At 43.9% G+C, this 71,834-nt stretch overlaps 2 protein-coding genes across 7 annotated transcripts in view; both read right to left on the reverse strand.

The window, feature by feature from the left end:
• The window catches only part of LOC136155386 (prostaglandin E2 omega-hydroxylase CYP4F21-like), an 11,560-nt gene extending 2,331 nt beyond the window's left edge, over window positions 1-9,229 (reverse strand). The window contains exons 1-5 of the mRNA XM_065917151.1: window positions 9,035-9,229; window positions 6,802-6,946; window positions 3,958-4,011; window positions 3,745-3,872; window positions 1,569-1,690 (exon numbers count right to left, since the gene is read on the reverse strand). Coding sequence (XP_065773223.1) covers window positions 1,569-1,690; window positions 3,745-3,872; window positions 3,958-4,011; window positions 6,802-6,946; window positions 9,035-9,229 — 644 coding nt within the window. The remainder of the gene's footprint in view (window positions 1-1,568; window positions 1,691-3,744; window positions 3,873-3,957; window positions 4,012-6,801; window positions 6,947-9,034) is intronic.
• Window positions 9,230-35,539: 26,310 nt separating this feature from the next.
• LOC136155613 (prostaglandin E2 omega-hydroxylase CYP4F21-like) lies at window positions 35,540-51,830 on the reverse strand. Of its 6 annotated transcripts, none has more exons than XM_065917533.1 (13): window positions 51,685-51,830; window positions 50,994-51,223; window positions 48,900-49,044; window positions 46,103-46,156; window positions 45,883-46,010; window positions 41,879-42,000; window positions 40,828-41,098; window positions 39,884-39,950; window positions 39,367-39,496; window positions 37,001-37,134; window positions 36,841-36,905; window positions 36,577-36,659; window positions 35,540-36,164 (listed from the first exon to the last, which is right to left on the reverse strand). In XM_065917533.1, the coding sequence occupies exons 2-13, from the start codon at window positions 51,189-51,191 to the stop codon at window positions 35,990-35,992; spliced, it is 1,572 nt and encodes a 523-aa protein (XP_065773605.1). In that variant the 5' UTR covers window positions 51,192-51,223; window positions 51,685-51,830; the 3' UTR covers window positions 35,540-35,989. The 6 variants fall into 6 exon arrangements, with proteins under 6 accessions (XP_065773605.1, XP_065773602.1, XP_065773603.1 ...); XM_065917530.1 differs by lacking the exon at window positions 51,685-51,830 and adding an exon at window positions 51,556-51,663; XM_065917531.1 differs by lacking the exon at window positions 51,685-51,830 and adding an exon at window positions 51,438-51,557.
• Between the last annotated feature and the right edge of the window lie 20,004 nt (window positions 51,831-71,834).

The following is a 71,834-nucleotide window of genomic DNA, read 5'->3' on the forward strand; positions in this document are numbered from 1 at the left end:
AACTGTGGTGTTGGAGAAGACCCTTGAGAGTCCCTTGGACTGCAAGGAGATCCAACCAGTCTATCCTAAAGGAGATCAGTCCTGGGTGTTCATTGGAAGGACTGATGCTGAAGCTGAAACTCCAATACTTTGGCACTTCATGCGAAGAGTTGACTCAGTGGAAAAGACCCTGATGCTAGGAAAGATTGAAGGTAGTAGAAGGGGATGACAGAGGATGAGATGGTTGAATGGCATCACTGACTCGATGGACATGAGTTTGAGTAAACTCTGGGAGTTGGTGATGGACAGGGAAGCCTGGTGTGCTGCAGTCCAGGGGGACACAAAGAGTCAGATACGACTGAGTGACTGAACTGAACTGAACTGAAATACAGTTAACTAGCTCAAAATTGGAAAACTGCAAAACATCAGCCCTATGGACCAATAGCACTCATCTTCCTTTCTCAAGTTTGTCTAGTGATTATTTTTTATGTATCCTTCCAGAGGTATTTTTTGCATTAAAAAATTATATACTAGCATAATGAATACCATACACACTGCTATTTATCTATTTCATGAAATAATATATCAATATTTTCTTATATGTCTCTTGGGATTTGTCTCAAAAATAGTCTTCCCTACTCTGGAGCTATAACCTCCCATGGTTTCTTCTAGAGCCTTTAAGACTCCATCATTTTTTAAATCTTTGATTCATGTGGATGTTACTTTCTTATAAGACATGAGAAGCAGGATGAATTAACTTTTTTACACATAGCTTCCCAGTTGTTCCAGAGATTTTAGGAAACAATCTTAATTTTTCTTATGGATATGAGACTCAATATTTAGCATTTCCTATGTTCACCAGGCAAGAAATTTATATTAATAAATTATCAGTTTTTCTATCATAAATAACAATTTGTTAGAAAAATAATAAAAGAAAAAATAACGGTGATTATATAAAACACCTGAATTAAACTTACCAAGAAATGTGAATGCATATTTTCCAATTAAACTTCTATTTCTCAATCCAGATAGAATATATGGTTTACCATAGCAACAAGAGTATCTAAGGTTAAGTTAACAACGTGTGAATACAATCTCTTTGCTAAAATTTTAGACTCGATTAAAAGCCTAAGGATTCCCTGAATATCCAAAAACAGATATCCACTTCACACTCTGGGATACTGTGTATTAATATTATGAGGTAACCTGCTTTCCACAGGTCAATTATATATTCAGGTCAAATTCCTCCCTCCCTCCTTCCTCTCTCTCTTTCTCCCTCTTTCTCATCACTTCCCCCAAGTTCTTCATTTTCTCCCAGCTGTCTTCTTGACCTAAATGTACCTCAAATGCACCCAATTACCTACTGATTATATCTCAGAGTCTCTGCTGAGGCACTTCTTTCCACCCTCAACTTGACCCCTCTTGTTCCAAATCTCAGTCCTGCCCATGTACACTGGGAGTGTCCTGACCTGGGACTATTTCTGCACCAGGTTAGGAGCTCCTAAAAAGCAAAGACTGGGTCTGGTCCTTCCTGAGTCTCCAGGATACAGAATGGGGCTTATGTTCCCAGGCTCTTGGCCATGACTCACTCCTGGCAATTGCTGTCAAAACTGAAGACACATTTCTGCAGACCATCCAGGGTCATGAGGCTGATGTGTTCATATATGTCTAGATGGGTGTGGCCTTCTGTGACCAGGCACTCCCACTTGGTCTGGACAGAGAAGGAGACAGAGTTAGGGCCCATTCCCAACCACCTGGGTGGACTCCCCCAGGCCCTGCCTCTTGGCCCCAGGAAACCATCTCCAGATAGTATCAGGCTTGAGTGGGAGTGGAAGCTGTTACTGCTAGGACATGAAGTTCTCATGACTGGGAGTCAGGAGACCTGGTTTTAAATCTTGGCTCACCCTCCTGCTCTCTCTGTACCCTTGGTCAACTTACTGAATAAAGTTAATGTTAGCTTTCATCACCTTCACTGATGAAAATTGATGAATAAACTGTCCCTATGTTTAGAGAGGTAATTCTCCATGGGCCCTGAGTGCTGCTGCTGCTGCTACTGCTAAGTCGCTTCAGTCGTGTCTGGCTCTGTGCGACCCCATAGACGGCAGCCCACCAGGCTCCGCCATCCCTGGGATTCTCCAGGCAAGGACACTGGAGTGGGCTGCCATTTCCTTCTCCAATGCATGAAAGTGAAAAGTGAAAGTGAAGTCGCTCAGTCATGTCCGACTCTTCGAGACCCCATGGACTGCAGCCCACCAGGCTCCTCTGCCTATGGGATTTTCCAGGCAAGAATACTGGAGTGGGTTGCCATTGCCTTCTCCAGGTATGCTAATCTTTCCGGGTATGCCAAAAAAAATTGGTAGTCCATGATGTTCTTTACCAGGGGCTATTTCTGAGTTGTGTTTGCAGCAAACAAGCTTTAAGAGTGAGGTAAAATCTCCTCCTGGGCAAATCAGGCTTGCTTCTAGTTCTGAAAGTCACAGACACCCTAAATCTAGTATTCTTCTGCCCTATAATAAAACATACTACTGGAATAGGTGCCAATCAAAGTTCACCTGTGTCATCCATGTGGGATTTGTTGACTTGGAGGAAGAATGCAAGCCAGTAAGAAGAAGGTGCCATTTGCTGTACCAAGAGTAAAAACTTTGTCAGTGACCCAGGACTCTCATGTCTTCTGACAGAACCCACAGAACAGTAACAAGCTCCTTTGTCTGCTTGCAAGTATGGAAAAGACAACCACGTCACAAATTCCTGACCTTCCCCATGTATATATATATCCAAACCCCTTTGCAATGTGCTTTTTCAGTAACTTCTATTAGTAGGTGGAGCCTACTTGGATTCTGAGCTGGCCTTGGATCTACTTTGGCCAATGTGTGCTATGCTAAGTTGGTTCAGTCCTGTCCAGCTCTTTGAGAACTCATGAACCACAGCCCACTAGGCCCACTAGAATCCATGGGATTCTCCCAGCAAGAATACCAAAATGGGTTGCCATGCCCTCCTCCAGGGGATGTTCCCAACCCAGGGATCAAACCCTTGTCTCCTGCATTGTTGGCAGATTCTTTACCACTGAGTCACCAGGGGAAGCCCTGCTTTGCCCAATAGACTTTGGTGGAAGTGATGAGTAGATCGTCCCAAACCAAGCTCCCAAGCAGCATTGCAGGTTCCTGTCAGGCTGTTGGAACCCTGCTTCTGCCATGTGAACACACATGAAATGCAGTCTAAAGGAAGAGAATCCCATGAAAGGAAGTCCTTTGCCCAGAGTAAGGCCATCTGAGATCAGCCTGCAGCCAGCCAAGCCCCAAAAAAGGTGAGAAGAATGACCCTAGATCAGCAAAATTTCTTATCTGATCACAGATACACCAGTGGCCCAATCTACATCAAGAAGAACCAGTCACCTGACTCACAGACTTCTCAATACTAAGCACTTACTGTTTTTAAGTGACTTGTTACTCTAGAATAGCTACTACAAAATATTCACCATTTTTACCAAACGTCTCAAGATTCCAGGGCCTCTTTGAGGGAAATGTAGAAACTAACACCTGCTGAGCATCTCTTATGTGCCAGAGACATGATTCCATTAGGTCATCTTGGCCACCCTACAAAGCAGGGATCACATAATCCTTATTTTTCACCTGTGGAAACCACAGTTCAGAAAGGAAGAGCCCATGGCCTTAAAGCCACCCACAAGAGCCAGGTTCCAGGCAAGGTGTCTCTGAGTCTCCATTATCCCCAAGACTCCAGATGGGACCCTGGGTTCAAGAGACTCACGTGCATGATGTCTGTGCTTTTGGTGAAAATCTTCATATAGGGCTTCAGGATGTTGAAGTGGAAGGCAGATGTCAGCATGCGACAGTGCTTGTTCCACTTGTCACCAGCACTCAGCAGGAGCCCATCCCCTAGCAGAGACAGCCACAGGGAGTGGGCAAAGGAAAACCTTTCCCTGGGTCCCCAAGATCACCCCCTTCACTCACAGTTACTCACCCAGCCAGGGCTTCAGAAGGTTGTAGAATTCCATATCCTTGACTGCGATAGCAGTTGACATGAAGGAGGACCATCAGGGGCCAAGGAGATGGGGAAAGGAGGAAATTTTGTGTGGAATAGAGGATCCCAGCCAGGAATCTGCATTCCCGCTCTGAACCCTGCATAGCAGGAATGGGGCCAAGAGAATCGAAAGCCAGGTGCAGAGGTGATGGGAGTGGGGAGACCAGACCAGGTTGCAGAACAGAAGACAGCAAAGGCAGCGCCCATAGACACATTCTTAAGTGCTCAGAAACACTCCAACAAGATACAACATGCCCCAACATTCCCTAACATGGCTCCTACATGGTCCAACATGTTATGAAGACACAGGCATAGCCCAGCACTCTACAAAACATCTTCATGGGGACCTAGAACACCATGTCTGCCCAAGCACTCTGACCTCTCCTGAGATATATGACATGGCCCCATGTGTTAACATGTCCTGACATGGCCACAACATGAATGACACAGCCTAACATGATACAACATGCTCTGGCATGGACCTGAAGACAATCTAACTTGGCCTGAATTTGCCCCGCATGAGTCCCACACAGGGCTTACATACACTGATGTCACAGACCTGAACCAGCTGTGTCCCCAGCTGGGCCCCAGACATGACTCAGACATACCCTAAGACAGGCATCACACAAGATCACTAGCATGTCTGAAAGTGACCCTAAGTCCCAGACCTCAAACAAACCTGAAATATGACCCAGACATGACAAGCAGGAGAACCAGATAATCAATAACAGCCTCTCAGACAAGAAAAAGACACACCCCAAAATGCCTCAGATGTCCGTGGCCACAGCTGAAGCAACTCCAGATGTGACTGAGACCATGTCTATTTGAGCCCCGGTTTAATCATATAGCAGGTGTCACCAGGTAAAGCATGTACCAACTGTCATCAGAAACCATGTAGAAACAAAAATCTGACCAGATATAGCCTACAGCAGACAGCACACAGATGTGCCCTAGGTGTGAGTAGACATGACCAGAAGTAGGCAAGTGAGAGTCCAGGTAAGAAAGAGGCAGAGGCATCTCTACCACAGCCTCCTATATCTGCACCCAACACAGAGGACGTGGCAGCAGCAAGCCATGACCAAGAGCATGTCTACCTGGAGTGGTGGGGTAGAAGATGCAGATGACTACATGCCAGCCCCCGCCCCCCCAAGAGCAGCACACATCCCCATAGGTGCTGGCCAGGTCCTGTGTGTACCGGAGACCTTCCTCCCAGCTCTGAATCTGAAGAGGAACAGAAAGGACCCAATTCACACTCTTCTAGGCTGCCAGAGGCAAGGATTTGCAGGGCAGAGGTTCACACCTGAGCCCATGAGTCACCTCCGGCAGCTGCTCATCTGTCCTGAGCTTTCTCCTGGGCTCCCTCCCCACATTGGCCATACACAAACTTTGTGGTCATTCTGGTACAGGGATAGAGAATGTCTTTCCCTGTGTGGATTCCAAACACCATATTCACCTGACTTCTCTTTCGTCCCCATATTGCAGATAAGGAAACTGAGACTCTCAATGATGGAGTCCCTTGCACACATTCTCCCAGAGAGTAAACCAGAGACACCAGCCCAAGACTCTTTAATCCACGGCCTGAGTTCTTAATTATCCAACTGCCCTGAGCCCCAAAACAATAATTCAGTGGCCCCTACAGTGCCAAGACTGGATGCTCAGAATCTTAGGTTTGCAATAATTGGTCCTATGGCCCAAATCAGACAAATTAAAAGTAATCCTCAACTTTTCCTAGAACTGTTGTAAATGAACTCCCTTTCCGATGGAGGTTGAGCGTTTGAGATTCAGTTTTACCAAGATGAGAGTAAAGCCATCACAGATGAACTCTAAATGATGAAAACAGATTTCTGATAACATTGTTTAAGACCTGGATCCAGCTGGGCCTGAAGGCAGCCCTCCTTGGGGTTTACAGTCAGTTGATTTCCCTTCTTTGTTTAGACCATACAGAGTGGCATTTCCACCACTAACAGCTGAAAGAGACTTCAGCAGCCAGAGAGAGCCAGGACCTTTCCCACACTCAGCATTCTGGTGTCTGAACCCAGGTCTCTGTCAGAAGCTGTCCATTCCCCTGGTCTGTCTCAGATGGGAGGGGCAGAGGGCAAGGGAAGGGAGACAGGGTGGGGTGGAGTCTCCTCAGGGAGATTCCTGGGGGCTGGAGGAGAGCACTAAACTAGAGTGGCTGAGCCACAGGGTAGGATAAGTGAAATGGACCCACCAAAGAGGTGGATGTCACAGGAAAAGCAGCCCCCAATCCTGCACCAGACAGAAGCCTTCATTGCTCTGGGTCTGCAGATGAGTGAGACTGAGGGCCGGCTTAGCAGGGGGCCTGGGATACTATGGATGGCCACTGCATCACTCTACCCTCTGCTTTGAAATATTTCTTTCTCATTGTTTCAGACCTAGTTCCGGCACCTCCTCCTCCAGGAAGCCTTCCAGCACACCCCAGCAGAGAATCCTGTTTCTTCTCTGGATCGCCACAGCCCATCTCCTGCTGGCCAGTTCCTGACCAACCATACCAGGTCAAGGATGTATCTGTCCAGATATGAGACCTTGAGATTGGGGACAAACTTCAGCAAGGTACAAGGTTGGGGTCCAAATGGCCATGAGCAGAAACGAGTCAGTGAGATGGAACATGATGAATGCATGAAGCAAAGAGGAAGTGACTGAGAGAGAAGAGAGGAAGCGGGGGCCAGGGTCCTGTAGGAGCCACATAAAAAGTTGGCAAGGAGGGGCTAGAATCCCTCAAATGTGTTATGACACCCACCACCACAAGCTCTGCATGGGTACCTGAGGCATTGGTGATGCTCCGGAGCATGTCAGGGTGGCAGAAAATGATCTTGGGAGTGATGGGGCCAAACCAGATCTTATATCCACGGGGGTAGTTAGCTGCCAGCTGGATTAATTTTCTTAAGCCCTGCTCTGTCGGGGGGACCTGAAAGCATGTAAAGACATCACTCCCAAGAAGAAACCACTGCACTGGAGAGTATGTCAGAACTTGCAGAGATGGAGGGAATCTCTGCTTCCTCCTGCTCCTTCCTTCATGGGGAGGAGAGGTCCTGGAGCATCTCCAAGTCCCAAGGAGATACCCCAGAGCACAGGGAGAAGACAGGCTCTTTGCCCAGAGGTAGGGTGACTTTATCTTCAGAAGCCAAACTTTTTCTCATCCTGGGAATGGTCTCAGCCCCAGAGGTGGCCACAGAAAGAGATCCTCACTGGAAGGTTTGTAGGTAGCAAGATGGCCTCAGTACTTGTACCTGGGTTTTGGTCCCGTATCCTTTCCTATTCTGGCTGGTCTATATAGAGCCTGCAGTTCCTTGCAGTAAATCATTTGCAGACCTGGGGCCTTCCATCCCTGGCCGATCCCAAAGGACAGACATGAATTCTGCCCCTCACTCATGACAGCAGCTCTGACCCATGAAACCCCCTCTCCCAACTGGCCCCATGCAGAGTACATCCTGCCTATTTCTCTGCAACCTATGGACACGACTTTCAATTATGCCATTTATAAATGAAGAAGCTGACACCTTATGCACCCAAAGGGAGAGAAGGGTGGGCTGCCTCCTGGTTAAGTATCCTCTCCCTCAGGATGCCTTGTTCAGACCTGACAAATACCCCCCCAGGGGCTCTCGGCAGGTGAACGTGTTTGTGATCTGCTCCCTTCTCCTCAAGTACCAAATTGAGGATTCAAAGCACTTGGTGAGATTGGTCCAGGGAGGGAGAGTGACTCAACCGAGGTCACACAGCAACAGGGACTGCAGGAAGGGAAAGTGGCCAAGACCAGACTCCATGACTAAGCCCTTAGAGGGGTGGGCAGAAATGCAGTAACTTTGTAACACTCCTGCTGCCTCCAAGACTCACTGTGCCTTGCATGCTAAGTCGCTTCAGTCATGTCCAACTTGGCGGCCCCGTGGACTGCAGCCTGTCAGGCTCCTCTGTCTGTGGGATTCTCCAGGCAAGAATACTGGAGTGGGTTGCTGTTCCCTCCTCCAGGGCATCTTCCCAACCCAGGGATCAAACCCGCCTCTCTTCCTGCTAAGCTGCATTGGCAGGCAAATTCTTGACCATTAGCACCACCTGGGAAGACTCGCTGAGATGCTTTCAAGACACAGAATCTGAGGAAATATTCACATGGAGATTTTTAATGCCCCCGCCTTCTGAACTTTGCCACAATAAGCAGTAAAATTTCAGTAAATCCTCCACCAAGTGGTAGCTCTTGTCCAAGACAGGAAAGAAAATATGGGCACCTCTCTCAGCTGGGCTGTTAGATGGGAGGAGCAGGATACCCATTCCTTTGACCCTGACAGAGGGAAGTGATGGCACGCTCATAACTTAAGTCATCACACCTTTATTTTGCATCCTAATATTAGCCAGCCATGGACTGCAGTCTGCTCCCCAGAACCATTGTCAAACTGGGAGGTGCTTATTAAGGAATTAGACAGTTGAGCTGTTTAATTAATCATGAGCAGGGCCAAGCCAGAGTCAAGGTCTGAGGCACAATGTGGGCAGGCGTGGAGGACAGAGGTGATGACTGGCCAACTTTATCCAGGTTGGGCTATGAGCACCTTGAGACATCTTGGTAGAGAAAGGGGAGTTAGATAAGAGGCGGGATCCTGGAAAGAGGAGGTGTGGGGATGGGGAAGTGATAGATAATTCCTGTGGGGAAGCTGTAGCCCAGTGTGAAAAGTCACAAGGAAAAGGACCACGTGCAGACTGGACCCTGGACAGCACCCTTGAGAGGACCTCAAGGCCACCATGGAGACTGCAGAGGCCAGGGGACCAGGCTCTGTGCAGCCCGGCCTCAGAGGTGCACTAATGTGTGCAAGGTAGGTAGAAAATGGACCCCAGAGCAGGCTAGGGCTGGAAGGACAGGATGTGGGGGAGGTCTCAAAGGCAGAGCAGAGGAACAAGTGAATGAGGGAAGGGGGGGCTGCCAGGCCTCCCTGGCTTCTCTGCTGTCCTAGACCCCAGCCCAAACCCTGAGCCCCATTCCTGATCTCCCGGGATCTCCCAGGAAACTCACCAGGTACAGGTGAGCGAAGAACCATTTCAGTTTCAGGGGATGCTGGAAACATTGGAGGCGGCAACAGTTGTAGAAGGTGTAGGTCCAGGCCAGGACACGGGTCAGGATCCAGGAGGCCCCGACCAGCAACAGCAGCAGCCACAGGGAGGCTGCCACTGGCCCGAGTCCCAGCCAGGACAGGCTCAGCTCCAGCATCCTGTGGTCAGATGGGGTGGAGGGTGAGTCCTGAGGATGAAGGAAGAGGCAGCGATGGTGAGCTGTGAGGCAGAGACGGATAGAGGGAGAGGAGCAAGGGAGTGAGGGGCAGAGGGATGGGGAGTGCTGGGGACGGGCAAGAAGGGCTCAGAGACAGGCAGACAGGGGCTGGGAGAGGGAGAACCAGAGAAATTCAGAGGAAGAGGGAGAGGTAGAGACAAAGAGACAGAAAGACACACAGAGGCCACTTGTGTGTGTGTGTGTGTTACCCACTAGTATCCACTCGTCTCCCAAGCCAGCTCATTCCCTAGAGCCACCCTGCCATGGGCAGCAGCCTTCCCCACACCAGGTCAAAACCCTGAGCCCTTTGACCCGCAGCCTGGCACCTTCTTTCTGGAGTGGCCTGTCTCACACAATTTCCTCTCCCCTTCTCATGCAAAGGTTTTACCCAGTCCCTCCCCTAGAAAATACTGCCAGGCTAGCCAGCCCATTCGCCCAGCATGCTTAATTCCTCCCCACCTGGACGCTGCCCAAACATGAAGTGAGGCCTGGGAACCAGTTCAGCATAACAGATGCTGGATCCTCAGGACAGATGGAGGGTCAGCCTCGTCCCAAGTCATCTCCAGGGCTCCCTTCCACAGATGGGCCATGGGGACATCATGCACCATTTCTCGGCAAAGACCCCGGAAGCTCAGAGCCCTGAAGCCCCTGGCCTCCAGGGCACATGGCCTGGCAGGAGTTCAATTTCCACCTCCACACAGCCCAGGGCCTGTGTTGAGACATGACTTCCAGAAACAGGAGCAGAGAAACCAGTCTGATTGGAAATTACCTTTACCTGAGTCCGGGAGCTGGTGATGGACAGGGAAGCCTGGCGTGTTGCAGTCCGTGAGGCCACAAAGAGTGGGACACGACTGAGCGGCTGAACTGAACAGAGTCCAGGGACAAAGGAGCCAATCAGAAGAGGGCCCCTGGAGGCGTGAGAGGCCAGGTTGGAGTGGGCTGAGAGAGAACGGGGTCCACACAAGGCAGTGGGGGGACAGAACTGGGAGTGGAGGTCTGCCCCGCCCTCCCTCTGACTGTGGGCTGTGCGGACCATCCTCAGTGGGATGTTGAATGAGACCCTGAGATGGGGAACCAAAGAGGATCTCACAGGAAAATGGGAAGAATCTGGAGTCCTCAAAAAAGGTGGAGTGAAAGCAAAGTGATGGCTACTAGTGCCTGTGTTAGGCGTACTGGTGGTGACCTAGAGCAAGCCTACTCGGTGCAGACAAAGCTATGTTTGCAGAGTGCCTTCTATGTGCTGGTACCTGAAGAAGCAGCCTGCAGTGTGTCAGAAACTCTGCATAAAGCGTGGTTGCTGTGTTCCAGGTGGGCTACAGAAAGTGCATTTACTGCGTGCCAAGGACTTTGCATAAATCCTGCCTACTGTATGCCAGGGGTTGTACATAAAGCACACCTGCTATGTGCTGGGGACTCTCCACAAGTCACATGTCATGCCTATGACATGCCAGGGTCTCTACATAAGGCACACCTACTCTGCGCAAAGAGCACATAGCGTGTGTTGGGCACTCTGTGTAAGGCACTGCTTCTGTATGCTGAGTGCTCCATGTATATATGTCCACTGTGTATCAGGTGTCCTACATAAAGCACACCTACTGTGAGTCAGGTGCTCTACATAAAGTAATCCCACTGTGTGCAGGATGTTCTGCCAGCAAGACAATGCATCACCTTCCCCTCAGGGCTCTGGGCCAGCACCCTGTGATCAGGCAGAGGGACCCACATGATGGCAGGAAGGAAGATACGTATTTAAGAGAAGAGCAACCTGAGGTTCAAAGAGAACAAGCCTCTCGCCTAAGTTGCCCATCTGAAAGGCACTCGGGTGTATCAAACCACCAAGCCTGAGTCTTGTCCCTCTGCCATGCTGTTCTGCTCCACTCATAAGGGACAATGCCCCATTAATACATTTATACAGGTGGAATTTCAGGCAATATGTTGACCCCCGTTGGAGAGATACCTGGAGGTCCTTATATCATCAGGTGGATCATCTCACCACATCCAGAGTAAACCACCCAGTGGATCTGGTTCTTCCCTCCTGGCCGTTACTCAATCTTGTCCAGATTGCCTTGAGGGGGTGTTCTAAGGTGTAAGAGAGCTTGAGGGATGGGGTTCCTGGCAGAACTTCTGAGCAGGAGAGTGGGGGTAGTGTCCTGACACTGGTAGGATGCTGGGGAGACCCCAAACCTCCTTCTCCTCAACACTGGCTGGGAGATTCAGGTGGAGGATCCTAAAGTCCCCAGTGTGGTGTTATTTTCTGTTCTGCAACTTTTCATTGCTATATGAATGCAAAGGGTTATGACTTTAAAAGTCGAGCTTGGAGGTAGAGTCTTGAGAAAGTGCTATGATGCATATTTCAGGCTATTTGTTGTTGTTGTTGTTGTTGTTGTTTAGTCGCTAAGCTGTGTCCGATTCTTTTGCCACCCCATGGACCATAGCCTGCCAGGCTTCTCTGTCCATGGGATTTCCCAGGCAAGAATAGTGGAGTGGGTTGCCATTTCCTTCACCAGCGAATTTTCCCAACCCAGGGATTAAACCCACATCTCCTGCATTGGCAGGTGGGTTCTTTACTGCTGAACCACCTAGGAAGCCCATATATTTCAGGCTCTAGGCAACATATTTGACAAAGATGCAGAGCCAGCATGACTAAGCACACCGACCTAGCACAAATGTTAGAGTCAAAGGGATAGATCCAATGTCGGAGTCACGTCTGTTCTTCCCTGTTACAGCAGGAGTTTTTAGCCACATACTTGCAGCCTCTCTGGGTAGAGACAGGAGATGACATTTGGTCAGTGGAAGGCCCTACAGGCAATCAGGAGGTTAGAGGATTGACATCCATCCTCTCCAGTGACCACTGCTGCTTTCAGCTTCAGCTCAACTCTCTGGGTTTCAGGATCAGCTACACCCTGGGCTGGGGGTGGTGTTAGCTCCCAGCTGATGCTAGCTCCCAGAGTGCTACACCTGATGGTTCCCCTTGGTCCTGTTGTCAGCTGAAATAAAAAATGCACGACGTAAGAGCAGTGAGTGTCAGTTTGATTCAGAGACCCTACTGAGGTCTATAGCCCAGGATACAGCTTCTCGCAAAGCTCCGAGGAACTGCTCCAGGGAAGTCAGCATACATATGACTTCGGCTAAGGGAATATGCAGTCCAATATGCATCATGGGAGAAGGTCATGAGAAACAGATTTCTTAGTTAATAATTTTAGTACTGTTCTAGGTATGGCAAAATACAAAATTTCAGGCTCATGCAAATTTTACCTGAAACTATCTAAAGGCAATTTTGCCTCTTTTTCCACGTTCACGGTGCCTCACCCTCTTCTCTGTCCTGAGTTGGCAACTGCAGTGGCTAATGATTTTACCTTGTAGAACCAGATGGTGAGCAGCATTTCTTGTTTACACAGCCTGTACATTGTAAATGGCCCCTACATAAGTCCATCCTCATATAGCCCCTCTGAGGTCCCCAGAAGCAACCAACATTCCCCAAAGGGATAGGACACCTCAGACATCTCAGCAAACCAGTTATGTGAGTGTCCCTGTTTGTGTACGCACACACAAAAAATGAATTATTATACCCACATCCTGGAACGGGTGAAGTAGAAGGAACAATATTTCCGTTGCTGTTGTTCAGTCACTGAGTGGTGTCTGACTCTCTGTGACCCCATGAACTATGGCACACCAGACTTCCCTTACCTTCACTATCTCCCAGAGCTTGCTCAAATTCATGTCTACCGAGTCAGTGATGCCATCCAACCCTGTCACCCTCTGTCATTCCCTTCTCCTCCTGCCCTCAATCTTTCCCAGCATCAGAGTCTTTTCTAATGAGTTGGCTCTTTGCATCAGGTAGGCAAAGTATTGGAGCTTCAGCTTCAGCATCAGTCCTTCCAGTGAATGTTTAGGACTGATTTCCTTTAGGATTGACTGGTTTGATCTCCTTGGTTCTGTTAAATGTCTACATTTAAACAACTGTTTCCTTTCCTTAGATGAAACCTGCAAAGCACTTTTCACTACAATTACTAATCCATGTAATTACAAAAACTATATTTTTAAAAGGAAAAAGCTTAATGTCATGCATAGTACCATACTGAGTAAACGTTTAGTGCCATGCCTGGCACGCAACAGAACTTAATATATACAAACTGTAAAAAGCCAGAAAGTAACTGGTTCAGATAAAGGACTCGAAGTGCCAAAGTTCAAATCAGGACCAGCTAAGTTAATCTGAGTAGCTCTCTTTATCTTTCTGTGCCTCAATTTTCTTGCCTAAAAATTGAGGGTATTTTCAAGTTAGATGTGAAAATCAAATGCATTTAAAGTTAAGCGCTTATAACAATACTCCCAGACTCACAGTCAGCACCAAGCTTTAATAACTGCCATTGTTTCCTGATTTCACAGCAGAATGAGGATTTTGGCACCAGCCGTGAGCCATAGGTCCCCCTTGTACGGACATCAGTTATCTTGCAGATGTGAACATTCCCTGTTCATTCCCTCTGACCTTAGCAGGGTAGAAGCTCCTAGGAGAAGACCAAGCACTGGGGTTGGGGTCAGAGTGCTCTAAATCAAAGCTGGTCTTGGCCATTTTCCAGGTGTGTGAGCTTGAGCAACTGATGTGCCGTCTCTGAACTTCACATTCCTCCTCAGTAAAAAAGGAATAATAACAAGCCTTTGGGGTTTCCCTGGTGACTCAGAAGGTAAAGAATCTGCCTGCAATGCAGGATACCCAGGTTCAATCCTTGGGTTGGGAAGGTTCCCTGGAGAAGGGAATAGTTATCCATTCCAGTTTTCTTGCCTGGAGAATTCCGTGGACAGAGGAGCCTGGTGGGCTACAGTCCATGGAGTTACAAAGAGTCAGACATGACTGAGTGAATAACACTTTCACTTTTCAACAGACCCTTGGCAATTGGAGAAGTAAGTCTGTGTGTTTCTTAGTTTGCATCCTTTGAAAGCAGACCTTGATTCAAGGATTGAAAGGCAACTAATTTGCTAATGACCCTAGCAAGGGTTAATGTGAGTTGTTTCTTTGAAAAGTGATGCCAGAAAAGGCCAGTAAGGCACTGTGGAAGTGAGGCTGGGAAGGGAAGGCAGAAGGAAAAGGTGGCTTCATCAAGAAGCTCACACTCTGGGCACCTGGGGCTCAGTTCCTTTGGGGGACAGCAGAGAACATGCATCCACCAATTCTTAGACAGGGCTCCTTCCTTCAAAAGCATTATTTTTCCAGATATCCTGCCTACACCACACAGCTGAGGTCTGGGGACAGAGGAAGAGACCACCCACAACAGTCGTTGTCAGGAATACAGCCTAGTTGGTGCACACATAGTTACACATAGTTCAGTTACTTCAAGACACATACATTCACACATTTACACACAAACACACATGTACACCCACACTTGCAACACAATTGCATGCACAATCACATTTGCATACACACTGTGTGCACAAAGACACACAAAAGCAGAACTACATACACCTACGTGCCCTTACAATTGCATACACACTCTTAGGCACACCAAAAAGCTATGTACAACAACACACATGTTCATATGTACACATACACATATGCATCTACCCATGCAGATGGTTAAATGCATACACTCATATACATATACCATAACACATGGATGCACAGGGCCACACATACACTTAACAATCACACAGCCACAGCCACTCGCACACGTTCCACGAATGGAGACCAGATGTCTTAGAACTTGTTATTTCCATGTCCTCCAGCAGCCTCCAACACACTCAGAAGAGGAAAGGATACTTCCCCCAGCCCAACAGCAGCCAGTGAATGGACCAGGGCTGGGTGTGTACCAACAAGTAAACTCACAGGTGCAGCACCATCTGCAAACCTATGGCCCCCAGGCCTCTCTCCTCCTCCTCTCATTCATTCATATCACAGTCCTTAGTGAAAAGAGAAAGCTTTTAAGTGGGAAGGAAACATTTGATCCCCCAGGTATAAATAACTGTTTGAAGGGGTTAGCTCCATGGTGGCAGAAAGAAATAATGTATTAACTGGTAGGAAAACTGCATCAAGGAAAGGGTTTTTTTCTTCAAAGTTGAGGTAATAGCAACATTATTTGTATTCCAACAGGAATGATCCATTGTCAATATACCTGGAATATCCACGGAATGATTCATGGTCAGTGTACCCCCAAAAAATTAAATCTATTTCTTAGGCTTCCCCGATAGCTCAGTTGGTAAAGAATCTGCCTGCAATGCAGGTTCAATTACTGGGTCAGGAAGATTTGCTGAAGAAGGGATAGGCCTCCCACTCCAATATTCTTGGGCTTCTCTTGTGGCTCAGCTGGTAAAGAATCCACCTGTGATGCAGGAGACCTGGGTTCAATCCCTGGGTTGGAAAGATCCCCTGGAGAAGGGAAAGGCTACCCACTCCAGTATTCTGGCCTGGAGAATTCTATGGACTGTACAGCCCATGGGGTCACAAAGAATCGGACACGACTGAGTGACTTTCACTTTCACTATTTCTATAGTCTACATGTCAGTAAACCATAGTCTATGGACCAAATCTGTGCTGTGGCCTATCTTTCTAAGACAAATACACAAAATATTGTTTTATATTTTAAAAGGATTGTAAAGGAGTGGGGGAAGAGGAGAAAATTTTAAATATGGACTATATTAAAGCCTGAAATATTTACTACATGAGTCTTTACAGAAAAGGAATGCCAACTCTGCTGTACACTAGCAATAAACAATTGAAAAATGTTTTCAAATGCCATTTTCAACTATCATGCATCATAAAAAGTGAAGTTTGTTGTTGTTCAGTCACCCAGTAGTGTCCAACTCTTTGTGACCCCATGGACTGCAGCACGCCAGGCCTCCCTGTCCCTCACCATCTCCCGAAGTTTGCCCAAGTTCATGTTCATTGCATCAGTGATGCTTTCCGGTCATCTCAGCCTCTGATGTTCTCTTCTCCTTCTGCCCTCAATCTTTCCCAGCCTCAGGAAGTTTTCTAAAGGATCATCTGTTCGCATCAGATGACCAAAATACTGGAGCTTCAGTTTCAGCCTCAGTCCTTCCAGTGATTATTCAGTGTTGATTTCCTTTAGGATTTACTGGTTTGATCTCCTTGCTGTCCAGGGGACTTTCAAAGCCTTCTCCAGCAGCACAGTTTGAAGGCATCAATTCTAAGCCCGATCTTTCATGCTCCTCATTCACCCCCATCAAGAGACTCTTTAGTTCCTCTTCGATTTCTGTCGTTAGAGTGGTATCATCCGCATATCTGATGTTGTTGATGTTTCTCCTGCCTATCTTGATTCCAGCTTGTAACTCATCCAGCCCAGCATTTCTCATTATGTGCTCAGCATATAGGTTAAACAAACAGGGTGACAGCAGACAGCCCCGCTGTACTCCTTCCTCAATCTTGAACCAATCAGTTGTTCCATACAGGGTTCGAACTGTTGCTTCTTGACCTGCATACAGGTTTCTCAGGAGACAGGTAAGGTGGTCTGGTAGTCCCATCTCTCTAAGAGCTTTCCACAGTTTGCCATGATCCACACAGTCAAAGGCTTAGCATAGCCAATGAAGCAGATAGATGTTTTTCCGAATTCCCTTGCTTTCTCTATAACCTAGAAGATGTCGGCAATTTGATCTCTAGTTCCTCTTCCTTTTCTAAACCCAGCATGGACATCTGGTAGTTCTTGGTTCACATAATGCTGAAGCCTAGCATGCAAGATTTTAAACAAGACCTTACTAGCAGGGGAGATGAGTGCAATTGTCTGATGGCTAGCACATTCTTTGATACTACCTTTCTTGGAAATTGTGTTGAGAATTGACCTTTTCCAGTCCTGTGGCCACTGCTGGGTCTTCCAGATTTGCTCACATATTGAATGCAAAATATTGACGGCATCATTCTTTAGGGATTTGAATAGTTCTGCTGGAATTCCATCACATCCATTAGCTTTATTAACAGCAGTTCTTCTTAAAGCCCACTTGACTTCACACTCCAGAATGTCTGGCTCTGGGTGACTAACCACACCATCATAGTTATCCAGGTCATTAAGATCTTTTTTTTTATACAGTTCTTCCATGTATTCTTTCTATCTCTTCTTTTTTTTTTTTTTCATTTATTTTTATTAGTTGAAGGCTAATTACTTTACAATATTGTAGTGGTTTTTGCCATACATTGGCATGAATCAGCCATGGATTTACATGTGTTCCCCATCCCGATCCCCCCTCCCACCTCCCTCTCCACCTGATTCCTCTGGGTCTTCCCAGTGCACCAGGTCAGAGCACTTGTCTCATGCATCCAGCCTGGGCTGGTAATCTGTTTCACCCTTGATAATATACATGTTTTGATGCTGTTCTCTCGAAACATCCTACCCTCACCTTCTCCCAAGAGTCCAAAATTCTGTTCTGTATATCTGTGTCTCTTTTTCTGTTTTGCATATAGGGTTATTGTTACCATTTTTCTAAATTCCATATATATGCGTTAGTATACTGTATTGGTCTTTATCTTTCTGGCTTACTTCACTCTGTATAATGGGCTCCAGTTTCATCCATCTCATTAAAACTGATTCAAATGAATTCTTTTTAATGGCTGGGTAATATTCCATGGTGTATATGTACCACAGCTTCCTTATCCATTCGTCTGCTGATGAGCATCTAGGTTGCTTCCATGTCCTGGCTATTATAAACAGTGCTGCGATGAACATTGGGGTGCACGTGTCTTTTTCAGATCTGGTTTTCTCAGTGTGTATGCCCAGCAGTGGGATTGCTGGGTCATATGGCAGTTCTATTTCCATTTTTTTAAGAAATCTCCACACTGTTCTCCATAGCGTCTGTACTAGTTTGCATTCCCACCAAAAGTGTAAGAGGGTTCCCTTTTCTCCACATCCTCTCCAGCATTTATTGTTTGTAGACTTTTGCATAGCAGCCATCCTGACTGGAGTGTAATGGTATCTCATTGAGGTTTTGATTTGCATTTCTCTGATAATGAGTGATGCTGAGCATGTTTTCATGTGTTTGTTAGCCATCTGTATGTCTTCTTTGGAGAAACATCTGTTTAGTTCTTTGGCCCATTTCTTGATTGGGTCATTTATTTTTCTGGAATTGAGCTTCAGGAGTTGCTTGTATATTTTTGAGATTAATCCTTTGTCTGTTGCTTCATTTGCTATTATTTTCTCCCAATCTGAGGGCTGTCTTTTCACCTTGCTTATAGTTTCCTTTGTTGTGCAAAAGCTTTTAAGTTTAGTTAGGTCCCATTTGTTTATTTTTGCTTTTATTTCCAATATTCTTGGAGGTGGGTCATAGAGGATCCTGCTGTGATTTATGTCGAAGAGTGTTTTGCCTATGTTCTCCTCTAGGAGTTTTATAGTTTCTGGTCTTACATTTAGATCTTTAATCCATTTTGAGTTTATTTTTGTGTATGGTGTTAGAAAGTGTTCTAGTTTCATTCTTTTACAAGTGGTTGACCAGCTTTCCCAGCACCACTTGTTAAAGAGGCTGTCTTTTTTCCATTGTATATCCTTGCCTCCTTTGTCGAAGATAAGGTGTCCATAGGTTCGTGGATTTATCTCTGGGCTTTCTATTCTGTTCCATTGATCTATATTTCTGTCTTTGTGCCAGTATCATACTATCTTGATGACTGTGGCTTTATAGTATAGTCTGAAGTCAGGCAGGTTGATTCCTCCAGTTCCGTTCTTCTTTTTCAAGATTGCTTTGGCTATTCGAGTTTTCTTGTGTTTCCATACGAATTGTGAAATTATTTGTTCTAGTTCTGTGAAAAATACTGTTGGTAGCTTGATAGGGATTGCATTGAATCTATAGAATTCTTGAGTAGTATACTCAGTTTCACTACATTGATTCTTTTTATCCGTGAACATATATTTCTCCATCTATTTGTGTCGTCTTTAATTTCTTTCATCAGTGTTTTATAGTTTTCTATATCTAGGTCTTTTGTTTCTTTAGGCAGATTTATTCCTAAGTATTTTATTCTTTTTGTTGCAATGGTGAATGGAATCGTTTTCTTAATTTCTCTTTCTGTTTTCTCATTGTTAGTGTATAGGAATGCAAGGGATTTCTGTGTGCTAATTTTATATCCTGCAACTTTACTATATTCATTGATTAGCTCTAAGAATTTTCTGGTAGTGTCTTTGAGGTTTTCTATGAAGAGCTTTGTGTCATCTGCAAACAGTGAGTGTTTAACTTCTTCTTTTCCAATCTGGATTCCTTTTATTTCTTTTCCTTCTCTGATTGCTGTAGCTAAAACTTCCAAAACGGTGTTGAATAGTAGTGGTGAGAATGGGCACCCTTGTTTTGTTCCTGAAATGCTTTCAATTTTTCACCACTGAGGATAATGTTTACTGTGGGTTTATCACATATGGCTTTTATTGTGTTGAGGTATACTCCTTCTATTCTTGCTTTCTGGAGGGTTTTTATCATAAATGGATGTTGAATTTTGTCAAATGCTTTCTCTGCATCTATTGAGATAATCATGTGGTTTTTACCTCAATTTTAATGTGGTGTATTACATTGATTGATTTGTGAATATTAAAGAATCCTCGCATCCCTTGGATAAAGCCCATTTGGTCATGATGTATGATTTTTTTTCAATATGTTGGTGGATTCTGTTTGCTAGGATTTTGTTAAGGGTATTTGCATCTATCTTCATCAGTGATATTGGCCTGTAGCTTTCTTTTTTGGTGTGGCATCTTTTTCTGGTTTTGGTATTAGGGTGATTGTGGCCTCATAGAATGAGTTTGGCAGCCCACTTTCCTCTGCAACTTTCTGGAAGAGTTTGAGTAGGATAGGTGTTAACATTTCTCTAAATTTTTGGTAGAATTCATCTGTGAACCCATCTGGTCCTGGACTTCTGTTTCTTGGAAGATTTTTTATTACAGTTTTGATTTCCATGCTTGTGATGGGTCTGTTAAGATTTTCTATTTCTTCCTGGTTCAGTTTTGGAAAGTTGTACTTTTCTAAGAATTTGTCCATTTCTTCCAAGTTGTCCATTTTATTGGTATATGGTTGCTGATAGTAGTCTCTTATGATCCTTTGTATTTCTGTGTCATCTGTTGTGATTTCTCCATTTTCATTTCTAATTTTGTTGATTTGATTCTCCTCCCTTTTTTTCTTGATGAGTCTGGCTAATGGTTTGTCTATTTTATTTATCTTCTCAAAGAACCAGCTTTTAGTTTTGTTGATTTTTGTTATAGTCTCCTTTGTTTCTTTTTCATTTATTTCTGCCCTAATTTTTTGATTTATTTCCTTGTACATACCCTGAGGTTCTTCATTCTTCTTTTTCTAGTTGCTTTAGGTGTAAAGTTAGGTTATATATTTGATCTTCTCATGTTTCTTGAGGTAAGTTTGTATTGCTATGAACTTTCCCCTTAGCAGTGCTGTTACTGAATCCCATAGGTTTGGGGTTTTTGTGTTTTCATTTTCATTCGTTTCTATGCAGCTTTTGATTTCCTTTTTTATTTCTCCTGTGATTTGTTGGTTATTCAGAAGCATGTTGTTTAGCTTCCATATGTTTTTAATTTTAATAGTTTTTTTCCTGTAGTTGATATCTAATCTTACCACATTGGGATCAGAAAAGATGCTTGGAATGAGTTCAATTTTTTGAATTTACCAAGGCTAGTTTTATGGGCCAGGATGTGATCTGTCCTGTAGAAGGTTCTGTGTGCACTTGAGAAAAAGGTGAAATTATTGTTTTGGGGTTAAATGTCCTATAGATATCAATTAGGTCTAACTGGTGTATTGTATCATTTAAAGTTTGTGTTTCCTTGCTAATTTTCTGTTGAGTTGATCTGTCCATAGGTGTGAGTGGAGTATTAAAGTCTCCCACTATTATTGTCTTCCTGTTAATTTCCCCTTTCATGCTTGTTAGCATTTGCCTTACATATTGCAGTGCTCTTATGTTGGGTGCATATATACTTATAATTGTTATATCGTCTTCTTGAATTGATCCTTTGGTCATTGCATAATGTCCTTCTTTGTCTCTTTTCACAGCCTTTATTTAAATATCTATTTTATCTGAAATGAGTATTGCTACTCCTGTTTTCTTTTGTTCTCCATGTGCATGAAACATCTTTTTCCAGCCCTTCACTTTCAGTCTGTATGTTCCTTGTTTTGAGGTGGGTCTCTTGTAGACAGCATATGTAGGTGTCTTGTTTTTGTGTATATCTAATAAGTCTAATAGATTTCATATATAATCTAATAAAGTATGTTATGATTTCTGGGATGAAAAATTCAAGACACAGATGAAGAAATGAAAGAAGACCTAAATTAATGAAGAGATTAACAATGTTAATGGAGTAGAAGACCCAGTATTGTTAAAATGCTCAGTCTCTTCTAGTTGGTCTACAAATTCTAAGCAATTAGAAACCTAGGAGGACTTTTTTTTAAATAGATAAGCTAATCATAAAGTGCAGAGTATTTATCAGAGTCAAAATTTTTCTTGAAAGAAAAAAACATAGTTGAAAGGTTTATAATACCACTTTCATGACATACAATAAAACAAGGATAACCATTATAGTGTGATATTCACCAAAGACTAGACACATAAATCAAAGGAACAGAATAGAGTCCAGAATTAAAAAAAAAAAAAAGACATGTCAGGCAAGTCAATGAACAAAGGATAGTCTTTTTGAAAAGTGGTACTTGAAAACTGGACATTCATGAGTAAAAATACATTCAACCCATATCTCATACCTTATACAAGATTTAACTTAATATGAATCATAGAACCAATATAAACTGTGGAACTTTTAGAAGAAAAAATAGAAGAGTATATCTGTAACCTTAGTTTAGGTAGAGATCTTATATAAAACAACATAAGCATAATCATAAAAAGAAAAAATTGATAAACTTGACTTTAAATTTTTTTTTAAATTTTGCTATGTGAAAGAAATTTAGGATAACGTAAAGACTAGACACACACTAGGAAAAAAGACTTCCAAACCACATATCTGCAAAGGACTTGCATGCCAAATGTCAACAATCAGGAAGTAAATAATCCAAGCAAAATTAATGGGCAAAAGATTTGAACAGGTGATTTGCCAAAGATGATATATGAATGGAAAATAGGCACATGAAAAAATGTTCAACATCACTAGTCATTAGGAAATGTGAACAAAAATCACAGGTACCTATCATTACATACCCAGTGGAATGACTGCAAAAAACTGACACTGCCAGGTGGTGCCAATCAGTATGGGAGGAATTAGATATCTTATACTTCAAAGACAGAATTTTTTAATATAAATTTGTTTATTTTAATTGGAGGCTAATTATTTTACAATATTGTAGTGGTTTTGCCATACATTGACAGGAATCCTCCATGGGTGTACATGTGTTCCCATGCTGAAACCCCCTCCTACCTCCCACCGCATCCCTTCCCTCTGCGTCATCCCAGTGCACCAGCCCCGAGCACCCTGTCTCATGCATTAAACCTGGACTGGTGATCCGTTTTTCATAATATACGTTTCATTGCCATTCTCCCAAATCATCCCACTCTCGCCCTCTCCCACAGAGTCCAAAAGACTGTTCTATCCATCTGTGTCTCTTTTGCTCTCTCGCATATAGGGTTATGATTACCATCTTTCTAAATTCCATATACATGCGTTAGTATACTGTATTGGTGTTTTTCTTTCTGGCTTACTTCACTCTGTATAATAGACTCCAGTTTCATCCACCTCATTAGAACTGATTCAAATATATTCTTTTTAATGGTTGAGTAATATTCCATTGTGTATATCCACAGCTTTCTTATCCATTCATCTGTCGATGGACATCTAGGTTGCTCCCATGTCCTGGCTTTTGTAAACAGTGCTGCAATGAACACTGGGGTACACGTGTCTCTTTCAATTCTAGTTTCCTTGGTGTGTATGTCCAGCAGTGGGATTGCTGGGTCATATGGCAGTTCTATTTCCAATTTTTTAAGGAATCTCCACTGTTCTTCACAGTGGCTGTACTGGTTTGCATTCCCACCAACAGTGTAAGAGGGTTCCCTTTCCTCCCACCCTCTCCAGTATTTGTTGCTTGTAGACTTTAAGATAGCAGCCATTCTGAATGGCGTGAGATGGTACCTCACTGTGGTTTTGATTTACATTTCTCTAATAATAAGTGATGTTGAGCATCTTTTCATGCGTTTGTTAGCCATCTGTATGTCTTCTTTGGAGAACTCTCTGTTTAGTTCTTTGGTCCATTTTTTGCTTGGGTCGTTTATTTTTCTGGAATTGAGTTGCAGGACTTGCTTCTATTTTTTGAGATTAATTCTTTGTCAGTTGCTTCATTTGCTATTACTTTCTCCCATTCTGAAGGCTGTCTTTTCACCTTGCTTATAGTTTCCTTTGTTGTACAAAAGCTTTTAAGTTTAGTTAGGTCCCATTTGTTTCTTTTTCCTTTTATTTCCATTACTCTGGGAGGTGGGTCATAAAGGATCCTGCTGTGATTTATGTCAGAGAGTGTTTTGCCTATGTTTTCATCTAGGAGTTTTATAGTTTCTAGTCTTACATTTAGATCTTTAATTCATTTTGAGTTTATTTTTGTGTATGTTGTTAGAAAGTGTTCTAGTTTCATTCTTTTACAAGTGGTTGACCAGTTTTCCCAGCACCACTTGTTAAAGAGATTGTCTTTTCTCCGTTGTATATTCTTGTCTCCTTTGTCGAAGATAAGGTGTTCATAAGTCCGTGGATTTATCTCTGGGCTTTCTATTTTGTTCCATTTATCTCTATTTCTGTCTTTGTTCCAGTACCATACTGTCTTGATGACTGTAGCTTGGTAGTAGAGCCTGAAGTCAGGCAGGTTGATTCCTCCAGTTCCATTCTTCTTTCTCAAGGTTGCTTTGGCTATTCGAGTTTTTTTTGTATTTCCATACAAATTGTGAAATTATTTGTTCTAGTTCTGTGAAGAATACCATTGGTAGTTTGATAGGTATTGTATTGAATTATAGATTGCTTTGGGTAGCATACTCATTTTCACTATATTGATTCTTCCAATCCATGAACATGGTATATTTCTCCATCTATTTGTGTCCTCTTTGCTTTCTTTCATTAATGTTTCATAATTTTCTATATATAGGTCTTTTGTTCTCTAGGTAGATTTATTCCTAAGTATTTTATTCTTTTTGTTGCAATGGTGAATGGAATCATTTTCTTAATTTCTCTTTCTGTTTTCTCATTGTTAGTGTATAGGAATGCAAGGGATTTCTGTGTGTTAATTTTATATCCTGCAACTTTAATATATTCATTGATTAGCTCTAGGAATTTTCTGGTGTTGTCTTTAGGGTTTTCTATGTAGAGGATCGTACCATCTGAAAACGGTAAAGTCTTACTTCTTCTTTTCCAATCTGGATTCCTTTTATCTCTTTTTCTCCTCTGATTGCTATGACCAAAACTTACAAAACTATGTTGAATAGTAGTGGTGAGAGTGGGCACCCTTGTCTTGTTCCTGACTTTAGGGGAAATGCTTTCAATTTTTCACCACTGAGGATAATGTTTGCTGTGCGTTTATCATATATGGCTTTTATTATGTTGAGGTATATTTCTTCTATTCCTGCTTTCTGGAGAGTCTTTATCATAAATGGATGTTGAAAATTGTCAAAGGCTTTCTCTGCATCTATTGAGATAATCATATGGCTTTTATCTTTCAATTTGTTAATGTGGTGTATTGCGTTGATTGATTTGCAGATATGGAAGAATTCTGGCATCCCTGGGATAAAGCCCACTTGGTCATGATGTATGGTCTTTTTAATGTGTTGTTGGATTCTGTTTGCCAGAATTTTTTTCAGGATTTTTGCATCTATGTTCATCAGTGATATTGGCCTGTAGTTTTCTTTTTTGTGGCATCTTTGTCTGGCTTTGGTATTAGGGTGATGGTGGCCTCATAGAATGAGTTTGGAAGTTTATCTTCATCTGCAATTTTATGGAACAGTTTGAGTAGGATAGATGTTAGCTCTTCTCTAAATTTTTGGTAGAATTCAACTGAGAAGCCATCTGGTCCTGGGCTTTTGTTTGCTGGAAGATTTCTGATTATAGTTTCGATTTCCTTGCTTGTGATGGGTCTGTTAAGATTTTCTATTTCTTCCTGGTTCAGTTTTGGAAAGTTGTACTTTTCTAAGAATTTGTCCATTTCTTCCAAATTGTCCATTTTATTGACATATAGTTGCTGATAGTAGTCTCTTATAGTTCTTTGTATTTCTGTGTTGTCTGTTGTGATTTCTCCATTTTCATTTCTAATTTTGTTGATTTGATAATTCTTCCTTTGTTTCTTAATGAGTCTGGCTAATGGTTTGTCAAGTTTATTTATCTCCTCAAAGAGCCAGCTTTTAGCTTTGTTGATTTTTGGTATGATCTCTTTTGCTTCTTTTGCATTTATTTCTGCACTAATTTTTAAGATTTCTTTCTTTCTACTAACCCTGGGGTTGTTCATTTCTTCCTTTTCTAGTTGCTTTAGGTGTAGAGTTAGTTTATTTATTTGACTTTTTTATTGTTTCTTGAGGTAAGCCTGTATTCCTATGAACCTTCCCCTTAGCACTGCTTTTACAGTGTCCCACAGGTTTGGGGTTGTTGTGTTTTCATTTTCATTCATTTCTATGAATTTTTTAATCTTCTGTGATTTGTTGGTTATTCAGCAGCATGCTGTTCAGCCTCCATATGTTTGAATTTTTATTTATTTTTTATTTTATTTTTATTTTACCACTTCTTTATTTTATTTTTTTAAATTTATTTTTATTAGTTGGAGGCTAATTACTTTACAGTATTGTAGTGGGTTTTGACATACATTGACATAAATCTGCTATGGATTTACATGTGTTCCCCATCCTGAACCCCCCTCCCACCTCCCTCCCCATCCCATCCCTCTGGGTCATCCCAGTGCACCAGCCCCGAGCACTTGTCTCAAGCATCCAACCTGGATTAGCAATTTGTTTCACACTTGATAATATACATGTTGATAGTTTTTTTCATGTAATTGACATCTAATCTTACTGCATTGTGGTCAGAAAAGATGCTTGGAATGAGTTCAATTTTATTTTGAATTTACCAAGGCTAGATTTATGGCCCAGGATGTGATCTATCCTGGAGAAGATTCCATGTGCACGTGAGAAAAAGGTGAAATTCATTGTTTTGGGGTGAAATGCCCTATAGATATCAATTAGGTCTAACTGATGTATTGTATCACTTAAAGTTTGTGTTTCCTTGTTAATTTTTTGTTTAGTTGATCTATGCATAGGTGTGAGTGGGGTATTAAAGTCTCCCACTATTATTGTGTTAATGTTAATTTCCCCTCTCATACTTGTTAGCGTTTGTCTTACATATTGTGGTGCTCCTATGTTGGGTGCATATATATTTATGATTGTTATATCTTCTTCTTGGATGGATCCTTTGATCATTATGTAATGTCCTACTTTGTCTCTTTTCAAAGCCTTTATTTTAAAGTCTATTTTGTCTGATGTGAGTATTGCTACTCCTGCTTTTTTTGGTCTCTGTGTGGAATATCTTTTTCGAGCCCTTCACTTTCAGCCTGTATGTGTCCCTTGTTTTGAGGTGGGTCTCTTGTAGACAACATATATAGCGGTCTTCTTTTTGTATCCATTCAGCCAGTTTTTGTCTTTTGGTTGCGGCATTCAACCCATTTACATTTAAGGTAATTATTGATAAGTATGATCCCGTTGCTATTTACTTTATTGTTTTGGATTAGGGTTTATATACCCTTTCTGTGTTTCCTATCTAGAGAAGATCCTTTAGCATTTGTTGAGGAACTGGTTTGGTGGTGCTGAATTCTCTCAACTTTTGCTTGCCTGCAAAGCTTTTGATTTCTCCTTCATAATTGAATGAGATCCTTGCTGGGTACAGTAATCTGGGTTGTAGGTTTTTCTCTTTCATCACTTTAAGTATGTCCTGCCAAACCCTTCTGGCCTGAAGAGTTTCTATTAAAAGATCAGCTGTTATCCTTATGGGAATCCCCTTGTGTGTTACTTGGGTTTTTTTCCCCTGCTGCTTTTAGTATTTGTTCTTTGTGTTTGATCTTTGTTAACTTGATTAACATGTGTCTTGGGGTGTTTTGCCTTGGGTTTATCCTGTTTGGGACTCTCTGGGTTTCTTGAACTTGGGTGACTATTTCCTTCTGCATTTTAGGGAAATTTTCAACTATTATCTCCTCAAGTATTTTCTCATGATCTTTCTTTTTGTCTTCTTCTTCTGGGACCCCTATGATTCAAATGTTGGGGCGTTTAACATTGTCCCAGAGGTCTTTGAGGTTGTCCTCATTTCTTTTCATTCTTTTTTCCTCTCTGCTTCATTTATTTCCACCATTCTATCTTCTACCTCACTTATCCTATCTTCTGCCTTCATTATTCTACTGTGGGTTTCCTCCAGAGTGTTTTTTATCTCAGTTATTGCATTATTCATTATATATTGACTCTTTTTCATTTCTTCTAGGTTCTAGTTAAACCTTTCTTGCATCTTCTTGATCCTTGTCTCCAGGCTATTTATCTGTAACTCCATTTTTTTTTCAAGATTTTGGATCATTTTTACTGTCATTATTCTGAATTCTTATCAGGTAGATTCCATATCTCTTCCTCTTTTGTTTTGTTTGGTGGGCATTTATCCTGTTCCTTTCCCTGCTGGGTATTTCTCTGCCTTTTCATATTGTTTATGTTGCTGTGTTTGGGGTGGCCTTTCCATATTCTGGCATTTGTGGTTCCTCTTTATTGTGGAGGTTCCTCACCGTGGGTGGGGTTGGATGGGTGGCTCATCAAGGTTTCCTGGTTAGGGAAGCTTGTGTCAGTGTTCTGGTGGATGGAGCTGGGTTTCTTCTCTCTGGAGTGCAATGAAGTGTCCAGTAGTGAGTTTTGAGATGTTAATGTGTTTTATGTGACTTTGGGCAGCGTGTACAGTGAAGCTCAGGGCTATGTTCTTGCTTTGCTGGAGAATTTGCATGGTATGTCTTGCTCTGAAACTTGTTGGCTCTTGGGTGGTGCTTGGTTTCAGCATAGGTATGGAGGTTTTGATGATCTCTTATCAGTTAATGCTCCCTGGAGTCAGGAGTTCTCTGGTGTTCTCAGGTTTTGGACTTAAGCCTCCTGCCTCTGGTTTTCAGTCTTGTTCTTACAGCCTTACAAGCCTCAAGACTTCTCCATCTCCTTTCAAAGACAATGGGCTACTTTTCTGAGTGCCTGATGTCCTCTGCCAGCATTCAGAAGTTGTTTTGTGGAATTTGCTCAGCACTCAAACGTTCTTTCAATGAATTTGTAGGGGAGAAAGTGGTTTCCCCATCCTATTCCTCTGCCATCTTAGGACTGCCCCTGCACCCAAAGACAGAAATTTTGAATGATATGGACATCCATGGAAAACAGTGTGGAAAGTCCTCAAATTCTAAAACTAACCTCCTGCAGATTCTGCTTAGTTGTGTCGGTTGTGTCCAATTCTGTGTGACCCAATGGACTGCAGCCTGCCAGGCTCCTCTGCCCACGGAGTTCTCCAGTCTAGTACTGGACTGCGTTGCCATGGCTTCTGCTAGGGGATCTTCCTGACCCAGGGATTGAACCCAGGTTTCTTGCATTGCAGGCAGATTCTTTACTGCTGAACCACTCAGGAAGCCCTAAAACTAACATACACTCCAGCAAAATTGAAATCTGATCTATACTCTCATGCTCACTGCAGCATTATTTGCAATAGCTAATATATGGAAACAATCTAACTGTCCACCAGTAGATGAAGAAGATGTGTGTATAAACACAGTGGAGCACTATTCAGAAGGAAAACCTGCCCATTTGTGACAAGGAGGATGGATCTTGAAGGCATTATGCTAAGTGAAATAAGTTAGAGAAAGAAATATTTAGGCAGCTCTGTCTCCACGTTCTGTATCCTCAGATTCAATTAATCATAATAAAAGATATTCACAATGGAAAAATCCAAGAAAAAAATCTTAAATTTGCTGCTCACCAGCAACTATTTACATAGCATTTACATTGTATTAGGCTTTATAGTAATCTAGAGATAATTTAAAGCAAACAGGAGAAGATGAATAGGTTACATTAAAATAGGACACCATTTTCAATGAGGGATTTGAGCAGCTCAAGATTTTGGTGTCTGTAGGGAGTCCTAGAACCAATGCCCTACACAGACATTGATGAAAACTCTACTGTATGATATCACTTATATGTGGAATCCAAAAAATGACAAACTCAAAAGAAAAAGAATAGAGTGGTGTTTATCATGAGATATTGCAATGGGAGAAATGGGAGATGTTGGTCAAATAGTAGTTATAAAGTTAACAAGTTGAGGATCTAATATACAGTATGGTGATTAGAGCTAACAGTACTGTATCACACACTTGAATGCTGCCTAGAGAGCAGATCTTAAATGTTCTCACCATAGAAAAAGAAATGGCAACTATGAGATGAGGTGGAGATGGTAACCTAATATTATAATGATCATGGTTTCCTAAGTTATGAGTGTATCAAGTCAACTATGTTGTACACCTCAAACTGATGCAGTATTATGTGTTAATCATATCTGAATAAAGCTGGGGATATTATTTATCTTTAAAGGCTTTATTGAATTTCTTACAATTTTTTCTTTTGCTTTTAATGTTTTGGTTTTTTGGCTGCAAGGCATGTGGGATCTTATCTACCCAATCTGAGATCGAACCCACATCTCCTGCATTAGAACATGAAGTCTTGACCACTTAACCACAGGACTTAAACAGGGAAGTCCTGAGAATTTTTATTTATTTAAAAACTTTAAATGGCACACTTTGGAAATAGTTTCATTGTTTCTTCTAATGTTACACATGCACATATGTTAAGACCTAGCATCCCACTCCAAGTCCAATGAACACTTGTATGAAAATGTTCATAATAGCTTTATTCATAACAGCAGAAAACTGAAAACAATACACATGTCCTCCAATTGGTGAAGAAAACATGGCCCATCCTTACTATGGAATGTTACCTTGCAATAAAAAGAAACAAAGCATTGATACATGCCACATGGGTGAATCATAAATACATTGCTAAGTGAAAGAAGCCAGACTCTAGGGATAGAGAATAGATCAGTGTTTCTCAGGGGGTGAGGTGAAAGGCTTTTGTTTACCAACAGCAGTGATGGTTACACTACTCTAGGCATTTGTCAAAACTCAAGGCTGTACACCAAGTACAGAAAATTTTGCTATTTGTAGTTTATAAGCTCACATACCATTTTAAGATGAAGCAGAGAGTAGCTAAGCATATATATTATTTGCATAAATATACTATGAAATGATAAATAAAAAGTATTTTAAAAGATGAAGTAACCCAGAAAGATAAACACCAATACAGTATACTAATGCATAAATATGAAATTTAGAAAGATGGTAATGATAACCCTATATGCAAGACTGAAAAAGAGACACAGATGTATAGAATAGACTTTTGGACTTTATGGGAGAAGGCGAGGGTGGGATGATCTGAGAGAATAGCATCGAAACATGTATATTTTCAAGTGTGAAACATATCACCAGTCCAGGTTGGATGCATGAGACAAGTGCTCAGGGCTTGTGCACTGGGATGACGAAGAAGGATGGGATGGGGAGGGAGGTGTGAGGGGGATTCAGGATGGGGAACACATGTAAATCCATGGCTGATTCATGTCAATGTATGGCAAAAAGCACTACAATATTGTAATTAGCCTCCAACTAATAAAAATAAATGAAAAAATAAAAGATGAAAAACCTGGGAAAACCAAAGATATATGGAGAACCAATTTTTTCCCTGTACATTTTTTTTAACATGAGTGGATGTATTTCATGTCAAAATTTTACATTTAAAGATTTAGGCATCACTCATCAAAGATTCTCATCTAGTAAGCCTGCAGGGATTCTCCAGGTGATCTATGCAGTTGGAGCTGAGACAGATCTTGAAAAATCACTCCCTTGGAAGACAAAGCATGACTTCTGAAGACAAGCTGACCAAATTTACCCCCACTCCAACCACTTATCAACTGAGTGACCTTGAGCAAGTGAGTTAATCTTCCCAATCCGTAAGCCTGGTGTGAGGATGAAATTGGTCTTTACCTTGGGGAGCTGAAGTGTCATCATCTTCTTGCTTCCAGGGGTCTACCTCTGTTAATAGGACCAAAAGCATCAGTGTCTGTGGAGTCATGAAGCCTTATGTGTTGTATAAAAAGCATCTAATTACACCCACATCTTACATGAATGCATGTGTATCTATTGTTTGTTGTTGTTAAGTCATCAAGTCATGTCTAATTCTTCACAACCCCATGGACTACAAGCATGCCAGACTTCCCTGTCCCTCATCATCTCCCTGAGTTTTCCAAAGTTCATGTCCATTGCATCAGTGATGCCATCCAGTCATCTCATTCTCTGTTGCCCTCTTCTCCTTCAATATACCCCAGCATCAGTGTCTTTTCCAATGAATCAGCTCTTTGCATCAGGTAGTCAAAGTATTGGAGCTTCAGCTTCAGCATGAGTCCTTTCAATGAATTTTTAAGGTTATTTCCTTTAGGATTGACTAGTTTGATCTCCTTGCTGTCTGAGAGACTCTCAAGAGTCTTCTCCAGCAGCACAGTTGGAAAACATCAATTCTTTGTCACTTTGCCTTCTTTATCATCCAATTCTCACAACTATACATGACTACTGGAAAGACTATAGCCTTGACTATACATACCTTTGTCAGCAGAGTAATGTCTTTGCTTTTCAACTCAACATGCTGTCTAGGTTTGTCATAGCTTTCCTGCCAAGAAGCAATCATCTTGCAATATCACACCTGCAGTCACCATCCACAGGGATTTAAGAACCCAAGAAGAGGAAATCTGTCACTGCTTCCACATTTTCCCCATCTATTTGCCAGGAAGTGATGGGGCTGGATGCCATGATCTTAGCTTTTTTAATATTTAGTTTTAAGCCAGATTTTTCACTCTCCTCTTTCACCTTCATCAAGAGGTTCTTTAGTTCCTCTTCGCTTTCTGCAATTAGAGTGGTATCATCCTCATATCTGAGGCTGTTGATATTTCTCCTGGCAATGTTGATTCCAGCTTGTAACTCATCTAGCCCAGCATTTCTCATGATGTGCTCTACGTATAAGTTAAATAAACAGGGTGACAATAAACAGCCTTGTCGTACTCCTTTCTAAATCCTGAACCACTCAGTTGTTCCATAAAAGGTTCATTAGAAGCAATGGTTATGTTGTTTCTTCACTAACATACAGGTTTCTCAGGAGACAGATAAGATGGTCTGGTACTCCCATCTCTAAGAATTTAAGATATACCAAGGGGAAGGTATCTATTGCTACAGAAATGAATTTTCTACACCCAGAGAATGTGATTAAGAGTAACTCAGTTTGAAATTGGTTGTAATATCTCAAGCTATCAAAGTCCATAAAAAGAATTCTTATAAAGTGAGCCAAACTAAATTATTTCCTAGCTTAATGCCATTCACAAAAGTAAAGTGACTTGAATACTTGACACAAAAGAATTTAAAGATCCCTAAGATGTTGATTGTATGCTATGGAAGGATGTTCACAACATATATTATTATACAAAAAAACAGATGAACAAGGAAAAAAATGTATGATAAAAGAATAATTTTTTTTCTTGAGGCAAAATCCACATAAGATAAAATTCACCATTCGACCATCACGAAGTGTTCATGTTCAACTTCATGCATCTAGTACATTCACAGTATTGTGAAACCACCACCTCTCCTCTGGTTTCAAGATATTTTCACCACCTGAAAGGAGATCTGTACCATTAGCAGTCACTGTCTATTTCCTCCTCCACCCTCCAGCTACTGGATCTGTCTCTATGGATTTGCCTATTTTGGACATTTCATATAAATGAAATCATACAATATATGACCTTTTGTGTCTTTCTCCTTTCACTTAGCATGATGTTTTCAAAGTTCATTCATGTTGCAGCATGTATCAGAGCTTCATTCCTTTTTAGGACCCAATAATATTCTTTATTATGGACATATCTCATTTTATTTATCCATTCATCTGTTATGGGATATCTGAATTGTTTCCCAAATATGCAGTTTCTGGCAATTGTGGATAGTGCCTCTACAAAGATATATGTAAAAGCACCTGTTTCCAATTCTTTTGGGTAGATACCTGGACATGGAATGCCTGGATCATATAATAATTCTAGGGTTTTTTACTGAAAAATATCAGATTATTTTCTACATTAGCTGGACTATTTTATATTTCCAACAGCAATGTATGAGGATTATACAACTATTATACAATAGGATTATACAACGATTATTCAAACTCTCCTGCATCTTCACCAACACTTGCTATTTTCCATTGTTTTACATTCTTGCCATCCTGGTGAGTGTGAAGCGGTATCACATGGTGGTGTTGACTTGCATTTCCCTAATGACTAATTATTAATGGCATAGAGCATCTTTCATGTGCTTGGTTCAGTTCAGTTCAGTCACTCAGTCATGTCCGACTGTTTGTGACCCCATGAATCGCAGCACGCCAGGCTTCCCTGTCCATCACCAACTCCTGGAGTTCACTCAAACTCATGTCCATTGAGTTGGTGATGTCATCCAAACATCTGTCGTCCCCTTCTCCTCCCACCTTCAATCTTCCCCAGCATCAGGGTCTTTTCAAATGAATCAGCTGTTTGCATCAGGTGGCCAAAGTATTGGAGTTTCAGCTTCAATGTGCTTGGTAGTCAGTAAAATAACACTTTTTTAAAAAGAGATTACATGATGTAAATGTAACACATTCAGATGAAAAGTCAAATTTTTACTGGTATAAGGATTTCAAATATCAATATAATGAAAACTTGGCAGTATGTGTGAGAGAATATGAATAGTGATTACTTTAACATGTTTGGATTAAGGATATTACTTTTATTTCTTTTTTTCTTATTTGTATTTTCTTCTATGACAAGGTATCATTTAGGGTAAAAGATAAACGTCTTCAATAACAACTCTGAAAGCAAAGAAAAACAACTGTGATTTTCAGCTTTGGTTCAGTTGCTCAGTTGTGTCCAACTCTTTGCGACCCCATGGACTGCAGTACACCAGGCCTCTCTGTCCATCATCAACTCCCAGAGTCTACTCAAACTCATCTCCATTGAGTTGGTGATGCCATCCAACCATCTCATCCTCTGTTGTCTCCTTCTCCTCCTGCCTTCAATCTTTCCCAGCATCAGGGTCTTTTCAAATGAGTCAGTTCTTTGCATCAGGTGGCCAAAGTACTGGAGCTTCAGCTTCAACATCAGTCCTTCCAATGAACATTCAGGACTGATTTTCTTTAGGATGAAATGGTTGGATCTCCCTGCAGCCCAAGGGACTCTCAAGAGTCTTCTCCAACACCACAGTTCAAAAGCATCAATTCTTCGGCTCTCAGCTTTCTTTATAGTCCAGCTCTCACATCCATACATGACTACTGGAAAAACCATAGCTTCGACAGATGGACTTTTTTTTGGCAAAGTAATGTCTCTGCTTTTTAATATGCTGTCTAGGTTGGTCATAACTTTCCTTTCAAGGAGTAAGTGTCTTTTAATTTCATGGCTACAGTCACCATCTGCAGTGATTTTGGAGCCCCCCAAAAATAAAGTCAGCCACTGTTTCCACTGTTTCCCCATCTATTTGCCATAAAGTGATGGGACTGGATGCCATGATGTTAGTTTTCTGAATGTTGAGTTTTAAATCAAATTTTTCACTCTCCTCTTTCACTTTCATCAAGAGACTCTTTAGTTCTTCGCTTTCTGCCATAAGGGTGGTGTCATCTGCATATTTGAGGTTATTGATATTTCTCCCGGCAATCCTGATTCCAGCTTAGAATATATTAAATATTTACTCATTTTATGATGTAGGATTTCTTTCTTATTTTGCAACCATTAAGTCCTCTGGCTCCTGAAAGTGTCTGAGACTATCCCAGGACTCCCTGCAACCTGAATGGGGCTAGTCCTGGGGCAGCTGCTGTCCCGAGTGCTGAAGGAAGTGATCCCATTCCTGCCCCATCCACTTCCACCCACTTGGCCTCCACTCCCTAAAACATCCAAATGAAAATGAAGTCCTGGGTCATGATTCTGTGATAGGAAAGAAAATTTTTTTCAGTTCCCAACTTCAGGTCAGCATCACAGCAAGGCCCTTTGAAACTGCAATAGATGTAAATATGGGAATTTTGAAGTTGCTGAATCTTCTGATAGTCCTCTGAAGCAGCAGGCTTCCACATGTCCCTAAATTTAAATATACCTATGATGACTTTAAAACATTTTAAATTTAAGAAAGCAATGCAGAAAGAAGTGAGGAAATGAACCCTTATCGATTACTAATGCTTACTATATACTGAGTCACTCATTTTGCATATGCTTGTTTATTCAATCTCCCCAACAGCCCAGTAAAGTGGCTACAATATGTAATAAAGGAACTGAGAGGTAAACAATTTTCTTAAGCCAAACAACTAGTAAATGGCAGGCTGGGACGGTGACCTTTACATTACCATGGCAGGGAGCAAATCCAAGGTCATCTGACCCTCTCTGCATCAAGCAGTTGAACTTCCCTAAAGAGTAGTCTTACACTTGGGATCCAAGTTCCCCCCTGAGCCGCCACTCTAAAGGCCACCAAGTTTACAGCAACCCCAACCTGCCTGGAACCTAGCAGACCCCATGGGCTCCTTGCTGTCTCTTGACGGGACTAGGGCAGAGGTGACCACGAAGTTTGATTTCCAAACTGCCACATGAGGTGTCTAGGGTCAGGGAGGATCACAGGAGAGAAGGTGCTGGGTCATTGCTGGCCTGCGCTCAGTGGCTCCACCCGCAGCCAGAGTCCGCCCTCGGTGCGCAGGATCAGCTCTGGCTTCCGGCAGGGCTCCTTGTCCGGCAGAATGCGGAAGCGCAGCAAGGTGAGCGCCAAGATCACTTTCATCTCAGTCATGGCGAATGTCTGCCCAATGCAGTTCCTGCAGGCAGGAGTGGTGTCTCTGACGACTCCCTGGACCTTCATCCCAGCCTCACCAAGCCGGAAATCTGGCCCACCATCCCCACCCCCATCTGCAGAGACCGAGAAGCCTAACAATTCCTGGGACCCCCGACATGGGTTTGCATATCCCCTGGGCCTGGTCCAGATTCTAGTTCTGAACGCAAATGTGGGAGGGAAAGGGCTCTCAGCACACTACAGGCCCCTCCTTGGGCCCACCTCCATTCCCCAAATGTTTATCTGTCACCTCCAGGGCAGGGAAGGGAAGGAAAGCCAGAACTCTAATCATCTTCATTTTTCCCACCTCCTTGCCTGACAGTCATGCCTGGAATCTCAGTCCCAGATGCTGCCACCCCCACCACCGCATTGCCACCTCAAATGCCCAATGCCCTCACCTGGGACCCGCTGAGAAGGGAATAAAAGCCAAAGGTGACCTCCCTTTGATGTTTTCTGGGTCGAAGCGGAAGGGGTCATAGACCTGGGGGCAAGACAAGACAGGGTTACTGGGTGATATCTCCCTGGACGTCCATCCTTGGAGAGGCAGATATGTGTATAATGGGACAGAGTGATGTCTGATTTGCCAGAACCCCGTGCCCTCCTTGGGTCCCCAAAGGGAAATGAACAAAGATGATGGAGGTAGGGTGTGGGGGAGGCATCACCTCAGGATCTGGCCACACAGATGGGTTGTGATGGGTCCCGAAAATATCAATGAGGCAGATAACACCTGTGGAACAGGAGGGACCAGTCAGGACTAGGTCTCCCTGCCTTATTGGCCCCTCTTTCTGACCAGGAACCTCCTCCCGTAGTCATTGTGGGCACCTTTGGGGATGACCCGGCCATCTGGGAGCACAATGTCCTGGGTACAGCGGCGGGAGATGCTGGTGACTGGAGGGTGCAACCGCAGACTCTCTTTGATGCACATGGTCAGGAAGGGCAACTGGACCAGGTCATCCCTATGGAAACCTCATGACAATTATCCAGGGAACAAAAGCAAAGACACTCCTCAACTGTTCCTTAAGATCCTTCTTCCTAAAACAAAATCACAGATGGATAAAATATCTCCAAATTGATTAAGTCATATACATAAATATAGACAGCTCTTTCTTTGACCATCATGACTCAGTATGAGCTTTAAGAAAGAAGGAAGGAAGAAATGCAGGATCAAAAAAGTACTAGAAGAAACTTAGCCAGATATTTTTAGATTTTTCTGAACAACTCACCTAAAAGTCAACCACAGAAACTTTTACAATTTTGTAAATATAAAATATTTTTATGGCAAGACCACAAAATCAGAAGACAAATAAGTAAGAAACAGATTCAATGTTTACTCTTATGTAACTACAGGACTAGCGATGCTAGCTAATACACTTATGGCGGGGAGCGGCGGGGGAAGAGAGTAATGCCATTTGAAATGTGGCAGATAGTGATTTTATATTTAGAAAACAAGAGAATTCACTGGAAAACTTTTATAAACATTGAAGACAAGATCCAGTAAGGGGATGCTGAATTCTTTTTTAAATAGCAACATACTGAATACCATACACACTGCTGTTCATTTCAGGTAACGTATACCAATGTCTTATACATCTCTTGGAATTTGTGTCAAAAAAAAGGGCCTTGCACATTCTGGAACTAGAAAATAACTTTTCATGGTTTATCCTACAGACTTTAAGACTTCTCTATTTTTCATTTAAATCTTTGATTCGTGTGGATGTTATTTTCTTATAAGGCCCAAGAAGCAGGATGAATTAACTTTTCTCCATATACACTCCCAGTTGACCCAGAGATTTTATTAAACAGCTTTTATTTTTCCTAATGATAAGAGACTAAATATTTAGCATTTGCTGTTGTTTGCTATGGACAAGAAAGCTTTATCCATAAATTGTTAGTTTTTCTATTAGAAATAGCAGTCAGAAGAGATAATAAAAGAAAAGATGATGGTGATGATACACAGTGTGTGTGTGTTGGTATCTCAGTCATGTCCGACTCTGAGACTCCATGGACTGTAGCCCGCCAGCCTCCTCTGTTCATGGGATTCTCCGGGCAAGAATACTGGAGTGGGTTGCCATTCCCATCTCCTGATATAAAGTATCTGAATTCAACTTATCAAGAAATGTGAATGTGTATTATCCAAATAAACTTATAAATATTTTTCAATCAAGATAGACTATATGGTTCACCATAGCAACAAGGGTATCTAAGGATTAATTAAACAACACGTGAGTATGATCTCTATGCTAAAATTTTAGGGTCCATTAAAAGCCTGGAGATTGCTTGGCTACCCAAAAATGGATATCCGCTTCACGCTCTGGGATACTGTGTATTAATATTATGAAATGATATGCTTTCCAGAGGTCAATTATATATTCACAACAACCGCCTCTCTCCCTCCTTCCTTCCTCTCTCTCTTCTCCCTTCCTCCTAGTTCTTAATTTATTCCCTGATGTCTTCCTGACCTAATTGTATCTCAAATGCACCTGAATATCTACTCACCAATGTTCAGGGTCTCAGGTGAGACCTTCCACCCTCGACTTTGTCCCTCTTAGCCTAAACTCCAGGCCTGCCCATGTACACTGGAAGTGTCCTGACTTGAAACTATGCCTCCACCAGGCTGGGAGCTCCTGGAAGGCAAAGACTGGGGGGGTGTCTGGGACCTTTCTGAATCTCCAGGACAACAAAGAAGCTGGAAAGAATTGAAGATGGTATAGAGCTAGGGGTAGAGAGGCAGAGTGGCAGTGTTTACTAAATGGGGACTGGGTGAAGAAAGATGCAGGTGTCCCTGGATAAGAGTTGAATACTTTATTCCCTCGATGATCCAGAGGACTAAATAATATGAGGAACTAGAGGGGGAAGGAGATGAGGAAACACTTACAGAGTGAAGATGTTTGAAAACATGTGATTTCAGAGAGAAAATTAAGGAAGTGGAGGGGAAGTTCACTTACTGAATATGTGCCAAGTGTCATCATCTGTCCTCATACATTGTTGCAAATTATCTCAGAATCCAAATTTTTGTCCCAAGAGCCAGCTTGCCCTGCTATCCATGCTGAGTACTAGATCTTGCCTCTGAGCTCTGTTCCTATTCCCACTAAGTGAAAGAATCAACAAAAAGATTTTCTCTCTTCCCCAACCAGGGAGCAGAGCCAAGGAGAGGGGTTCAGAAAAAGGCCATGAGGTCTTGAACTCACCATTCAATCTCCTTAGACTCACGGTCCCTCAAAAGGTCTTGCACCTCTTGCCGGCAGCGCTCCTGGTATTCTGGGTGCTTTGCAAGGTTGTACAGGATCCAGGAGAGACCACTGGCTGTGGTGTCATGGCCTGAGTAGCATCCAGAAAGACGTGGATCTCTGGGCTACTTCAGTACCAAAGGTGAACAGAACCCTCACAGTATGGACCATGGGGGAATTGGTAGGGATGAGGTAGCCCAGGGTCCACACACCAAGTCCCTGGGAGAGAGAGACTCTGCCCTCTCCTTGTATTTTGAGTGTTTTGCAAGGTTGTGTAGGACTCAGGAGAGGCCACTGGCTGTGGCATCATGGCCTGAGGGGCATCCAGAACCGCTTGGGTCTCTGGGTTACTTCAGTACTAGAGCATGGACAACTCCCTTGCATTAAGGCCCATGGGGAGGATGGGGAGAGATGGGGTAGTCCAGGGTCAATTCAGCAAGTTCCCTCCCTTTCTGTAGCCCCAAACTGGGACCCTCACCCTCAAACATGAATGTGTCAGCTTCAGCCCGGATATCTTCATCTGACAATCCCTTCCCATCTTCATCCTGCAGAGAAAGCAAGACCCCCAGAATCACATTAGTTCTGAGGACCCCTGAGTCTAATGTGAGACAATCTCTAAAACTGCATATAGGAACCCAATCCCAACCTGAAGCCCTAGAAATCCTTTGCTCAGCCTGTCACTAGAGGCCATATTCCATAGGCCTCCTCCTTAATATCTTTCTCTACTGTGTTGTCCCTGGTGAGAGGAATCAGTGATTTGAAAATATTTTCATGTTTATACATGACAGGGGATTTCTGCAAAAAAAAAAAAAACAAAAAACAAACAAACCCAGGCAACCTGGGTTACAACCTGTAGAATTTGCCTTCTCACCAGAGTATTTGTTTAAGCTCCAGAATAATCTTTCTTCCAGTCCCTCTCTCCATAGAGAGAAAGGGACTGATGTATCAATTGCCCTGGATAAGTTCCAAATGTCAAAATCTAGAGGTACTTGTACTGTGATCCAAACATGGCTGATGTACAAAAAAAGCATCATGGTGTGCTCATAGGCATTTGGGGATGGGGAGCCAGAGCTACAATTCTACTCAGGCTACTATTATGGCTATGAGAAATAAATGTGCTACTCTGCTCCAGGATTCTGTATATATATATATAGATTCTGCACATACATGTAGAGTCTACCTGAGTGGTAGACTGACTTATCAGTTTGCATTAGAGTCAAACCACAGGCCCTTCACAGTTTCAGACTTAGCAGTCCCCTACAGGCTACATTGCACATGATCATCTCTAAAACATCCCTGACCCATCCCTCCCTTCCACAAGCACCTTCCATGGCTCCCCAGGACCCTCTGCATCCCATTCAAATTATTTGATCAAATCAAAGTCCCTTCTACCTCTTGAACTCAGATCCCAGAGGAACCCACCTTGGTCAGCAGAAGCACATCAATGAAGTCCAAAGTCTTGGTCTTCGCCTTGGCCTTGAGGAAGTCATCAATATTATCCTTGGGGAGAGTGCGGCGGCGCTCCTGGATGACGGCATCTGTGAAATCGTGCACCAGGCGGCAGGCCTTGCGGAAGCGCTGCCCATCTGAGGTGAGATAGTACAGGAAGTCCAGGTACAGGAAGAGCTGTTGGTTTCTTTTTGACACAAGAGCACTGAGCTCCAAGATGGCGGCGATATATTCGCTGGGCTTCCTGAGGAAGAGCGCATAAAGGAGGCAACAACTTAAAACCTGAAGCCCAGAAGCCGAGGTCTATCTCCTTTCAGGAATTGAGGCTTCAATAACAGATTACCTACAGATACAGGGTGGGGATGAGCCAGAAGATGTGACTCTTCAGACTCTTCTCAACACCCATCCTATCTCAGTGAGCTGCCTCCATGCCTCAGGCACCCAGAGCACAGCTTGGATTCCATGCTTCTCTCCTTTCTCCTCACCCAGTAGCTGCTGCTTCTCCTTCCCCATACCTTCCACTCGGCTCAGATCTTATCCTTTCCCATCTGGTCAATGGCCCAGGCCCTTCCTTAGTCTCCTTATATCTAGTGTCAATGCCATTCAGTGTCTACCTGACTATTGTATTCTCTTGAGTCAGATGTCCAAGCTCAACTTTAACCAAGACCTTCATGTGCTTAAACACCTTCCATAGCTCCCTGGAAACCTCAGATAAAGTTCATATCTTCTTAGCCTGACTTCAGAATTCCATTAAGATATTACCTTCTCAGTCCTCCAACCTTACTTTCGTGGTGTCTTCTCACTGTTGCACATTCTTTTCTCATCCTACCCTCCTAGCCTTTATCAAAGGGTTCTACCTACCTGAAAGGATAGCTCCTTCTCTTTCCATTTCCTGTCCTGGATTGTCCAGCTCTGAGCCACCTCCTCCAGGAAGGCCCTTCCAATTGCCCTGGCCAGTCCTCCCTCTCCCATCTACTACCTTGGGTCCATGACTCATGTTCCCAGACCCAGCGATGAAACTCACTCTTGGCAATTGCTGTCAAAACTGAAGACACATTTCTGCAGACTGTCCAGGGTCAGGAGACTGATGTGTTCAAACATGTCCAGATGGGTGTGGCCCTCTGTGACCAGGCGCTCCCACTTGGCCTGGTCAGAGAAGGAGACAGAGCTGGGGCCCCTTTGCAACCACCTTAGGACTCCCCTAAGACCCTGCCTCTTGGTTCCAGGACCATCCCCAGGGAGCATCAGGCTTGAGTGGAATTGCAAGCTGTTACTTGTAGAACATGAAGATCTCATCGCTGGAAGTCAAGAGATCTGGATTTAAATCCTGACTCAGCCTCCTGCTCTTTATATATTCTTGATCAATTTATGACATGAATCCCATGATCAATAAATCTTGCTTTCATCATCTTCATTGTTAAAAGCTGATTAGGAAACTGCCCCCTATGTTGAGAAAGATAGTTCTCCATGGGCCCTGAGTATCCCTGCATATTCTTGCTTGGTATACTAAAAAAAATTGGAAGACCCTGATGTTCTTTACCTGGGCCATTTCTCAGAGTTGTGTGTGTAGTAAACAACCTTGAGGAGTGAGGTAATGTGTCCTCCCGGGAAAATATCAGGCTTGCTTCTAGTTCTAAAAGTCATAGAGCCCCTAAACCTAGTGTTTCCCCCCACTGTAATATAACATACTACATGAGCAGGCACCAGTTGAAGCCCACCTGTGTCATCCTCATGGACTTTGATTACTTGGAGGGAGAATACAAACCAGCAGGAAGCACATGCCATTTATTGAGCCAAGAGGAATAAACTGCCCCCTGTCTGTGACTCAGGACTCTCGTGTCTAATGGCAGAATCCAGGAAACAGTAACAAGCTCACTTGTCTGTTTGCAAGTATAGAAAAATCCCAAGCACTTCACAAAATCCTTTACTTTAGTTTTTCAATTCCGTATATATATATATATATATATATATATAGAGAGAGAGAGAGAGAGAGAGAGAGAGAGATTGAGATATATATATATTCCATATATATATATGGAATCACCCTTTGCAATGTGATTTTTCAGTAGATTATAATATGGCATGGAGCTTATTTCACCATTCTTTGATTCTGAGTTAGCCTTGGACCTGCTTTGGCCAATAACCTGAGAAAAATGATGACCAGGGTGCCCCATAGGCTTCCCTGATAGTTCAGTTGGTAAAGAATCCACCTGCAATGCAGGAGACCCCAGTTCAATTCCTCGGTTGGGAAGATCCACTAGAGAAGGGATAGGCTACCCACTCCAGTATTCTTGGGCTTCCCTTGTGGCTCAACTGGTAAAGAATCCACCTGCAATGTGAGAGACCTGGGTTCAATCCATGGGTTGGGGAGATCCCCTGGAGAAGGAAAAGGCTACCCACTCCAGTATGCTGGCCTAGAGAATTCCATGGACTATATAGTCTATGGGGTTGCAAAGAGTTGGGCACAACTGAGTGACTTTCACTTTCAGGGTACCCCGAACCAAGACCCCAAAAGGCATTGCATTTCTGCATTGTCTGTTGTAACTTCTTTTTCAATTCTAATTTCATCAATTTGAGTCTTCCCTCTTCTTTCCTGAGAAGTCTGGCTAACGGTTTATCAATTTTATTTATCTTCTCAAAGAATCACCTTTAGTTTTGTTGCTCTTTGGTACTTTTTTCTTCATTTCTTTTTTATTTCAGCTCCAATCTCTATGATTTCTTTCCTTCCACTAACTTTGGGGGTTTGGTGTTCTTCCTTTCTATTTGCTTTAGGTGTAATGTTAGGTTGTTTATTTGATATTTTTCTTGTTTTTTGAGGTAGGCTTGAAAAGCAGTTCTTAGAACTGTTTTTGCTGCATCCCATAGATTTTGAGTTGTCGTGTTTTCAATGTCATTGGTTTCTAGGTTTTTTTTTATTGTGTTTGTGTTTTTTGCAGTTTTTTCCTATAATTGATATCTAACCACATAGCATAGGAGGTCAGAAAAATTACTTAATACAATTTCAATTTTCTTAAATTTACTAAGGCTTGATTTGTGACCCAAGATGTGATCTATCCTGGATCACATGTGCACTTGAGGGGGAAGAAATGTATTCTGTTGCTTTTGGAATGGTTGTCCTGCAGGTATCAATTAGGTCCATCTGGTATAATGTAAAAACGCAACCCTCAGAATGGCAGAAAATAATTGCAAATAAAGAAACTGACAAAGGATTAATCTCCAAAATGTACAAGCAGCCCATGCAGCTCAATATCAGAAAAACAAAAAACACAATCAAAAAATGGGCAGAGGACCTCAAGAGAAATTTCTCCAAAGATATACATGTGGCCAATAAACACATGAAAAAGGTGCTCAGCATTGCTCATTGTTAGAGAAATAGAAATCAAAACTAAAACGAGGTACCACCTCACACCAGTTAGAATGTCCATCATCAAAAATGTTCAAGCAATAAATGCGGGAGAGGATGTGGAGAAAAGGAAATCCTCTTGCACTATTGGTGTGACTATAGATTGATACAGCCACTGTGGAGTGCAGTATGGAGATTTCTTTAAAAACCAGGAATACTAAGCAAATATCTTGAGAAAATCATAGTTCAAAAAGTCATATATACCCTAATGTTTGTTGCTGCACTGTTTACAATAACCAGGATATGAAAAAAACCTAAATGCCCATTGACAAATGAATGGATTAAGAAGTTTTGGTGCATATGTCCATAGGCACAGTGTACTTAGTCATCAAGAGGAACAAATGTGAGTCAGCTGTACTGAGGTGGATGAATCTAGAGCCTGTTACACCGAGTGAAGTAAGTCTTATATTGGCCAAGAGAAAAAAAATAGTTTGTTATATTTGGAATTTGCTTCCCTAGTGACTCAAACATTAAAGAATCCACCTGCAATGAAAGGAGACCCAGGTTCAATCCCTGGCTCAGTGAGACTCCCAGAGAAGGGAATGGCAACCCACTCCAGTATTGCCTGGAGAGTTGCATGGACAGAGGAGCCTGTGGGCTACAGTCCATGGGGTCATAAAGAACTGGACACAACTGAGAGACTATCACTTTCACTTTTCATGGAATCTAGAAAAATGGCACTGATGAACCTAATTGCAAGGCAGGAATGGAGATTCAGATATAGAGAACAGACTCTTGAACACAACAGGGAGAAGAGGGAGTGGAACAAATTGAGAAAGTAGCATTGATGTATATATATACTCTTATGTGTAAAATGGATAGCTGGGGGAAGCTGCTATATATGACTGATTAGCATTGTTGTATGGCAGAAGCTGACACAACATTGTAAAGCAATTAAACTCCACTTAAAAAGTAAAATAAAAATAAAAGGGCATTGCAGTTTCTTCTCAGTATGTTGGAACATTACTTCTGCTGGTGAACAAACCTGAAATGTCTTCTAGGGAGAGAATCGCATAAAAGGAAGTCCATTTAACCTGGGTGAAACAATCCGACATCAGCTGAGAAGGGATAGGCTACCCATTCCAGTATTCTTGGGCTTCCCTGGTGGCTCAGCCGGTAAAGAACTGCCTGCAATGCGGGAGGCCTGGGTTCAATCCCTGGGTTGGGAAGACCTCCTAGAGAAGGGAAAGGCTACCTACTCCACTATTCAGGTCTGGAGAACTCCATGGACTGCATGGAGTCACAAAGACTCAGACACAACTGAGTGACTTTCACTTTCATGTTATTGTTTTTAAGTGATTTGTTACTCCAGCATAACTACTATAAAGCATTCATTATTTTCCTAAAATATGTCTCAAGATTCCAAGGCTTCTGTGAAGAAAAAGAGAAGCTAACACATTCTGAGCACCTACTACGTGTCAGGAACATGGCTCCTTTACATTATGTTGACCACTTTGCAAAGCAAGGCTCACATTAGGTGTACTTATCAGCCAAGGAAACTAAGGTTCAGTAGGAAGAACAATGGCCTCAAAGTCAACTGGAAGATCCAGAGTTCCAGACAAGACGTTCCTGAGTCCCCATTATCCTCAAGACTCCAGCTGGGACCCTGGGTTCAAGAGACTCACGTGCATGATCTCTGCGCTCTTGGTGAAAATCTTCATATAGGGCTTCAGGATGTTGAAGTGGAAGGCAGGTGTCAGCATGCGACGGTGGCTGTTCCACTTGTCACCAGCACTCAGCAGGAGCCCATCCCCTAGCAGAGACAGCCATGGGGAGTGGGCAAAGGAAGACCTTCCCCTGGATCTCCACGGTCATCCCCAATCCCCTTCACTCACAGTTACTCACCAAGCCAGGGTTTTAAAGTACCATAGAACTGCATGTCCTTGGGAGCAATGGCAGCTGAAATGAGTAAAGACAATCAGGGGTCAGGTAGATGCAGAGGAGAGGGACTTTTGATGGGGGGTCGAGGCTTCCAGCCAGGAATCTGCATTCCCCTTCCAACCCCAACACAGCAAAATGGGACCAAGAGCACAGGAAGCTGGGAGGGGAGAAGGGACCAGACCAGGCCACAGCACAGAACAGAGCAAAGGCAGAGCCCATAGACACACTCACGGTGCTTAGACACAGCCCAGAATGACACGACATGCCCCAACATTCCTTTGACATGGCCTACAGAGTCCAACGCATTCTGACATGGAAGCAAAACCCAACCCTCTACAAAACAACTTTACAGGGACCAAGGACACCACACCTGCCCCAGCACTAGGACCTCTCCTGAGACATCTGACATGGCCCCAACAGGCGGGACACAACCTGACGTGATGCAACAGATTAGCCGTGCACCTGAAGACCATCTGACCTGATCCCGGGGTGCCCCAGGCAGGCTCCAGACAGGGCTTAAATACACTGATCTCACAGACATGAACCAAGTGTGATCCAGGCATTCCTTACGACCCAAAACAGGCAGGATTCACAGAAGGTCGCAGGCATTTCTCAAAGCAACCCTGAGCCCCAGACCTGAGGCAAACTCCACATGTGGCCCAGGAGTGATCAACAGGAGAGCCAGACAATCTCTAACGACATTTCAGATAAGAACCAGAGAGACTCCTAGATGCCTCAAATGTCCTTGGCCACAGCTGAGCTCCAGACATGACTGAGAACATCTCTGAGCTCAGGTATAAAATATACCAGGTGTCACCAGGTGTAACCAGAATCCATGTGGATACATGTGGTCACATAAATGTGACCAGATGTGGCCACACAGAAGACACTGCACAGACATGACCGGAGGTCGAGCAGGTGGGAGTCTGCAGTGAGAAACAGTGGTACCCTGGCCACACACCCCCACTGTCTGCATCATGGTCAGTCACCCAAATAGAGGCAACACAGACCATGACAGGGGATAAGCTGTGGCCAAGGATCTACCTGGAGCAAAGAGCACAGGCTTGATGCGGCTGGAGTGGAAGGTGCAGATGATCGCGTGCCAGGGCCCCCCACACCCACCAGCAGCACGCATCCCCATAGGTGCTGGCCAAGCCCTGGGTGTACAGGAGACCTTCCTCCCAGCTCTGAATCTGGAGAGGAACAGATAGGACCTAATTTGTGCTCTTCTAGGCTGCCAGAGGGGAGCACTTGTAGGGCAGAGAGCCATACCTGAAGCCATGAGTCAATTTCAGCAGCTGCTCCTCTGTCCTCACACTTTCTCAGGCTCCTTCCCCACACCCTCTATAAAGGACAGTTGGATGTCCATTCAGGTGCAGGGATAGGAAGGGTCTTGCCCTGTGTGGATCCCAGACACCATGTTCAATCTCTTTCCAGATAAGGAAACTGAGGCTCTGAATAAAGAAATGACTTGCCCACAGTTTCACAGATACTATGCCTGACACATGAGGCCAGGTGTGCCTGAATCCAGGGTCTGAGTTCTTAACCACTGAACTGCTCTGAACCCTAAAACAATAGCTCAGATAACCCTGTGCCTGCCAAGACATGCAATCAGAGTCTCAGGAACACAGGAATTGGTCCTATGACCCAAGCCAGGCAAATTAAAGGAAACCTTCAACTTTTTCTAAAACTGTTTTTAATGAGTTCACTTTTCCATGGGGGTTGAGCTTGGGGGATTCAATCTTACCAGGATCAGAGGGAAACCATCACAGATGAACACAGAACTAAACGATGAAAACAGATTTCTGATGACATTTTAAGACCCAGATCCAGCTGTCCTGAAGACATCTTCCTTGGAGTTTACAGTCAATTGATACTCTTTCTTTGAATAGATCATACAGGGTTGAGTTTCCTCCACTAACAGCTGAAAGAAACTTCAGCAGGCCAGAAAGAGTTAGGGCCCTTCCCAGAGTCACTCAGCAATCTGGTGTCAGAAACCAGGTCTCTGTCAGAAGCTGTCCATTCCCCTGCTTGCCTGGTCTGTCTGTGAATGGGAGAGGCAGGGGACAAAGTGAGGGAGCCAGGGTGGGATGGGGTAGCGTCTCCTCAGGGAGATTCCTGGGCACTGGAGAAGGAAGGCCCTGAATTAGAAGTGGCTGAGTCACAGCATACGGTCAAGAAGCCGACCCATTGGAGAGGTAGATGTCACAAAAATAGCAGCCCAGATCATGCGCCAGATGTAAGCTCTCATTGCTGGGGATCTGGAGATGAGTGAGACTGAAGGCAGATCTGCCAGGGGACCTGGGATGCTAAGGATGCCCACTGCATCACTCTACTCTCTGCTTTCAAATATATCTGTTCCTTGTTCCAGATCCAGTTCCAGCACCTCCTCTTCCAGAAAAACTTCCAACACGCCCCGACAGAGGACCTTGCTTCTTCTTGGGTTTCCACAGCCCATCTCCCTCCGGCCGATTCCTGACCAACCACACCAGGTCAGGGATATCCTGTTCCAGATCTGAGTCCTGAAACTGGGGACATCTTTTAGCAGGGCACCAGAGTAGGGTATAGATAACAGTGTGAGGAAGAAGAAGACAGTGAAATGGGGGTTGATGAATATATGAAAGAAAGGAGGAAATGGCTGAGCGAGAAGAGGGAAGGAGGGGCCAGGGTCCTGCAGGGGCCACATCAAATGTTGGCAAGGAGGAGCTGGAATCCCTCAGATGTGTCATGGCACCCACCACCACAAGCTCTGCCTGGGTACCTGAGGCATTGGTGATGCTCCGGAGCATGTCAGGGTGGCAGAAGACGACCATGGGGATAATGGGGCCAAACCAGATCAAATATCCACGGGGGTAGTTGGCCGCCATCTGAGTGAAGTTGATCAGGCCCTGCTCCGTGGGGGGCACCTGCAAGCAAGGAAGGGCCATCACTTCCCAGATGGAGCCACTGCAGTGGACTGTGTGTCAGAATCTGTATGATGGAGAGAATCTCTGCTTCCTCCTTCTCTGGGGGCAGAAGGGACCTGGAGCACCTCCAAGTCCCCAGGATGTACCCCAGGACACAGGGAAAAGACAGGCTCTCTACCCTTAGGGAGGCTGACCTTGGCTTGCGAAGTCAGATTTTTCATGTCCTGGAAGTGGTCTCAGTCCCAGGAGTGCCTACAGGAGATCCCTATGGGGGAGGTTTGTGGGTGCAGGGTGGCCTCAGGACTTCTCCCTAGGTTTGGGTCCTACATCCTTTCATAATCTGGATGGTCCATGTGGCCTCCAGTTCCTTACATAGTAAAGGGTCTGCAGACCTGGGACCTTCCAGTCCTGGCAGATGCCAAGGGACAGACATTACTCAGGAAAGCAACTCAGATCTACAAACCTCCTCTATTGGCTAGGCTCTGTGCAGAGTGCGTCCTGTCTGTCTATTCCCCTGCAACTTAGGGATATGACTTTCAATCGTGCCACTTATAGAGGAAGAAACTGACACCACATGCAACACAATGGGAAGAAGATGATGCTCCTGGAGAAGCGTCACCTCCATCAGGATGCTCCATTCAAGCTTGACAAATACCCCCAGGTGCTCCAGGTGCTCTAGGCAGGTGAGCGTAAGTCACTTCTACTCCCGAGCTTTGTTCCCCTCTCCCCAAGGACCTCAGGTGAGGGTTCAGTGCACTTGGTGAGACTGGTCCAGAGAGAGAGAGTGACTCAGCCAAGGTCACACAGCAAGAGGGGCCGCAGGAAGGAAGAGTGATCAAGACCAGACCGCACAGCCAAGCCCTTGGAGGGAAGGGCAGAACTGCAGCAATTTTATGACATTCCTGTTGTCTCCAGGGTTTGCAGAGACCATTTCTAGACCCAGACTCTCAGGAAATCTGCACAACAAGCTTTGGAGTGCCCCTTGTTCTGGGCTTCTGAACTTTGCCATAATAAACAGTAAAATTGCAGTATGTCCTCCCTCAAGTTGTAGTTCTCATCCCAGACAGGAAAGAAAAAAATGTTCTCGTCTCTCAGCTGGGTTGTTAGATGGAAAGAGCTTGATACTCATTCCTTTGACCTTGACAGAAAAAGGTGATGGCAAGTTCATCACCTAGATAACCAAACATTTATTTCGCATGCTTAATACTGGCTCCATTATGCCAGCCCTGGAGTAGACACTATAGTGCCAGCTCCCCAGAGCTAGCATCAAACTGGAAGGCGATTAATATGTAATTGAACAATTGACTGTTTAATTAATCATAAGCAGAACCAATTCAAAGATCAAAGTCTGGGGCACAAAGCTGGCAAGCATGGAGGATGGGGAGGTCTAAGAGGACTTCTTAAAGAGGAAGTGAACTTTATCCAGGTTGGACTTTGAGCCTATTGGGATATCTTGGGAGGAGGGAAGGTGAGATTAGAAAATGGGATCCTGGGACAGAGAAGGTATGGGGAGCTGTGGTCCTACAGGTGGGAGTGGGCGGGTGATAGCCAGTTCCTGTGGGACAGCTGTAACCCAAAATGAAAAGACACCGGAAATGGACCACAAGCAGAGCAGACCCTGGACAGCACCCTTGAGGAGGTCTCAAGGTCACCATGGAGACTGGAGAGGCCAGGAGACCAGGCTCTGTGCAGCCCGGCCTCAGAGGTGCACTAATGTGTGGAAGTCAAGCAGGAAATGGGCCCCAAAACAGACTAGGGCTGGAAGGACAGGATGTGGGGAAGGTCTCGAGGGCAGAGCAGAGGAATGAGTGAGTAAGGAAGAGGGGGCTCCTGGCATCCCTGGCTTCTCTTCTGTCCTAGAACCCAACCCCAAACCTGAGCCCCATTCCTGACCCTCAGGAAGCCCATCCACCCTGATCCCGCAGACCCATCCTGCTGCCCACACTCACCAGGTCCATGTGAGCCAAGAACCAGTTGCGTTTCGGGGGCTGCAGGAAACATCGGAGGCGGCGAGAGTTGTTGTAGAAGGTGTAGGTCCAGGCCAGGACGCGGGCCAGGAGCCAGGAGGCCCCGACCAGCAGCAGCAGCAGCCATGGGGACGCTGCCACCGGTCCAAGTCCCAACTGGGATAGGCTCAGCTCCAGCATTGTGTGGGGCAAACGGGGTGAAGGGTGAGCTCCTGAGGGTGATAGAAGAGGCAGTGATGGTGAGCTGTGAGGCAGAGATAAATGGAGAGGAGCAAGGGAGTGAGGAGCAGGGTGAGTGCTGGGGATGGGGCAAGACAGGCTCAGATATGGGCAGACAGGGGCTCAAAGAGGGAAAGTCAGGGTGAGAGGGAGAATCCGAGACAGAGACAGACAGAAAGACACACAGAAAGTTTGTGTGTTAGTTACCTACTGACATCCACTCATCTCCCAGACCAGCTTGTTCCCTGGAGCCACCCTGCCTAGGACAGTGGCCTTTCCCACCCCAGGACAGGCCCCCCCAGCCCCCTGACCCCCAGCCTGTCACCTTCTGCCAAGAGCGGCTTGTCCTGCACAACTCCCCTCCTCCTCCTCCTGGGAAGGCTGATCTGACCCTGACTCAGGAAAAAACTGCCAGGGTCCATACTAAGCCAGCCAATCCTTGCCGCCTGCTTACCTCCTCCCTACCTGGAGGCTGTCCAAACAAAGGGTGAGGCCTGTGAACAAGTTCAGGGTCACAGTTTGTACATGGGATGCTCAGGACTCATCACATCCCAAATGGGCAAACTGGGGGGCAGCCACACCTGCTGCTCTAAGCCCCGCGTAGCAGAGAAAAGCATGAACATTCAGGTATCTCACAAGCAGTGCCTAGCTCAGCCTTGACTGAAGTCATTTCCAGGGCTCCTCTCCACGCCTGGGCCAGGAGGGCGTCATGTAACATTTCTTGGCACAGAATCAGGGAGCTCGGAGACCTGAACTCTGACCTCCTGGTGGCACACAGCCTGGCAAGAATTCAAGTCCTGCCTCTCAGCAGCCCAGGACCTGGGTTGAGACATGACTGCTGGGACCAGGAGCAGAGAAATACACCCAGCTGAGAATTACAAGGGAATAGAGGACTCAGTCGGAAGAGGGCATCTTGAGACATGAAGGGTAAGGCTGCAAGGGACCTGGAAAGCACAGTATGCACACAGAAGAAGCAGAGCTGGGAGTGGAGTTCTGACCCGCCCTCGTTCACATTGTGGGCTTTGCAGACCCTCTCTGGCCTCAGCCTTCCTATCTGGGAAATGGGTTGTTGGATGAGACCCTGAAATAAGGTTTGCATAAGGGAGACAACTCTGTGCGACAACCGTGTATGAGTGCGTGCTGTGTGCTGGGTCCCTCAGAAAGCATGCCCGAAGTGTGTCAGGAGCTCTACATAAAGCGTGCCTGCTATGTTCTGGATGGGCTACTGAAAGTGCACCTACTGTGTGCCAAGGACACTGCATAAGTCCTGCCTACTGGATGCCAGGTGTTCCACATGCCTACGGTGTACTGAAGATTCTCCACAAGGAATGCCGACTAAGTGCTGAGTCCCTATAGAAGGCACACCTACTGTGTGTTAGGCGTGGTATGTAAAGAACACCTACTGTGTGTTTGACAATCTATGTAAAACACAGCTATTGTGTGCTGAGGATTCTGTGTATAGTATGCCTACTGTGTGTCCAGTCCTCTACATACAGTCACCCCACTGTATGCGGGATGTTCTTACAGCCCCTCAGGGCTCTAGGCCAGCACCCTGGGGTCAGGCAGAGGGGCCAAAGTGATGGCAGAAAGGAAGATGCCTATTTAACAAAAGAGTAAACTGAGGTTCATAGAGGTTAAGCTCTAACCTAAGTTGCAGAGCTGGAAAGAAGCCAGGCCTGTCATACCACCAAGCCTAAGCCTTTCTCTTCTGCTATATTGTTCCACCCCCATTCATAAGGGATGACACCCTACTAATCTGGGGGCATTGATAATGGTGGGTTCTCAGCCAATATGGTCACCGCAGTGGGGAGATATCCTGAGGTCCTCGTATCATCACATGAATCATCTTCCCACATCCAGGATGAACCACCCAGTGGATCTGCTGTTCCCCTCTTGATCCTTCCTTGATCCTATCCAGAACTGTCCTGTGGTGTGGTCTCAGATGACAGAGAACTTGACGGATGGAGTGCCTAGCAAAGAAACTCAGCAGGAGAGTGGGGGGGAAGGACTGTCCTGAAACTGGTGGAATGCTAGGAAGGCTCCAAACATCCTTCCCCTCAACACCAGCTGGGAGATTCAGGTGGAGGGTCGTAATGTTCTCAGGGGTGTGTGGTGCGTCCTCCCGCAAGAATGACCTTCCCCTCCACAGGGGTAGACTTTGCCTCCTGGCAGGTCCATTCACATCAGGGTTAAAGTAGCAAGGCCAGAATATGATAAACCATGCAATGACATCATACACATAGAAGGAGCCCCAGTGCCTAAAGGGGTTCAACTCACTGCAGACCAACTGTAGGCAATTAATAGGCTGGAAGCCTAGAGCAGGAATGGGAACCACCACCCGGCATTTGCCAGCAGGGGCCACTGAAGCTGTCTGAAACCTTCTCGTGTATGAACCTTTTTCTGTGCTTTCATTTTAGAGTTGAGGAAGCGGAGACTGCAAACTATGTGAGTGACTCACCCAGAGTCATACATGTGATGGAAACAGGCTGCGACCCAGGCCTCATGCTGGGTAGCCTGAACCACGAAGCTCTCCTTCTTCCCTGTATGTAAACGGGCGTTTCATTAGCATCACCTCTCAAGGAAAATGGGAGGGATCACTAAAAGAGACAATGCTTGTAGAACACAGAAGACAGAGGAAGGGGTCAGTAAATGCAAGTCACTGCTTGTTATTGTTTTTGATGTAATCTTCCAACAGCCTTGGAAGATCAAGTTCATGAGCCCAGTTTTACAGAAGAGGAACTGGAGGTTCAGAGAGGTGAAGCAACTTGCTCCAGCTCCCCCAGCAAATTAGGTAAATAGAACAGTACAGGAGACAGCAAAGCCTGACACATAATAATGCTCATTACAAAACTGGGAAAGAGAGAAAGGTTTGCATTGGACAGTTCTAAGGCTAGGCTGCCCAAAGTGTGGTCCTCCAACTGCCATCCCACCGTATCACCTGAGAGTTTGCAAGTAAATACAGAAATCCCCATGTGGAAACACAGACTCAGAACTGCATCTAAGTAGATATCCAGGGGAACTGTGTACACTGCTTCACGTTTTAGGAAGTGTTGCCATAGACTCCTGAGTCTGGATTCTGAAAAGGATACAGGGAGCACAGTACCTTCCTCCATCCTGCTAATTCTAATTTTCAGTTATAATATAAAGAGAAAAATCTATACCTTCAGAGCTGTTCATACAACCATGATTGTTATGTGCTGGTCACTATTTCAGGCACGGGGATGCATCAGTGAGCACTGAAGACATCTTCCCTGCTGTCAAAGAGCTGACATCTTGTGAGGAGATAGCAATGATTGAATGAATCAACAAGGGTGTGTCACAGAGTGATGAGTGATGTGCCCGGAGAACATCCTACCTTAGTCCAAGGGTGAGGGTGGGCAGAGAACTGAATGAGGAGCAATAGCCTCCAAGAACAGACATTGGGTGGAACATCCAGGCTGCACAAAAGGGCAAGTGGGTGTTGTCCTTTGACATTTGTGCTAAATTTTGATATCACGTGATTGACCGTCTGGTCCCATTACTTTATGGCAAATAGATGGAGAAAAGGTAGAAGCAATGACAGATTTTATTTTCTTGGCCTCCAAAATCACTGCAAACAGTGACTGCAGCCATGAAATTAAAATTAAAATTATCTATAAGCTTTGATAGCATATTAAAAAATAGAGATGCCACTTTATACTGACAAAGGTTTGTAGAGTCAAAGCTATGGTTTTTCCAGTAGCCATTTACAGATGTAAGAATTGGACCATAAAGAAGGCTGAACACCGAAAAATTGATGCTTTTGAACTATGGTGCTGGAGAGACTCTTGAGATTCCCTTGGACAGCTAGGTGATCAAACCAGTCTATCCTAAAGGAAATCAATCCTGAGTAGTCATTGGAAGAATTGTTGCTGAAGCTCTAATACTTTGGCCACCTGATGCAATAAGCCAACTTGTTGGAAAAGACCCTGATGCTGGGAAAGACTGAAGACAAAGGAGAAGGGGGCTGCACAGGATGAGATGGTTAGATGGCATTACTGACTCAATGGACATGAATTGGAGCAAACTCCGGGAGGTAGTGGAGGACAGAGGAGCCTGGAATGCTGCAATCCATGGGACTGCAAGGAGTCAGACATGATTTAGCTATGGAACAACAATAAATTGATCCTTATTAAGGGCAATATGCAGAGCAAATTCTAGCCCCGTATCGAAGCTGTAAGCGGGTGTCTAACTTTCTGTAGCCAGGACCAAATACTCAAGCCACAGCAGGTCTCTGCAGCCATCACAAGGACAGGATCTACTGGCCTGGCCCCCCTGACTCCTGGATCGGGTGGTAGAAGGGGAAGGGGAGGCAGCACAGGAAGCAGGCAGACGCAGGAGAAGAAATTCTGTGCAGAACCTGAGGAGGCTGGAGCATCCCCAGTGGTTTTTCATCAAACAGAAAACAGCTGTCAAATCACAGAAGCCTGGCTTATGAAATGTCCCCCAGCCTGTGTTGAAAACACTTCACCCACTGTGCCTTCTCCAGGGGTTCTTCTGTCCTCATCCAGAACCATTCAGTGGGCAAGCCTGTATCAGATCAGCTTTTCTGGTCAGTTGGTGTCACCCCTCTGAACCACTTTCTTCATATGTGTTAAATAGGCTGATCGAATCTCACAGAGGGTTGCAAACATTGTATTAAACATAGACAAAGAGAATAGGGGAAAATATGTTTCAAAAATGGTATGTGAGTAAAAGTTTCATTCATAAACATGGAACATATGTGTATGTGTGCACACTTTGTGCATGCATTTGGGAAAAAACAGAGGAATCCACACACTGTAGTGGAATTGGAGGAAGTAGAATTGTAGCCTCAATCCCCCAGCCATGGACAAGTACTGGTCCCTGACCTGTTAGGAACTGGGCCACACAGTAGGATGTGAGCGGTGGGAGAGCAAGCCAGCAATGCTTCATCTTTATTTAGTCACTCCTCATGGCTATCCCAGGCTTCCCTTGTGGCTCAGTTGGTAAAGAATCCACCTGCAATGTGGGAGACCTGAGTTCAATCCCTGGGTTGGGAAGATCCCCTGGAGAAGGAAAAGACTACCCACTCCAGTTTTCTGGCCTGGAGAATTCCATGGACCGTATGTGTCCATGGGGTCACAAAGAGTCAGACACAACTGAGCGACTTTCACTTTCACATTCATGGCTGTCCCATCACCCCTAGATGGGACCGTCTACTTGCAGGAAAACAAGCTCAGAGTTCTCACTGATTCTGTATTATGGTAAGTTGTCTAATTATTTCATTATATTCCACAATGTAATAATAATAGACATATAAAGTATACAATAAACATCACGCGAATGAATCATCCTGAACCCATCCCTCGCACCACCCCGTCAGTGGAGATTTGCCTTTTGTAAAACTGGTCTCTGGTGCCAAAAGGGTTGGGGACCCCTGCTCTAATGCATTTATCACCCACACTGAGCTGCTATAATTTCTATCACTAAGACACAATTTTTAAGAGATAAGAGTTTGGAACGATGAGCACATTGTTGTTGTCTAGTCACTAAGTTATGTCTGACTTCTTGGGACCCTATGTACTGTAGTCTACCAGGTTCCTCTGTCCATGGGATTTTTCCAGGCAAGAATACTGCAGTGAGGTGACATTTCCTTCTCCAGGAGATCTTCCCAAGCCAGTGATCAAACCCTGTATCAGCAGGCAAATTCTTTACCACCAAGCCACCTGAGAAGAGACAGCTGGCACATAAAATGGATGAGCAGTTCTTACTTTGTCTTGCCACCAAGACACATCTCCCAGGAATTGGCCTGGCATCTCTCTAGAGCTGAGGCAGGAAATAGATGGGCCCTGGGCAGAGCAACTGGACTTTGTCAAGCAGAGTAACTTGCAGCTTTGTTTACCCTAGCACTCCAAGGACAGAGTTAATGGCAGGAAGGAGCTCTGCTAGAACAAAGAGATAAGATGAGCAAATCTATTACTCCTGAGGTCAAGGAAGTCTCCCCCACTGCACATGCACAGGGTCAATAAGGGAGAGGTTGCCGCCCCATAATAGGTATTGTTGAACCTCCCCCAGGCCTGTGCACTGGTATCCATTTTGGCAGAAAGATGTGCACGCATATTGAGGAGGGTCCTAGGGAAGGTCTTCCCTGTAGGAAGGACTTCCCTGTAGCTCAAATGGTAAAGAATCTGCCTACAATGCAGGAGACGAGGGTTCAATCCCTGGGTCGGGAAGATCCTCTGTAGAAGGGAACGGCCATCCACTCCTGGAGAATCCCATGGACAGAGAAGCCTGTGGGCTACAGTCCATGGGGTTTACAACCTGCAAAGAGTCTGACACGGAGTGACAAAACCACAGGGAAGGTCAGGTGTAAACAAAGAAATGAGATAAAGGACCAAAGGTAAAGAAAGACCTGGAAGAACTGCCCTACTGGCGTTGGAAGTCATTCCCTCCTCCAGGGGATCTTCCCAACTCAGGGAGCGAATCCGGGTCTCCTGCATTACAAGCAGATTCTTTACCATCTGAGCTACCAGGGGAGCTCATATATATATTTTAACTGCCTCTTTTCCATGCTCCTCCTCCTTAGGGGAGACACCCACACAATTTCTCTCTGGGTGTGTATTCTGCCTTGCTTCTATCCTAAATAAACTTTCCCTGTGTGATTTTCCACATGTTATTCTGTGTCTCTGATAATAAACTTTGTACCTGTGTTTTACAGGCTTGCCTTAGAGAAATTCATTTTTCAAATGGGGCAAGAGACAACAGGGCATCTTCCTTCTTAGTCCCTAAGCCTTGATGGTGTAGAAGCTAGAATTCCGAGGGGGGGGGTTTGCCCAGGCTGCATGCGTGTTAGTCGCTCACTTGTGTTTGACTCTTTCTGACCTCATAACTGTAGCCTGCCAGACTCCTCTGTCCCTGGGATTCTCCAGGCAAGAATACTGGCATGGGAAGCCATTCATTCCCTCCTCCAGGGGACCTTCCTGACTCAGAGAGTGAACCCAGGTCTCCTGCATTGAAGGGAGATTTGTTACCATCTGAGCCACCAGGGAAGTTGCCCAGGCTATCCACATTCAATTCCTGTGCAAGAACCTAAACCCCTGCTTCAGGACCACCAGCTGCCACTCATCCAGGATCAGAACAAGCATGCAGGCTGCCTGCTGCCTGAAATCTCGCCATTCCTTTCCTCTCATTGTTGCTGTTCAGTCAGTCATCGTGTCTGACTCTTTGTGACCCCATGGACTGCGGCACACCAGGCTTCCCTGTCCTTCATTATCTCCCAGAGTGCTAAAATTCAATGCCACTGAGTCGGTGACACCATCTAACTATCTCATTCTCTGTTGCCCCGTTCTCCTCAGGCTCTCAGTTTTTCATTTCCTCCTGTCAAAGGCAAACGGGCTTGCCAAGGGCAAATGTCCTGCCTCTGTGGAGACTGAACCCTGTGCTGCCGCAGCTGCTGACCTTCAGCACGCCCTGAAGGGAGTTCAGGGTGGAGAAGAGGCACTTTGTGTTCTAGGGAAAGTGGTGGAACAGCTCTTTAGATAATTAGATATTCTCAGGAACTGATTTCATAATCCTAATCCCTGTATCTCTTCATATCTAGAAAAGCACTAAACCCTCCATGGTGACATCAGCTCCTTGTGACTAGCAGAGCTTTTGTAAGATAAGCCCTTGATTGCATGGACTCTCCCTTCACCAAAATCACACATATTCTCGTTCCCCCACTACCTCTTTGGAGCAATTCCTCAGACCTATCTGAGATGCTCTCTCCCGGGCTGCAGTTCTCATTTTGCCCCCCCAAAAAACTTAACACACAACTCTAACATTGTGCATCTTTTGTTGTTGTTGTTGTTGTTGTTTTTAAGTCAACACTCATCTCTTGGGAGAGTACAAGTTCTGCCTTCAACAGAGTTGAAGAGTTCAGAAGGCAGAGTTCAAAATCTCAGCTCTGCCTCTCACTGACTGTGTGGTCTTGGGGAGTTCAGTTGCCTTCTCTGAGTCTCATATCCTCCTCTGTAAATCAAAAGATAGATTTATTTTCCCAGGTAGTTCATTGTTCAACAACAACAAAGCTGTGCTTGACCACCTACTGCATACCACACACACACTGCTAGAACTCAGGGCATGGAATAAACAAGATAGACAAGGTCTCTGGATTATGGCACTCTTGTCTGATGGAGGAGGCCAATATGGAATAAGAACTAGTCAGATAGTGGCAATAATGAGTGAAATTAACAGAGTGACATGTGATAGAAAGTGACCAAGGGGGCTGCTCTAGACTGGACAATCAGGGAAGTCCTCCATGAGGAGGTAGCCTGTGAAGACACGGAGGAGTGGGCCTTGAATAAAGATCACCACCCATGCCCCTTAAAGCCTTGCTAGGACTGTAAAGACCCAGCACAAGTTGGGGTAATCAAATAGGCTATTAAAAAAGGTGTCATTATTGCTTGCTTCCTCAAACACACTGAATTACACAGAGAAAGGTAGGCAGTTTCACCCTGTGTCATTCTATGGGAAAAGCAGGTTATTAGCCTTACCTGGTGGCTCAGATGGTAAGGAATCTGCCCACAATGCAGGAGACCTGGGTTCAACCCATGGGTCAGGAAGATCCCCTGGAGAAGGGATTGGCTACACCCCAGTATACTTGTGTGCGGGGAGCGGCCTGAACCAAAAGACTGGCTCTGGGAGCTGCCTTGATCCTCAAGGGTCTGTTCGCGGACATAGCTCTCTGTCCCGCCACCCCTCTCTGGAATTTATTATCTAAGTTAATCTTAAAGAACATTTGTAAGCCTTGAATGCACACATGACGCAGATGGATAAGCCTTTCACGACCACCCTTAAGATAAACGGGATGCCTTTGGTGTTATCAGAGAGTTCTGGTGATTGTTATCTCAAAGTGATGTTTATGGAAAAATATTTTCTCTTCTTAAGATTCTCTTCTTGGTTTAGTATAAATGTAACCCTGAGAAATAAAGAATCATCTTTGACTGCAGCGGTCCTCTTGACCCCATCTGTTCTGTGTCTTTATTTCTTAGCCTAAAGGAACGCGTCGTTTTGCTCGCTGAAATCTTCCGGCTGGCCCGGCAAGTGGCGCCCAACAGCGTGGGGCTCGACAAAAGTTCCTCCCGGCTGCTACCCGTTGGAAACTTTGCAGTAAGTAAGTAAAAGAATATTTGCTTGAACGTTGTGGGGTAGGAAAATTTATTGTCGAGAGTATAAACTATGGGGCAAGATCATAGTCGTCAGTTGTTTGTGCATATGTTACAGATAATGTTGAAGCATCGAGGAATGCAGGTTACTAAAACGAAATTGCAGACTTTTCTTAGTTTTGTTGAGGAAGTCTGTCCTTGGTTTCCAAACAAGGGGACTGTAAGTTTAGAAACTTGGAAAAAGATAGGAAGACAAATTCAGACATATTATACCATGGACCTAATAAGGTTCCTGTGGAAACATTTTCATTATGGGCTTTAATAAGAGACTACCTTGATTTTGAACATGAGGAAGGGAGTAAATTAAAACACATGCTCCCACCCGAAGATTCAATTTATGCTACTCCCAAAGTTTATGCTACTCCTGAAGGGAAAGGACCCACAACCTTTGAATTAGAATCTGCCAAACCTTTGAAGGAAAATCAGGGAACTGTTGCGCTTATTCAGACAGAAAGGTTACCAAAAAGAAGTGGACTTGGGTATTTTTAGAAGGGACCTCTGATCCTCCTGTAATTCACGCAGATCCTATTACTTGGAAGTCTGAGGAGCCTGTGTGGATTGATCAGTGGCCCCTTTCCAAAGAGAAAATTGATGCTGCCCAACAACTGGTGCAGGAACAGTTGGAATTGGGACATATTAAACAGTCTAATTCACCTTGGAATTCACCCATTTTTGTTATTAAGAAAAAAATCTGGGAAATGGAGGCTTTTGGAGGATCTGCGAAAAGTCAATGAAACTATGGAAGTCATGGGAGCATTACAACCTGGCTTACCTTCCCCCATGGCTATTCCGAGAAATGCTCATATAATAATCATAGACCTAAAGGGTTGTTTTTATACTCTCCCCTTGGCACCTCAAGACTGTCCTCGATTTGCCTTTAGTGTTCCATCTGTTAATTTCTCTCAACCAATGCGCCACTATCAATGGAAAGTTTTGCCTCAAGGTATGGCTAATAGTCCGACTTTATGTCAAAAATTTGTTGCAGCAGCATTAGAAGAGACTCGAGTAAAATACTCTGATGTTTACATTTTGCATTACATGGATGATATACTGCTGGCACATTTTGATGAAGAACATCTGTTAGCAGCTTATGCCTTCATGGAACCAACTTTGAAGGCTGCAGGGCTTATAATAGCCAAAGAAAAGGTGCAAACCTTTCCTCCTTATTCCTATCTTGGCTTTCGTTTAGAAAGGGAGACATTTGGAGTTCAGCCCATTGCTTTGCGAAGGGATAATCTGAAAACACTTAATGATTTCCAAAAGTTGCTTGGGGACATTAATTGGATTAGGCCCTATTTACACCTTGCTACATCCAAATTGAAGCCTCTTTTTGATATCTTAAAGGGAGATAATAATCCTACCTCCCCACGCAGCCTTACAGAAGCTGGAGAGCGAGCTCTTCAAAAAGTGGAAACTGCCTTATCACAACAGCACTCCAGTTACTGTGATTATGAAAGGCCTTGGGGACTTTATATCCTTGCCTCAGAATATTCACCTACCGGTGTCCTGTTTCAAGATAACCCTCTAAGGTGGATTTACCTACCAGTTTCTCCCTTACGGGTGTTAAGTCCTTATCATATTCTTGTGGCCAAAGCAATAGCAAAAGGTAGACAGGAATCTGTGACTTATTTGGGAAGAGATCCCCACTTTATTTGTATTCCTTTTTCAACTGAACAACAGTTATGACTTTCTCAATTTTCTGATGATTGGGCAATTGCGCTTGCACAGTATGCAGGGGAGATTAAACAACATTATCCTGCTAATAAATTGTTACAATTTGCACAGCTGCATCAGTTTATTTTTCCAAAAGTCGTGCAGCAATGCCCTTTGGAAAAGGGGACAACTGTCTTTACTGATGGATCTTCCAATGGCATGGCCAGTTTGGTGATTGAAAATGAATCTTATTATTGTCAAACCTCATATTCATCAGCTCAAGAAGTAGAGCTTTTTGCAGTACTCCAAGCTCTGCAACGTGTTCCTCAAAGTTTTAATTTATACTCTGACAGTCGTTATGTTATCAGAGCTCTCTCAGTCATTGAAACAGTACCCCTCATTGGAGCTGCAAAGCCCTCTATTCAGACCTTGTTTTTGAAAATTCAGAATCTCATTCGAGCCCGAACTCATCCTTGCTTTTTTGGGCACATACGCGCTCACACTGCCCTTCCTGGGCCCTTAGCGGCCGGGAATGCTCTGGCAGATGAAGCCACCCGTATGGTATGTTATTCTTCCTTAACCCCTATCTCTGCGGCACAGGCCTCTCATGCAATACACCATCAGAATAGCAATTCTTTACGGTTACAATTTGGAATTTCTCGGGAAGCCGCTCGTCAAATTGTAAAAGCTTGTCCTACTTGTCCACAATTTTTTGTGCTCCCAACACATGGGGTCAACCCTCGAGGCTTGCTCCCTAATGATCTATGGCAAATGGATGTTACTCACATCCCAGGTTTTGGTAAATTAAAATATGTGCACGTTACTGTTGATACCTTTTCTGGTTTCCTCATGGCCACACTTCAACCTGGAGAGGCTAGTAAGCATTGTATTCAGCATTGCTTACGGAGCTTTTCTGCTATGGGCCTACCTAAATGCATCAAAACAGACAATGGCCCTGGATATACTGGTCGCAATTTTCAAGCCTTTTGTGCCCAATTACAAATTGTGCATAAGACTGGTATTCCATATAATCCACAGGGCCAAGGAATTGTTGAGCGGGCACATCAAACCCTTCAGCACCAATTGAAAAAATTAAAAAGGGGGAGTTTGTATGCTATTACCCCTAACAATCTTCTTAGTCATGCTTTGTTTGTTTTGAATTTTTTAAGCCTTGACCGAGATGGCAAATCTGCAGCTCAACGTTTTTGGCACTATGATAATAAAAAGGCTCGGCCATTGGTCAGGTGGAAAGACCCGCTGGAAGGCAGATGGCATGGGCCGGATCCAGTTCTAATATGGGGGAGAGGTCATGTTTGTGTTTTCCCACAGAATGCCGAAGCGCCACGCTGGCTCCCGGAAAGGTTGGTACCACGGTGGAGGCGATCGCTGGTGGAACAAATGAGACGACTTACTATCCAGGAGACAGCCCCGCTACCAACAGCCCAGCAGATACAGGCGCTGTTACAAATGGCGTGTGAGAATTCTCCAAATCTTCCCACCGCTTCGCCTACTAATATATTGATTTCTCTATTACTTCTTTCAAACCAGATAAGTTCCATGAATGCTGATGTCTTTTGGGCATATGTTCCTGATCCTCCACTATTACAACCAGTTGGGTGGGAAATGAGTTTTGTTCCCGTGTATGTAAATGATACAATCTTATTAGGAGGCTTCTCTGATAAGCACATCTCTCCTCAAAGTGCTAGTATTTCTTATACTGGATCCTCTTCACAATTACCAATGTGTTTTTTCCGAAATCATAATGTTTCAGGATGTCTTACTGTTGCAGATGCAGGATACTTTGCTTATGATGATGACCATGGCCGTAGTTGGATAGTGGATATTCCTAGCATTATAAAATCCACAGGATATGCACGACGAGTCAATGGAACTGGACCTAAAGACATTCCATTTTGTGGCCTGGGGGTAAAAGGACGATATATAGCTGTGCCATGGAAACTTTGTAGAGATGAGACTGCTACTGTATATTCTATTACTAATGACACACATTCCCTTTGGGATTGGTCGCTAGACTCCAACAGGAACCCTGGAAAGGAAGGCAGCAGACAACTTGCAGCCAGAATTTGGAATCTTGGCGGTACCATGGTGTACCAGACCGAGATATGGAAGCTGTTGGCCGCTTTCGGAACAGATGGGTCCCTTTTGCAGACCGGAGGGAAGACCAAAGGAGTACGATCCTGGAGAGCACATTGGTGGAATGAGACTTGGAGATATCCTCGGGCCTGTGTACCCTATCCCTTTATGATCCTTGTTGGCTCTGTGACTCTAAAAATGCTAGTCTATATCATGTTCATTGTTTTAATTGTACCCTAATTGTATAAGAGGTATGAAAAATAATTTTGGGGCTCTGATAGTCAAACAACCGCCCTTCGTCATGATGCCTGTGAACCTCACTGAACCTTGGTATGAGGAGTCAGGGCTTGAGCTGTAGAATAAGATGCATACAGCACTTGCTAGGCCACGAAGGGGGATAAGATTAATAATTTTAGGAGTAGTAACTCTTATAACTTTAATTGCTTCTGCTACTACCGCTTCTGTATCCTTAGCTCAATCTGTGCACACTGCTAGCATTGTAGATGATTTAGCAAAAAATACTTCTAAAGCTTTAGGAATTCAAGAAGATATAAATAGAAAGTTGGAGGATAGACTAAACGCGCTTTATGATGCAGTAAGATTTTTGGGGGAAGAGGTGCAAGGGTTAAAGCTAAGAACCAAGATTAGATGTCATGCTAACTATCGTTGGATTTGTGTTATGCCAAAAGTTTATAATAATACTGAGACCCCTTGGAATAAGATAAAACTACATTTAAATGGTATTTGGTATAATGAAAACATTTCCTTAGATCTAATACAACTTCATCAGGAAATTCTTGATATAGAAAATACTCCTCGGGCTAGTATGGATTTGGCAAAAAATGCTGAAGAGTTTGTTAACAGCTTGTTTTCCAATTTTCTCTCTGTAACTACAGTTTGGCACCTTTTTTCGGGGGTCGTGGCTGTGCTCCTAGTGTTTGCGCTTTTGGTGTGCATTATACTTTGTATTATAAAGAAATTCATTACTGAGTTGTGGGACATCAAGGCTGCCCTACACAATAATTATCTGTGCCATAAAAATCAGGCACGTCATTTTATTAAATAAAAGAGGGGGAGCTGCGGGGAGCGGCCTGAACCAAAAGGCTGGCTCTGGGAGCTGCCTTGATCCTCAAGGGTCTGTTCGCGGACATAGCTCTCTGTCCCGCCACCCCTCTCTGGAATTTATTATCTAAGTTAATCTTAAAGAACATTTGTAAGCCTTGAATGCACACATGACGCAGATGGATAAGCCTTTCACGACCACCCTTAAGATAAACGGGATGCCTTTGGTGTTATCAGAGAGTTCTGGTGATTGTTATCTCAAAGTGATGTTTATGGAAAAATATTTTCTCTTCTTAAGATTCTCTTCTTGATTTAGTATAAATGTAACCCTGAGAAATAAAGAATCATCGTTGACTGCAGCGATCCTCTCGACCCCATCTGTTCTGTGTCATTATTTCTTAGCCTAAAGGAATGCGTCGTGTTGCTCACTGAAATCTTCCGGCTGGCCCGGCACTTGTGTGGAGAATTCCATGGACAGAAGAGCCTGAAAGGCTACACAGAAAATGGGATCACAAAGATTCAGACATGACTGAACAGCTAATACATACATACAGCTGTTCTGGACACCCACATTGATGATGAAATCTGGCCAGACGCTCAAGCAGGAAGCAACTGTTGCATCTCACTTACCATAATAAAGGTCAGGAAACCTAACCAACCCCTGAAGGCACACGGAACCTGAGCTGACCAGATCTGTAAACTGGGGCTGCCAACTTCTTGGCAGACTTATCAGGAGAAGAAATGAGCTGATTTTGGAAAAGGTAAGGCACACGGAAAACTTCAGGAAGGTCCAAAAGACCCATTGTAAATGGCATTGACTTCCCTTGGTTGGGATTTATTGGGTCGTGCTAGTTCTGACCACTCCAACCACTCAGAAGTGGGGGCACTCGGTGTGTGTAGGGGGGCAATAGAGAACATTCCTGTGGAGGAGGAAAGAGGGGTTTCTCACCCAAAAACCAATGGAGAGAGGCCCCAAGAACATCACTCAAAAAGAGAGGAAAGTGCCTATAGGGAGAGAGGCAGAATTTTGCTCCCCATCCAGGTGTCTGCTTAGTCAAGGGGCAGAGACACTGGCCAGGTACACAGGATGGGAGGGAACTCCCATCTGTAGCAACATGTGGAGTTGAAACTGACCCAGGTTGGGAAAATGGACCACAGTAGTGTTACTGAGAACAAATTTCTACTGCTCACCACAAGACAGGCAAAGAACAAGGTGCTGGGGCAAGGAATAGTAACTTTATTTGGGAAGCTAGCAGACCGAGAAGATGGCCAGCTACTGACCCAAAGAAGCTGGACTTAGAAGTCAGGCTTCTTTTACACTAGGAAGGGAGGTGATGTGGTTTGTTGTTGTAGACTTCTTGGGTCCAGATAGACACTGGAGGAGCTGTGATAATCCCTTGTTCTTGAAGGTATCCATGCAGCTGTTGTCAAGATATTTATGTAAACCTGCAAGAAGATGAGCATTTTATGTTTTTGCAGTATTTTATCTGTATATGAATGAAAAGGGCAAAAGAGAAGGGTGAAAAGGCTGCCTTAAAACACATTTTAAAAAAAATGAAATCATGGCATCCAGTTCCATCACTTCATGGCAAATAGAAGAGAGAAAAGTGGAATCAGTGACATATTTTCTTTTCTCAGGTTCTGAAATCACTGCAAATGGTGCTTGTAGCCATGAAAGTAAAAGATGCTTGCTCCTTGGAAGGAAAGCTTTGACAAACTTAGACAGTGTATTAAAAAGCAGAGACACCACTTTGCCAACAAAGGTCCATATAGTCAAAGCTATGGTTTTACCAGTAGTCATGTGTGGATGTGAGAGAAGGGCCATGAAGAAAGCTGAGCTCCAAGAAATTTATGCTTTTGAATTTTGGTGCTGGAGAAGACTCTTGAGAGTCCCTTGGACTGCAAGGAGTTAATCCTAAAAGTAATCAGTTAAAGAAATCAACCCTAAATATTCATTGGAAGGACTGTTGCTGAAGCTGAAGCTCCAACACTTTGGCCACTGATACAAACAGCCCACTCACTGGAAAAGACCCTGATGCTGGGAAAGACTGAAGATGAAAAAAGAAGGGAGAGGCAGAGGGTGAGATGGTTAAATAGCATCACCAACTCAATGGACCTGAATTTGAGCAAACTCTGGGAGATAGTGGAGGACAGAGGAGCCTGGTGTGCTGCAGTCCATGGGGTTGCAAAGAGTCGGAGGTGACTTAGGGACTGAACAACTACAGTGAACGAAAAGTGTTATGGCTTTAAAGGTCAATCCTGGGAGGCAAAGTCCTGAGAAAGGGCTATCATGTATATTTCAAGCTATAGGCAACATTCTTTTACAAAGGTGCAGAGTCAACATGACTAAGCACTGGCAGCACAGCACAAAGATTAGAGATAAAGGAATAGATCTGATGTGTAGTCACATTTGTTCTTCCCTGTTACAACAGGAGTCTTTAGCCATCTACCTGCAGCCTCTCTGGGTAGAGAGAAAGGAGATGACATTTGGCCAGTGGAAGGCATCTTCAGGCAACCAGAGTGGGTTAGAGGATTGACATCCAACCTCTCCAATGGCCACTGATGCTTGCAGTTTCAGCTCTTCTCTCTGTGTTCCAGGACCAGCTACTCCCTGTCCTGGGGGTGGTGTCAGCTCTCAGCTGATGCTAGCTCCCAGAGTGCTACACTTGATGGTTCCCATTGGTCCTGTTGTCAAGTAAAATGAAAAACACACAGTGTAAGAGCCGTGAGTTTCAGTTTAATTCAGAGACCCTACTGAAGACTACAGCCCAGGATACAGCCTCTCACATAGCTCTGAGGAACTGCTCCAAAGAGGTAAGAGGGGAGGTCAGTATACTTGTGATTTTGGCTAAGGGGTACAGACAATCCAATATACACCTTGGGAGAAGGTTATTGCCAGTCACAGGGAACAAATTTCTCAGTTAATCATTGAAGTACTTTTCTGAGTATGGCAAGATGCAAAATTCAGGCTCATAAAATTTTTTCCTGAAATACATATATATGTGTGTTTAACTATCTAAAGGCATTTTTTGCCTTTTTTCCCAATGTATAGAGTACCCCATCCTATTCTCTGTGCTGAATAGTGACTGCAGTGGCTAATGATTTAATCTTTATAGAACAAGAGAGCAAGAAGTATTCTTGCTTACACAGCTCTTACTGTGTAAACAGCCCCTACTTAAACCCAACCAAAGTAGCCCATCTGAGGTCCTCATCAGGACACAACTATTACATTCCCCAAAGAGATGAGACACCTCAGCAATCCAGTCATGACAGTATCCTTGATTGTGTAGGCACAAAAAAATTGAAATATTTCACCCAACACCTGGAATGGGAGAGCAAAGTAGAAGGAACAATGGTTCCGTTAAGTGTCTCAGTTCAGTTCGGCTCAATTCAGTTCAGTTGCTCAGTCGTGTCCAACTCTTTGTGATCCCATGGACTGCAGCACACCAGGCTTCCCTGTCCATCACCAACTCCCAGAGCCTACTCAAATTCATGTCCATCAAGTCGGTGATGCCATCCAACCATCTGCCGTCCCCTTCTCCTCCCACCTTCAATCTTTCCCAGCATCAGGGCCTTTTCAAATGAGTCAGTTCTTTGCATCAGATGGCCAAAGTATTGAAGTTTCAGTTTCAGCATCAATCCTTCCAATGAACATTCAGGACTAATTTCCTTTAGGATGGATCTCCTTGCAGTCCAAGGTCCTCTCAATAGTCTTCTCCAACATCACAATACAAAAGCATCAATTCTTCAGTGCTCAGCTTTACTTATAGTCCAACTTTCACATCCATACATGACTACTGGAAAAACCATAACTTTGTCTAGATGGACCTTTGTTGGCAAAGTAATGTCTCTGCTTTTTAATATGCTGTCTAGGTTGACCATAACTTTTCTTCCAAGGAGCAAGCATCTTTTAATTTCATGGCTGAAGTCAGCATCTGCAGTGGTTTTGGAGCCCCCCAAAATAAAGTCTCTTACTGTTTCCATTGCTTCCTCATCTATTTTCCATGAAGCGATGGGACCGGATGCGATGATCTTAAGTTTTCTTTTGAGTTTTAAGCCAACTTTTTCACTCTCCTCTTTCACTTTCATCAAGAGGCTCTTTAGTTCTTCATCCCTTTCTGCCATAAGGGTGGTATCATCTGCATATGTCAGGTCATTGATATTTCTCCTGTCAATCTTTATTCCAGCTTGTGCTTCTTCCAGCCCAGCGTTTCTCATGATGTACCCTGCATATAAGTTAAATAAGGAGGGTGACAATATACAGCCTTGATGTACTCCTTTTCCAATTTGGAACCAGTCTGTTGCTCCATGTCCAGTTCTAACTGTTGCTTCCTGACTTGCATACAGATTTCTCAGGAGGCAGGTCAGGTGGTCTTGTATTCCCATCTCTTTAAGAATTTTCAGCAAATGTTCATTCCATTCTCTTTGATAATATACAGTGTCCCCATGATATAAATGTTATGGTGAAAAGTGAAATTCTTAGTCACTCAGTCAAGTCCGACTCTTTGTGACCCCTGTCAAGCTCCTCTGTCCGTGGAGTTCTCCAGGCAGTAATGTTGGAGTGGGTTGCCATATCCTTCTGTAGAAAATTATGGTAATTTTAGTAAAAAGAAGATCAGTGTTATTTAGTTTTTTTAATTTGCATCTAATAACTGTAAGCAGTGTGAATCACAGCTTAAAGTGTTTGCTTTGCTGCTGACTAATACCTGGGTGGTTGTTTTATTGAAAGTAAACACTTACCTTTGAGAACTTGGATCTGAAAAGTCAAAACTACCTTTCTGTTAAATATGTTTTGGTTCAGCCATTGACAGCAGATAATCAAATGCCTTGTGGTGTCGTTATGGCAGATGGAATTTAGACCCTTCCCCTAAGCCAGGGGTGGAGGGGGAAGTGGGAGGGAAGGGGTTGATCAGTATGCCTCTCTTTGCCTGACTCCTGGTAAACAAGACTTATATGAAGTGCAGGATGCCAGCCATCCACCTTCAGAACCAAATGAAAACTTTGGGCTCCATCTCAACTCAGCCTTGCAATTGACAGCATCTAAAGACTAGCTTTGTCTTAAAAAAAACCTGGGCTTCCCAGGTAGTGCAGTGATGAAGAATCTGCCTGCCAATGCAGGAGACACATGCAACAGACCTGGGTTCAGTCCCTGGGTTGGAAAGATCCCCTAGAGTGGGGGATGGCAAGCCACTCCAGTATCCTTGCCTGCAAAGTTCCATGGATAGAGGAGCCACTGCAGTCCAGGAGGTCGCAAAGACTCAGACACTGAACATAAACACACAAACACACACACATACAATCTCTCAAAAATGTAAGCACCTTAGAAGATTTTCTAATGCATATTTCAACATATTATTTCAAAGGTTAAAAAGAATTCATTATGTCATACCTGCTAATAACCTAGAGGGGTGTGAGGGAGTTTGGCAGGTGGTCTGAGGGAGATTCAAGAGGGAGGGATATATGTACACCTGTGGTTAATTCATGTTGATGTATGACAAAAATCAAACCAATACTGTAAAGCCATCATCAATCAATTAAAGAAAATAAATATTTTTAAAAATTGAGCAACAAAAAAAAGAATTTTCCACAGTTTGTTGTGATCCACACAGTCAAAGGCTTTGGCGTAGTCTACATGTAACCAATTGTTTCCTTTCCTTAGATGAATCTTGCAAAATGTTTTTCATTGTAGTTGCTAATCTATGTGGTTATAAGTTATAAAATATAATTTGAAAATAATAAAATTTTTAACTTGCAAAATTTTAAAAATTAAAAAGAAAAATGATGAGTTTTATGGTAGTAATATGCTTATTGCATGCTTAATGCCCTGCCTGCCATGCAGCAGGACACAACATACACAAACCATGAAAAGCCAATATCCTGGTTAAAAAACAAACAAACAAGGACTCCAGGTTCCAGGATTCAATTCAGGACCAGCAGAGTAAATTTGGGCATGTCTCTTCTCAAATGAATTGAAATGAGTTAAGTGGTTATAACAACATTCCCAGGCTCACAGTCCCAAGCATGAATAACTGCCATTGTTTCCTGATTTCATAACAGAATGAGGATTTTGGCACCAGCCATGAGCCATAGGTCACCCTTGCACAGACATCAGTTACCTTGCAGACGTGAACATCCCCTGTTCATCTCCTCTGACCTTAGCAGGGTAGAAACTCCTAGGAGAAGAGCAAGCTTGGGGCTTGGGGTTAGAGGGCTCTAGATCAAAGCTGGGTTTGCCATTCTCCAGCTGTGTGAGCTTGGGCAACTGATGTGCCCTCTCTGAACTTCACATTCCTCCTCAGTAAAAAAGGTAATAAACACAGGCCCTTCGGGACTGGAGGAGTGAGCCTACATGAGTCTTAGTTACCTCTGTTACTAGGACCAAATGAACAGTGTCTGGAGTCACCAGGTATTACATGCTGTATGAAAAGTGTTTTGTGTATGTGTATCTATTGCATATAAATGAAATTTCTACACCCAAAGTTATGTGATCAAGAGTAACTCAATTTGTAACTTGTGATATATCAAGCCATCAAAATGCATAAAGAGAATCCTTACACAGTGAGACAAACTAAACTTTTTCCTAACGTAATGCCATTTACAAAAATAAAGA

Source organism: Muntiacus reevesi, chromosome 1 (genome assembly GCF_963930625.1).
Source record: "Muntiacus reevesi chromosome 1, mMunRee1.1, whole genome shotgun sequence".
Lineage (NCBI taxonomy): Eukaryota > Metazoa > Chordata > Mammalia > Artiodactyla > Cervidae > Muntiacus > Muntiacus reevesi.

What these genes read in the sequence shown, in the direction of transcription:
- LOC136155613 (XM_065917530.1), bottom strand. Translation starts at nt 51,652, where the DNA reads ATGGACCCTGGCAGTTTTTTCCTGAGTCAGGGTCAGATCAGCCTTCCC. An exon ending in TCTTGGCTCACATGGACCTG is followed by an intron (nt 49,045 to 50,993) that starts GTGAGTGTGGGC and finishes CCTTGCTTGCAG; the next exon opens with GTGCCCCCCACGGAGCAGGG. An exon ending in TGACACATTCATGTTTGAGG is followed by an intron (nt 39,497 to 39,883) that starts GTGAGGGTCCCA and finishes GATGCTACTCAG; the next exon opens with GCCATGACACCACAGCCAGT.